This window comes from Pseudophryne corroboree, chromosome 8, assembly GCF_028390025.1.
Source record: "Pseudophryne corroboree isolate aPseCor3 chromosome 8, aPseCor3.hap2, whole genome shotgun sequence".
Lineage (NCBI taxonomy): Eukaryota > Metazoa > Chordata > Amphibia > Anura > Myobatrachidae > Pseudophryne > Pseudophryne corroboree.
In genome coordinates, this window is record NC_086451.1 from 124,205,975 (window position 1) to 124,278,063 (window position 72,089).

The window sequence follows — 72,089 nt, forward strand, 5'->3', positions numbered from 1 at the left end:
GGTAGGTCCGGGTCCTGGAGACTGGACGATAGCCTCCTACTGGATCCCTCCACTCTCCGGGACGTTCGGTCGGCTATCTCAGAATACTTTGAGATCAATGTCTCTGATGAGATCGCTAGCAGTATCATCTGGGAGGCTCATAAAGCAACGATTAGAGGTAAGCTCATTAGTGTGGCATCGCACCGTCGGAAACAAACTCAACGTGAAATCTCGGCCTTAGAAACTGAAATAGCATTGCTACTACCAGAACACCAATTGCGTCCCACCCCTGCTTTGCTCTCGCAAATTACCACGCTTAGAGGCAGGCTCAACACTATATTGTCACGCAGATCGGCCTTTATCTTAAGACGGCTCCAGCAGAAATATTATGATAAGGCTGACAAAGCCGACTCGGTCCTAGCTAATAAACTTCGGGAAAAAAAGGCCTCAAACTTGATTAACAAAGTACGGTCCCCCACCACGGGGAACGTCACGTACGACCCAGAGGCAATTGTTCCAGAATTCCAAACCTACTATGAAGCCCTTTATAATCTACATACTGCCACCCCCCAACGTGAACCAGGAGACATTCCCTCCCTATCTACCTTTTTCACTGATATTTTACTTCCCCGGATCTCGGAACAGCAATTGTTAGACTTAAATACCGATTTCACAGATATAGAAATTCTTAATGCCATTAAAAATCTCAAGACATCAGCTGCCCCAGGCCCGGATGGCTTCTCCCCCCAATATTATAAAAAGTGTGCGGCGGTACTCACTCCTTTCCTAACAAGTTTCTTTAACGATATACTACACGGTGCTTCTTTTGATGCTCTGACCTCCTTGGCAAGTATAGTTGTGATCCCAAAACCCGGTCGAGACCCTGAGTTCGTTACTAATTATAGGCCCATATCGCTCTTAAATGTTGATATCAAAATATACGCAAAACTATTGGCCAACAGATTGGGGCCTCTTCTCCCTCAATTGGTACATCCGGACCAGGTCGGTTTCATTCCGGGTCGTCAAGCCTTAGATAACACGCGCAGAACGGTGGACCCGATACATGAAATTCACAGACAAAAGAAGCCAGCGCAGGTCCTAGGACTGGACGCTGAAAAGGCATTTGACCTGATTAAATGGCCCTTTATGTTCCACACGCTTCAACAAGCAGGGATTACAGGACAATTCTTTCAGGGAGTCTCAGCTCTATATGGAAATCCTAAAGCAACTGTACTTGCCAACGGGGTTATGTCCCCGTCTTTTCAAATTACTAACGGTACGCGTCAGGGCTGTCCACTATCCCCACTAATATTTGCCCTCTCTATAGAACCCCTTGCTACTAGGATCCGAGCCAACCCTTTAATTAAGGGAGTGAAAGTGGGTGCTATTGAACACAAAATTGCACTATATGCCGATGACGTGTTACTTACAATTTCCGATCCCATACATTCATTACCCCATCTTTTTCGGGAAATAGAGGAGTTTGGTACACATTCTGGCTATAAAATTAACCCAGATAAAGTGGAGAGAGATAAATTACCAACCACTCAGCTCCTGTCATTTTTCAAACCCAGGGGTCTATTTATTAAGCCTTGGATGGAGATAAAGTGCACAGAGATAAAGTACCAGCCAATCAGCTCCTAACTGCCATGTTACAGGCCGGGTTTGAAACACGACAGTTAGGCTTAGTAAATAGACCCCATAGTCTGTAACATTGCTAATTGGTTGGTACTATATCTGTCTCCACTTTAACAGTCTCAAAGGCTTAGTACATCTCTCCCTTAATGTCTCCAATATGCACTTTTTTTTTATTTGGAACAGTATAATATTGGAGAGCATGCCAATGAAAATTTATGAAATTTATGAAAATTAAACTTGTTTTTATTATGTAAATTCATTATTCCTCTCTTTTAATGGAAAGTTAATGGTTATTTATTAGTAGTAGGTTATTTATTAAAGTAGGGAGCAGTGGCAAATTTTACCTATGGCAGCACCCCCGGCAAAACCCGCCACCTCCCTCAGTGTCAGTGAGCAAGTTGCAGTCCATGACTGCACTGGCTTCACTGTGACTGGTGGTGACTTACTACTAGAAGCCTATGTGTCAGTCACAGGCACACAAGGCAGTCCCATTGGTAGGTGATTCTACCCTCTGGGACTAAAAAGACAGGACTGCGATTAGCAGAGAGCTGACTTCCTCTAGGAAGCCACTCCCTGCCTCTTCAGCCCTAGCACTGCATGTGCGCAGGAGCCAGCACCTGTCAGTTCCATTGTGCAGGAGTCGGGACACGGGATTCCGACTACCTATAAAAGGCCACTGGTACAGAGTAGAGAGGTTCTATGAATTTAAACTTGTCTCCTTCACTCAAGCCAATTCCCTAAAAAAATTTTGAAATGAGATGGACTGTCATGCCTCCAGCATATGTTTGTTATATTTTTCTTATTTCTGTGTTTTATGCCTTTAGCATATTACATCTTACCGTTTACAGTAATTTATGTTATCAGCTCCATCTAGTGGTTAGCACAGTAGTACTGCAGCTCAGTTGTGAACCTCACAGCCCACCATAGCAAGGTTCTCAGGGTATTCTCTGGAGACATCTGTATTCTACTTTCCTCATAGCTCCAGCCGGATATCACATGTGCTTACCCATAGTACAGAATCTAATAGTGAGTTTCTCATCCCTAAATCTGCCATCGACTGACACTTATGTATGCTACAGATGTGCCCTCATACATCTTGCCTCAATACACCACACAGCGGTAGATGCCTGGCGTGAGTGAACTGACAGGTCCTGTGCAACTCCATTAGCATTGAGCATCTTATTTACATTGTTATGTGAATAAGACTCACAAGTAGACTCTGCTGATTAAAATACAGCCGCGGTTGCACACAGAATATAGGCATGCCACATATCAACTTAATCAGAAAAAGCTGCATGTGCTTCCTATTCACATAAAATGCATTTTCATGGAAAAAGTTGCACAAAAAGGTGCTCAGCGCTACAAATTCATGCCACAGCATGGTGCAACTAGAAGGGCTGTTTAACGTGTAGGGAGGCTAGATGTATGTGGACCCATGTGTAGCTGTATTGTTTTACACTGAAGCCAGTACTTTGAATATGTAATTTCATGTTGTCTGCATACAGTGGTTAGTTCATCTTTCTACATCTTGCATGTTATGTTTGCATTGCATTTTCCCATCTATGCTTATTGTAATTGCATTTTATCATTTCTATTTACAGTTTTACTAGTTTGCTCTATTGCATAATAAACACCATTCTTCAGATCATCACATCTGATTGGGATTATTGAAAAGTAGAGGTGTTTATACAGTCTGTCTGAATTTGGATAATAGAAATACCATAGTGAAGGCAGAACATGGACAATTGGGACTGTTACCACACAGCAGTTGGAATATGGGCAGTACGGATGGTGTAATGGTTAGCATTACTGCCTCACAGCGCTGAGGTCATGGGTTCGATTCAAAACATGGCCCTAACTGTGCAGAGTTTGTATATTCTCCCTGTACTTGCGTAGGTTTTCTCCAGGTACTCCGGTTTCCTCCCACAATCCAAAAATATACTGGTAATTGGTTCCCAACAAAAATTAACACTACCGTGAATGTGTCTGTCTTTACAATACATGTGATAGGGAATATAGAGTGTAAGCTCCACTGGGACAGGGACTGATGAGAATGGCCTAATATTCTCTATGTAAAAGAACTGCGAAATATGTGTGTGCTATATAAATAACTGGTAATAAATAATAAATAAATAAATAAATATGATAAGGCCAATGTAACCAGCCTTATTAGACTAGAAAAATATTTTTTGGGACTACAGATAGATGAAGTGATATAGAATGTTTATTACCATATGACTGAAAGGAATGTGTTGTGCAGAGTAGGAGAGGGGAATATAAAGGAGGATAAAAGGTTTATTTGGCTACAGGTACACCAGTGCATCAGAGACCTACTTCTAAGACCTTATTCAGGGCACCCCTTATCCTCTTAACAATTATTTTGTTCACACTTCAGAAAAATCTGATATTTAATACGAAGAAATAGTTTTGACAACAGGAGGAGCTGTTTAATGTCAATTTCAAGACTTTTCAAAGTACCAGAAAAGAGACACAAATCCAGATGTTGTTTGTGAAAATCTTGGAAGGAGCAGGGTCTTTATAAAAGCTGCATATAGATGAAGTCTCTTATAGCCTGTTTTACCATTATTAGCATTGATTTGAAATTTGTTTTTGAGGCAAGTCACCATGGGCCACTTACTGGGGCACAGGTTCCGATAAGAGCTCATCCTGGTGATGAGTGAAAAGTGCAGTGTTATCTCTGGCTCTATACCTTCGTTAAATAAGGCTGTTACTTTATTCTGCCTAAAGGACCCATACATTACTGAGAAATTACTGCAATGTCCCGATCCACCGATGGCTGAGTAAGGGAATAGGGTACATTAAACATGTTTAAAAATATCAAAAACGGTTGTGATTTGCAAATCAGGGATTTTTAAAATGAAGAATTTCTCTGCTTCCCTGATGGATTGCCTATCATCAGTGGGTGCCAATTCGGTACTGTTTGGATCAGGAAATCCTGGACATGGTCTTTAGATGTATGCGGGCCTTTACACATGCAGAATCAGGCCTTTCACTACTACTGCTTCAAATGGCGGGTTTGTGGGTCGCACCCAGCCCTCATATTAGTCAATGGAAGCGCTAGGAGAAAGCTAGAGGAAGGTGCAGAAAGTAAGGGCAGCTGTGTCATTGGTGGGAGTGTGTCATGGGAGCCCCATTTGGAAAGTAGAGTCCATAAAAACTCTAGTTTCGTGTGATTTAGTGTCATTTTTAAGCCTTGAACCTGTTGCAATAAGAGGGTGATCCCTGTCTCTCGCTGTGTTCTGGACATTAGTTGAGGTACATAACATAATTTAGAGAGCCACTCCCATATTAAAATAAGATGGGTAAGCATGGGTATGAGGAATCTCCATACAAGTGAAAATGAGTACATTGGAATGGAATGGAATGGAATCGAATCTCTGCATTGAGGCGAGATGCAAGAACTTCTGATTCAGATTCTACTGTATATCTGCAAATGTAAAGCACAGTACCCAGCAAAACCAGATATGTGACCTTATTGCAATGTAGTGACAAGTATGCCTAAGACTATACTGGAGGTAGAAGACTAAATTGTACAATGAACTAACAAGAGTAATGTACAGGAACAGTATATTGTAGTAGGAGATTATGTCACAATTTACTGTCTATTAAATGTTCTGTGCAGGAGGAAATTTCCAATATGTTATTTGTTACCACTGTGATTGTTGTCATGGGCTTGGGAGGTGGTGGCAGAGGCAGGTCCTCTTGCTTTAGCTTTCCAAAACCTAATGTGCAGCACTGGTACAGGGGTGTAACATGTCTAGGATAGTAATTACCACTGACTTACATGGCCAATGTCTAAGCACCGTCAAGATGCTGTTTTACTCTATAATTTGTACTCCACATGTTATGTTATATATTAATGCGTGTTAAATACTGTGCCTGTCACACTGTATACTGTATATGGCCTAATTCAGACCTGATCATAGCAGCAAATTTGTTAGCAGTTGGGCAAAACCATGCGCATTGCTGGTGTGTCAGATATAACATGTGCAGAGAGAGTCAGATTTGGGTGGGTTATTTTGTTTCTGTGCAGAGTAAATACTGGATGCTTTATTTTTACACTGCAATTTAGATTTCAGTCTGAACACACCCCACCCAAATCTAACTCTCACTGTACATGTTATAGCTGCCCCACCTGCAGATACCGTCCGGCGGTATCTCGTACTGATCACGTATGAGCGGCAGTTCATCCATATAACTGCAACAAAGTGACAAGTGCAATTTCTTGAGCAGCGTGTGACGTGTGACTTCTGGCTGCACATGGAATAGTGACTCTCCTCCTCAGCTCCGGTGTCTGTGGCTGCACATCGCCACATATCGCCCAAAGGGGCATCTCTATCACTCCCTGCCCACTGCCTCAGCCTCCCAGGAGCCTGCTCCCTGTATATGGAGCTGTATTTAGCCACTGTAATGCCTGGGAAGCCCCCCGCACTAAAAACACGGAGCATGTCCCTGCTGCCAAAATGGCCGCTGCTGCTTCACAAGACGCTGGCATTTCGGCTCCTGCACAGCAAACAGAGGCACAGGTACATAAACGCCCTGAAAAAGGACCTGTTATTGAAAGGGCATATAATATCTCTGGGGGTGCACACCTGTCATATGGGGATGTCGTTAAAGCAAGACAGTACAGCCTCTCCTGCAGGAACAAGCACAAGCTCATGCTGTTGCTTTGCAGCAGGCTGTCACTGACATTAAAATTCAATGTTAACTTGCAAAGAGAATTTTACAAGTGGAACACACTGTGGGTTAAAATTTTCAGGATATAGTGGCCCTTAAGGAAACTGCAGATAAGATTAAAAAATCTGACACACAGGTATGGGCAAAACTCGACGACCTCGAGAATAGATTGAGAAGACATAATTTAAGGTTCATTGGGCTTCCAGAATCTGTTTGCTGTCCTGCTCTCTACCACTTCCTACGTCACACGCTCTCAGAGTTGCTAGACATACAAGATGTATGTTTAGCTCTAGTGATAGAGAGGGCACATAGAACAGGCCCAGCCCGCTCTCCTTCATCATCCTCCAGACCTAGCGTGGTACTTTTCAGATGCCTGAATTTCCTACATAAGGAGTCTATCTGGACAGCTTCTAGAAGGAAGAAAGATTTTATATGGGAGGAATCCAATCCTGATATTCCAGGATTATTCTCCAGAACTCACTAGACTCCACAAGGCATTCTCTCCGGTCTACTCTAAACTTGCACAGGGCAATAGGAAATGTGCCCTTCTATACCCCACTCATCTGAGGATTTTCAAGGGGAATTCCTTCAAAGATTTTACTACACCTGCAGATGCGGAAGCTATTCTCGCTGATGAGGCTCCATGAGACAGAGACTCTGGCTAATTTTGTAGTCCTAAAATCTCTTAAACAGCTGGATTAAAATCCTCTCAGGAATTAAAAGTTCAATTCAAATTTGTTGTTATTTACAGCCTCCACGTTATCATTCTGGAGGCGTAGGTGATGTATACAGTATGTGTTTTCACTTTAAATTTCTTCTTTATGGATATAAGGCTTTCATGCAATGTGTATAACTCTCTATCGTTCTATATTTGTTTCCGAAACTGTACTTCCTGTCTCAGTTATTAAGCGGATTGTGACAATAATTGTTTGAAACATTAGTTATTTGGTCGACGGTTGTGGCCAGGAGGAACTCACTCCCTACTCTGTATGCCCTGCTGTAGACCAAATATTTTGTTACCATGAAGTTATGTTTAAATGTTGCTTGGGGAGTCCTTCCAAGGACTCTATAAGTTTTGTTGCTAATTTTTATGTTTGTTTTTGTGACCCCCCCTACATCCTCCCCATATTTCCCTAGTGTGTCTTTCCTTTGTTGTTCTTTTCTCAACCAGGATTTTTACAGATATTGTTTACAGGTTGCAGTAACAAACCCATTGTTCAAAGGGCGAAACTATTGAAATTACTAAATATGGCTTCCCTTAAAGTCGGGTCATGGAATGATGGTGGAGTTCATTTTCCAATTAAAAGGAAGCAGCTTCTAATGTATTTAAACAAGCTCAGGTTGGACTTGGTGTTTATCCAAGAAACACACCTCCTCTCCTCAGAGGCACAAAAATTGGGCATGCTGGGTTGGAAATTGATTGCTGATGCTCCGTTCTCCTCCAAAGCAAGAGGTGTTCTGATTGTAGCTAAACATAATTTACAGATAGAGATTACTTCTTCCATAATTGATCCTGATGGCAGATTCCTTATATTAGATGTCAATATTTGTTATATAACGTATGTCCTATGTACAGTCTATGATCCTAATTCGTATTTAGAAAACTTTTTTAATATGATTCTATCCAAGTTATATCCCTTGGCCTCTTTCCCATTGACAGTGGGAGGAGACTTCAATGTAATAGTATCCAAATTTCTAGATTCCAATTCTCAAACACGCTCCCCTCCTAAAGTTGGTATACCCTATTTAACGCAATAGCTAATATTAACAGATGTATGGAGATTTTTCCACCCTACAGATAGGGAGTAAACCTGCCTTTCTGCTACCTCTGGTACTCTCTCCAGGATAGACTTTCTTCTTTTATCAGACTCCTTCCTCGCTAATGTTACTGAAGTCCATATAGAACCCATGTCACTCTCTGACCACTCTTTGGTTTGGACTAGTTTTTCCACGTTAGATGTTAGCTCCTTTAAGATTCCCCACTGGTTTTGCTTCATCCTTAGATTTTAAAAATTAAGCGGGGTGAGCTCTGGGAGGAGCTCTGCCTAGATAATGCTCAGATGGCCCTTGATGACCCACTCCTATTTTGGCAAACCTCCAAAGCTGTGAGTCGTGGTAGGATTATTGAACATGTTTCCCACAGGAAGAAACAGTTTTCTACAAGCTATAAGCATTCCCAACAACACTTGACAGATATGTATCAAAAATTTCAACAACATCACTCCCCTCTAGCCAGGAAACACTATCTGGAAGCTAAAACTAGATTTGATGCAGTCGATGCTAGCATGGTGGAGAGACACACTTTTCATAAGAATCATAGATTCTATCATTTCAGGAACAAGACAGGAACAGCTTCTTTCTAATCTTTAAAAGGGCTCTATCTCGGAATCCATGATTCAGGCACTACAACGCCCAGATGGTTCCTTAGCTGTGAAGTCTAAAGACATAGGTCAGGTCTTGCAAACTTCTATTCTGGTATCTACGATACACCTTTGATAGAGGAAGATGTCAAATTTGCCTTTTGGGAAAAAATGTCTCTTCCTACGGGGCTTCTACTGTCTTTAGAAAAAAACTGTTCCCCTATATCCACCTTGGAGGTAGAAAATGCCATTAAACAACTTAAATCCTTAAAAACCCCTGTCCCAGATGGTTTGTCTGGGTAATACTACAAAATTTTGTCAGCCAAACTAAGTACTCCTTTGACAAAAGTTTTTAATATTATTTTATGTACGCATGCAATACCCACTTATTTTAAAAATGCTTTGATTCGTCTTATTCCCAAGGAAGAGATCCACATCTCCCTGGTTCGTATAGAACCATTTTGCTTCTTAATGTGGATTACAAGTTATTTACTAAAATTGTTGCTGACATATTAAAAACTTTCCTCCCCTCCATGATCCACCCGGACCAAACAGGATTTATTTCTGGCAGACATTCAGTGGGGAATATACATAAGGTACTTGTTGCAGTGTGCTGGTTGGAGGCTACTGGGAGCCCTGATCCACAGTTTGTCCTGCCTGTAGGTGCTGAAAAAGCCTTTGATCTTGTAACCTGGGACCATTTATATACTACGCTGGAGAGGTTTGGGTTCCCGGTGGGTCTGATTGGCACACTGCAAGCTTTGTATTCAATATCTAGCTCTGGAATACTGTGCAATGGCTATCTTTCTGATCCAGTGTTGTTACAAAAAGGCACTAAACAGGGTTGTCCTCTGTCGCCCTTACTATTTGACATTGCGATTGATCTGCTGGCAGTAGCGTTGAGGCAGCTTCTATCTTTCTCAGGAATCAAGTACGTGATTAGGAACTGAAAGTGGGGCTATTTGCAGACAATACAGTATGTTCATTTTCGTCTTGTACCCTGAGACCTCCATTCCTGCAATTATGTCCACTATTTCGCAATTTGTAAGAGAATACCTCTAAATCTGAGCTCCTTCCTTTGACACCTCTAGCTTGTTCAATGACTTCCTCTCCCACTTTATCTCAATTTCAACTTAATACATCAAAGCTAAAGTATCTGGAGGTTTATATCCTGGCCAAACTTTCCCGACTTTATGCTGAAAATTACTCACCATCAATTGCAAAAAATGTCCCAACTTTTGTCATCCTGGACAAATCTTCTTTTATCCCTACTCGAAAGAGTAACTGTTTTAAAAAGCATTATTTTCCCTAAACTTTCCTATGCACTCAAAATGTTACCCCTGAAACTCACTAGAACAGACTTGTTACTCTGTGATCGTCTCTTTACTAGGTTTTTATAGAATAATAAGAAGCCCTGAATTTCTTTAGCTAAACTCAAGCTACAGCGCAAAGATGGGGGTATGGCAGTTCCGGATTTACTTGTATTCTCTAGAGCAGTAGCCTTTAGATATATCTCTGACTGGATCTGCGAGACTTGGCTGTATACAAATTTTCAGCTGGAACAAGCCCTATTCCACCCATATGATTTGAAAGCGCTACTTCACACGCCTAATCACCTCCTTCAACCTAGGTGTAAAGGTAATGCTTTATTTTGGTAAATGTATTTAGCATGGAGGGCTTTGAGTAAAAGTTTAAATCGTAACCCTCTTTATTCTGCTTATATCCCCTTTTTGTGGAAACCCTGGTTTCACTCTGGCTTTAGAAAACGTAAAGTTCTTGCAATGGCGAAGCAAAGGAATAAGTGATATTAGAGATGTATTAGATCCTGGTGGAGTGCTACTCTCCTTTGAGAACTTGATGGAGATGTATGTTGTACTTTAGTCAGAATTCTACATGTATCTGCAGTTACATTCAATTTCTACCCTCTCCTCCTAAATTAGAAGGTGTTTCAGACCCCCTATTATTCCTTCACTCTGGGTTAAAAAAGTTGCCTTACAAAACTTAGTGGTTATATTGGAGACTCCTTCCAAGTAAAGTAGATATATAAAGCTTGGGAAGTAGATTGGTCCTCAACTTAGCGAGCCCCTTGCCTCATAGCTTTAAAGACTCTCCACTCTTCCCAGTTACAAGAAATACATAGAAAATTTTTGCATAGAGCATATATCTCTCAGGGACAATGGAAGCATTATGTCCCATCTGAATCTGGACATTGCCCAAAGTGTAGAGTGCCTAATGCACTACTGATACACAATTTCTGGAGATGTCCTAGAATTCAAAAATTGTGGCATAAGGTTAGGTGGTTCTTAAACACTTCTTTTTCTTTACATATTCCTATGGATCCAGCTGCACTCCTAGGGCTCCAGGTCTCTAGATGGGATATACTACCAGACAGAACTCATATTATTCCACTATTATATGTACTGCTTAAATTGGCAAAGAAGTTAATCCTAACACACTGGATCCTTAAAACTTCTCCCAGACTCGAACATCTTAATACTTTAGTTACTAAAACGTTATATTTTGATCACCAGTTTACTATGCCTGATTCAGAACACAATGTATTCCTTTTCTACAGAAAGTGGGCTCCTTTTATTAACATCCTAGACGCTCCAACTCAACAACACATTTTGAAGCTCTTTGACTCTATTAGCTGCAACACTTATAGGTGTTATGAGCCACGGCTGTGGCTCATTTCCATTTTTGCATTTTGGTTATGTATTTAATGTTATACTTCTGTTCATGTTCCCCGTGGGTGTCATGGGGTGCTCGGAGCTCACCCTTAAGGAGGGGATACTGTTATGAACCACAGGTAGTGGTTCATTCCTATTTTATGTTTATAAAGTTGTCTTGCATGCCATGATTTCCTGTTGCTCTGTTTTAGAATACTCTTGTCTGCTGCCGCTGGTGAGTCTGTGTAATTGCAGCTTGTTCCCATGTGTTCAGCCTCACCTGGCTGCTAATTGCATCTTGTCAGTTTGGAGTCATGCAACAGGGCAGCTGCATGAGATTATTAATTAGGCCTCTCTGTTATATGCTGGCTGACTGCAATTCACAGGTGCTGGTGATATTTCTGGGTATCCGGTCTGCTTGAGTTCTGAGCTTGGTTCCTGCTAGATCCTGAGCTCCCTGTGTCGATTCCTATGTCTGATCCCGTGTCCTGCCGTGAGGCGTTCCTGTCCTGAGGTCCAGTGCCTTTGCCTGTGCCTGGTCAAGTTTCTGGCTTCTTGGTGTCCACCGGTCTTTTCGTTTGGGATTCTGCCTGTCCTCCAGTTCTAAGAGTCTGTGTCAGCAGCATTGGGAGTTCCTGTCCGTTTGCCAGTATTCGTACCGGTTCCGTGAGTAGCGGCTCTGCCGCGTCCGTCGGCCTAGGCCGCTGTATTCCATTATTATTTCTGTCACTGGTGTTTTGCAGAGGGTTCTGCTTATGCTGTCACCGCCGGTACACAAAAGTATTGTGTGGGCGTGTGGTCAGCATTTCCTTTGTTGTTCTTTTCCTTTGGCGGCAAGCTGCACATACATTTAGTTTTAGGCTAGTTAGTAGCCCCTGGCTTTGGTTGTTTCAGTAAGAGGGGCCCTTGTTATCACCCTGTCTCGGTACACTCTTTGTCTCTCATTAAGACCTGAGGGGGCATCGAAGTTGGGCAGACGTAATCCGCCCTTCAAACGCGGCTGCCATGGGCTCAAGCAACCATAGTCTCGCAAGAGTGTACTGACAGCACGGGCGAGACAACGGAGATAGGGCGCCAGGGGCTATTCCCTTTCCATTCCCCTTTCCCAGCATTACGTTCCAGTGCTCCGGTCCTTGCAATAAGATCTCCTCAGACCAGAGTGCTGGAATCATAACATTATCACCAGCCATACCACAAAAAAGAAATAAAACTTTTTTTTCTTTTTTGGCCCAGTCCAGTGTCTAGTCTAGAATCCAGTCCTGTCTAGAATTCAGTGTGCAGAATCCAATCCGGTGTTTAGAATCCAGTCTTGTCTAGAATTCAGTGTGCAGAATCCAATCCGGTGTTTAGAATCCAATCCTGTCTAGAATTCAGTGTTTAGAATCCAGTCCGGTGTTTAGAATCCAGTCCGGTGTTTAGAATCCAGTCTGGTGTTAGAATCCAGTCCGGTGTTTAAAAAAAAAAAAGTCTTGTTTTGTTTAGCAAAATTTAGTCCTGCCTTGTCTAGTCCTGCCTTGTCTAGTCCTGCCTTGTCTAGCCCTGCCTTGTCTAGTCGTGCCTTGTCTAGTCTTGCCTTGTCTTGTCTTGTCTAGTTTTAAATCCTCCTATGTCTACTATGCAAGCCCTGTAGGCATCTCTCGCAGCCCTGAACTCTGTTTTCAGTGCTTTGAGACCAGAGCGACTAGAAGTTTTGCAGCAATCCCTAAAGCAACTGCAAAACCTTCTGACTAAAATCTTGCTTATCTTGCCAGAAGTCGTTGAGAGTACATCTATCTCTAAAGAGACTCTTGTTCACAGTATGGTGACAAGAGAAACCTCTGGTTTAATTGAAGAGAAAAGGTTTAAAAGTTTTCTGCGGCCCAGGCTCTCAGAAGAGGAGCGTCTGTGTCGCAGAAACTTAAACTTATGCCTATATTGTGGGGGTTTAGGCCACTATCTGCAGACCTGTGAGTTGCGCAAGCCAAAGTGTGGTGACGAGTCTTGCCCTCTGGCCAAGTTGAGTCAGGATACAAGACCTACTCCTGTCTCTACTGTGGCAGAGGTACTTGTCACACAACCCACACTAAAAAGCTCTCTGTCCTATAATTGGGGTCCTTGGGCAAGGGAGCCCCATTATAGATTTAGGAATCAAAAGAGAATGTTTCTCTCCTCTCTTGAGGTTCCTGTTGAAGCAGAGTTGCAAGCCCCTGGAGTGGTGCCCGATGCCCAGGGTCCTGGAGTGGTGCCCGATGCCCAGGGTCCTGGAGTGGTGCCCGATGCCCAGGGTCCTGGAGTGGTGCCCGATGCCCAGGGTCCTGGAGTGGTGCCCGATGCCCAGGGTCCTGGAGTGGTACCCGATGCCCAGGTTCCTGGAGTGGTGCCCGTTGCCCAGGTTCCTGGAGTGGTGCCCGTTGCCCAGGTTCCTGGAGTGGTGCCCGTTGCCCAGGTTCCTGGAGTGGTGCCCGTTGCCCAGGGTCCTGGAGTGGTGCCCGTTGCCCAGGGTCCTGGAGTGGTGCCTGTTGCCCAGGGTCCTGGAGTGGTGCCCGTTGCCCAGGGTCCTGGAGAGGTGCCCGATGCTCAGGATCTTGGTGCGGTACCTGATGCCCAGAGTGCTGGAGCGGTACCCGATGCCCAGAGTGCTGGAGCAGTACCCGATGCCCAGAGTGCTGGAGCGGTACCCGATGCTCTAGCTTATAGAGGGACATCAAATATTTTAGCTCAGGTTTCCATACCAGAAGGGGTCTCAGAAGCTGTTACTCCAGGTAGGGACTTGAAGAGCGCAACCCCAGAAAGGGTATCTGAAACCATAGTTCTAGAAGGGAACTCGAGTAGCAAAACCCCAGAAGGGATCTTTGAAGTAATATCCCCAAGTGGGGTCTCGAGAGACGCAACCTCTAAGAAGGGTCTAGAGGTCGCTTCCCCAGGAAAGAACTTAAGAGGCGTAGCATTAGTGGAGGTGCTGAAGGTTATAGCTTCAGCAAAAGTCCCGGAAGTCATAGTCCCGGGAGAAGTTTCAATAATTATCGACTCAGAGAGGGAGGCTGATGGCTCGGTCCCAGTGGGGGAGGCCGACGGCTCGGTCCCAGTAAAAGAATCCGAGGTGCTGACCCCAGCGGGGTTCCCGGAGGCCACTGCCCCAGCGGGGTTCCCGGAGGCCACTGCCCCAGCGGGGTACCCGGAGGCCACTGCCCCGGGTGGGGTTCAGAAAGTCACTGCCCTGGGTGGGGTTCAGAAAGTCACTGCCCCGGGTGGGGTTCAGAAAGTCCCTGCCCCGGGTGTGGTTCAGAGAGTCTCAGCCTCGAGTAAGGTCAATAGTGACCAGGTCCTAGCAAAGCACTCCAGTCAGTCAGATGGGAAGGAAACAGATCCTGACTCTGATATCTCAACATCCATAATCTTTGATGGGGACTTAGCCCAATTTCTGGCACTTTACAAACACTATTACATTATTATGTTGTCTAGACCATTTCTGGGCATCACTTCAGAGAACCTTGTGCTTTATCTGATTTATTCTTTTAGAGGAGAGCCTTTTGAGTGGGCGACCAGCCTAATGAAAGCTGAAGATCCCATTCTTCAGGATCCCCCAGCATTCAGTGATGCAATTATTAAAAGATATGGTTCCAAAGAAATTGGTTCAGGTTCCTCTAAATCACCCCTCTTGTCTGCTGAGAGTCCACCAAATACTGTAAACTCGGCACAAGAGTCCCAGCCCGTTGTTTTGACTGCAGGATGTGCTTTTCTGACTTCTTCTTCTTCTAATAATAGTACTTTGCCAGAAAGTTCAGCTCCCAAGGGTAAGAAACCTGTCTCTGATTTGAACGCAGCCTTGCTGGGTGGTACCATCAGTTCAGACAATGTTTGGGGAATTACCTTGGTCAGACCTAAAGAGCTTTGTAAAAAGAAGAAGAAGAAAAAGAAATAATTTTTGACTCTTGCCTTGATATTAAAAAAAAAAAAAAAAAAGATTTTTTTTTTCCTTATCTTGTGTCCAGTGGCCACCGTCAGGGGGAGGGCACTGTTACAAGCTGTGGTTGCAGCTTGTTTCTGTTTTCATGTCTGTTAGACCAGTGTGTCAGTTTTTTTTTTTTTTGTGTATCCCTTGTTTTGGATAGTCTGTATTTTGGGGTCCTTTGACCCCTCCTCAAGGGGGGGGGGTAATGTTATGAGCCACGGCTGTGGCTCATTTCCATTTTTGCATTTTGGTTATGTATTTTATGTTATACTTCTGTTCATGTTCCCCGTGGGTGTCATGGGGTGCTCGGAGCTCACCCTTAAGGAGGGGATACTGTTATGAACCACAGGTAGTGGTTCATTCCTATTTTATGTTTATAAAGTTGTCTTGCATGCCAAGATTTCCTGTTGCTCTGTTTTAGAATACTCTTGTCTGCTGCCGCTGGTGAGTCTGTGTAATTGCAGCTTGTTCCCATGTGTTCAGCCTCACCTGGCTGCTAATTGCATCTTGTCAGTTTGGAGTCATGCAACAGGGCAGCTGCATGAGATTATTAATTAGGCCTCTCTGTTATATGCTGGCTGACTGCAATTCACAGATGCTGGTGATATTTCTGGGTATCCGGTCTGCTTGAGTTCTGAGCTTGGTTCCTGCTAGATCCTGAGCTTCCTGTGTCGATTCCTGAGTCAGTCCCTGTGTCGATTCCTATGTCTGATCCCGTGTCCTGCCGTGAGGCGTTCCTGTCCTGAGGTCCAGTGCCTTTGCCTGTGCCTGGTCAAGTTTCTGGCTTCTTGGTGTCCACCGGTCTTTTCGTTTGGGATTCTGCCTGTCCTCCAGTTCTAAGAATCTGTGTCAGCAGCATTGGGAGTTCCTGTCCATTTGCCAGTATTCGTACCGGTTCCGTGAGTAGCGGCTCTGCCGCGTCCGTCGGCCTAGGCCGCTGTATTCTATTATTATTTCTGTCACTGGTGTTTTGCAGAGGGTTCTGCTTATGCTGTCACCGCCGGTACACAAAAGTATTGTGTGGGCGTGTGGTCAGCATTTCCTTTGTTGTTCTTTTCCTTTGGCGGCAAGCTGCACATACATTTAGTTTTAGGCTAGTTAGTAGCCCCTGGCTTTAGTTGTTTCAGTAAGAGGGGCCCTTGTTATCACCCTGTCTCGGTACACTCTTTGTTTCTCATTAAGACCTGAGGGGGCATCGAAGTTGGGCAGACGTAATCCGCCCTTCAAACGCGGCTGCCATGGGCTCAAGCAACCATAGTCTCGCAAGAGTGTACTGACAGCACGGGCGAGACAACGGAGATAGGGCGCCAGGGGCTATTACCTTTCCATTCCCCTTTCCCAGCATTACGTTCCAGTGCTCCGGTCCTTGCAATAAGATCTTCTCAGACCAGAGTGCTGGAATCATAACAATAGGGAACTCAGCCCTGCTGACTAAAAACTTATTTACTTGGTATATTGTCCGGTAGCTTATTGGAAATTTACACTAGAATTACTCCCTATGGTCCAGACTGTTTAATCCTTATCATCAGCTTGTGTATGCATACAGTGATTCAGAAGGGTATGAAGTAATGCTGGCTGAGGCTTCTACTTCTAACATGCTTCATCAGCTCGGAAACTAAGATTGTGGATATATAAGATGCCTGTTTTTTTGCTGATTGGCTGAGTGTGACAGCATTTGCTACAGTACTAGGCTGATCAAAATGTTCTTATTGTGGTATCTATCATTATTTTGAGCCAATTGGGGCTTAGCAAGTGTTTTTTTTACTTATCGGTATTTAAGTAGGTGTTGTTCATGCGGACAGACCCTTGGTTCATTTGGAGTAATACCCTCCCACCCAAAACTTTGTTTTTGTCTCTGACTTTCTCAATTTAGTAAAGGCGCAGCATGGTAGGAGTGCACTGCATCTCAGTGGATTTCTCAGGCACAAGAAAGCATTGAGGGACACCAATCAGGCGGTGTAGCGGCAGTGTGCCCATACATACACAGCAGTAAGTGGTATCAGGTGGCAATAGTAGGAGTCTGAGTGGAAATCAGCCATTCCAGATGCTTATGGTAAGAGCCTGGTGGTGGCAGCAAAATATCCACCCACTGCACAGTGGGTGGAGTCAGTAACAGGCGGTTACTGATGGTGAGAGAGAATCCTCTATTGGTCCATGTCCAGTGAGATCAAACAAGTCTGTAATCACTTGGCACAGGCACTAAGGTGCATCTGGTCACATCCCCTAAGGTTTTTTACATCTGGTAAGGTAAGAATTGAGATTGCAGTGCCTCCTAGCCACCTTTTCTCAGGTTAATTAATAATTGAAAAAAAATCTGTAACCTGTTAGCCAAGCTAATAGATAGGGGGGAATTCAAATGTTTATTGTTTGAAAAGTCGGTTGGGTGTCTGTTTTTTCCTGTCTATTAGATAGGAAAAAACAGACACCCAACTGACTTTTCAAACAATTGAATATCCCCCATTGAGTGAAATTGGGAGTGCAAGTTGGTGCTGAGATGTAACTGGTGATGAAAATTATTATAGAAAGAGTGAAGGTGAAATAAATGGACTGGAAAGAATACTTCCGGCAAATGATGAGTGGTGATGTTTTGTTCTTGATCTTGGCTCGTCAACGGTTATGGAAAATTTCCTCGGCATGTGACATGTAATGAAATATCAGGAGATAAGGTAGGTCAGTAGGTGATGATCAATTAGCCCAAATTGACATAAGTAAACCTATCTTAGGATAACAATTTGTGTGTGCTGGGACCTGCAAACAAACTGCAGTCCTTTTAGTGGTAGTGCTTGAACGTTCTATTTGGACAGCCCTTTTCCTGTCTCCATCGTATTTTCAAACCATTTTTTTGGAAATGAGATTAAATTAATTTAACAGGCTGGCTTGTTGATTTGGGGTAATCTTGGGCGTGCACCTCAATTTGCACAGGGTGCGATGTAAATGGACCTATCAAGATTTCTAAATAGTGACATGAGGACGTGGTAAATCCTAGGTTAGATGTACTCTGCAATAAGGATGTCCTCAAATGCGCACCTAACTCACATAGAAAGAAGATGGCATGTTCTTATAAAGGTATCAGCAGGATTTTGTGCAGCAGGAAATGCGTACCGGTACTCACGGATTAAGTGAAATGTTTCAATCACATCAAGGCATCTTTTTCCGCTCATAGAGACATCAGTGGGTGGTGAAGTTAAAATATACAGCAATTTAATAAGATGCCAACAATAAATAAACACAGTAATTTTCCTTTCTTAAAAATGTAACACGTTGGTTGCATGAGATTCCACCCTGTCCGTAGAACAGCAATGACCCAATCTATATTCAACTCAAAAAAGGACCGGTTTCTAAAATGGTTAATCAAAAAAGCATAGGGGTCATAGCTTCCTCCAGATGAGCAGAGTAATTTCACAGCAGCCATGGGGTTTTCCATCCAATGCATTTCGAGTTAAAAACGCTTTATCAAGGCTGGTGCTCGGTGTCCTGATGAGCAATTTATTGCTAGTGACTGTTTAGTGATTACGACATCACTTCCTGTTCCTGTAAAAATGACATAACTTCCTGTTCCTGTAAAAATGACATGACTTCCTGTTCCTGTAAAACCGACATCACTTCCTGTTCCTGTAAAAACAGAAAGCTATCCAAAAGTTAATAAAAGTCATATAAGGTGGTTAATCCCTCTAAAAATCAGATTAGGATGTAAATAAGGAATGGGGAATTAAAATAGAATATTTCAGCAATCGGTGAACTGTCCCCTGTTAAGGTTCATTGAAAAAACGCCTCTCACAAAAGTGACCAATAGGCATCATAGGAAATGTAGTTTTCTCTGGTGGACACTGTTCACCGCTCCCGGAAGTTGCCAAAAATCCCTGAGATTTCTGGGAAATGTAGTCTAATTGAAATAGGTATACACGGCTGTGACTGGAAGTGTTTAGCGGTAAAGTAGGTGCTGCTCCCTGCTGCCAGAAGTTGGCATAAACAGCTATGGTTTCTGGGGGATGTAGTCTCCATTAATGAGTAAACGGCTGTTGTCGGAAGTGTCTGGCACCGCTATGGCAACGAGGTTTGAGATGCTAGTTGTCAATTGCCAAGGTGACCAATCATCATAACAGGAAGTTATTCTAGAATAGTGTGCTTCTTGTCACCCGAAATTTAGCATATAGTTTCAGATATGTTCATCCGGAGTAATATGCTTCTATTTTCACATGAATACCTATAATAAAGAAATGCACTTTAGGTACATACGGATGGAAGGGAAAAAAATTAAAACGTTTGGAATGACAAATAAACTTAGAAAAATGTATTATTCTCCTGATTCCAAAATAATGATAGAATGAAAAAAGATCATTTTCAGATAGTAATCTATAGTGAAGAGATGCACTTTAGATACATATGGACAGTGGTCGAAGTGGAAATTTTTAAGTGGGGGTATGGAAAAGTCAAGGTCGCAATTATGCTCCAGAAAAGGGGGCATAGTCACCCAAAAGGGGGCGTGTCCAGTGTAGTAGAGTCCCTTATACTATCTAGTACCGGTGCCCCTTTCACCTTATAGCACATGATATGAGCTGAAATTCACATTATAGCACATGGTACGAGCCAAAAATCACATTATAGCACACGGTACGAGACAAAATTCACATTACAGCACACTGAATGAGCCGAAATTCACTTTATAGCACACTTGATGAGCCAAAATTCACATTATAGCACACTGAATGAGCCGAAATTCACATTATAGCACACTGAATGAGCCGAAATCCACATTGTAGCACACTGAATAAGCCGAAATTCACATTATAGCACACTGAATGAGCCGAAATTCACATTATAGCATGCTGAATGAGCCGAAATTCACATTATAGCACACGGTACGAGCCGAAATTCACATTATAGCACACTGAATAAGCCGAAATTCACATTATAGCACACTGAATGAGCCGAAATTCACATTATAGCACACTGAATGAGCAGAAATTCACATTATAGCACACTGAATGAGCCGAAATTCACATTATAGCACACTGAATGAGCTGAAATTGTGACAGCAGGGACAGCCAGAGTGACAGCAGGGACAGGGAGAGAGAGAGTGACAACAGGGAGAGAGAGTAACGCCAGGGAGAGAGAGTAACGCCAGGGAGAGAGAGAGTGATGACAGTGACAGCAGGGAGAGAGAGAGTGACGACAGGGAGAGAGAGAGTGACGACAGTGACAGCAGGGAGAGAGAGTGACAGTAGGGACAGGGACAGTAACGACAGGGAGAGAGGATGACAGCAGGGGAACATTACCTGACTGTGGTCGGCGGAGGAACCCATGGGCAGCGGCGGTGATAAGAAGGCCTTTGGTGCGGTGAGGTCCCTCTGACTGCCATTTGATGCAGGTGAGCGGCTGGTGGCTGACGGCGGCGGGTGGCTGGCGGCGCCGGTGAGCAGTGGGCTGCTGGCAGCAGTGAGCGGCGGGTGGTGGGCGGCTAGCGGCAGTAAGCAGCTGTGAGCTAGTACAGCGCTCTACACAGCCGCTGGTCAAGCAGGGCGGGAGCACAATGTGCAGCAGGATGGCCACTTACCTCGCCTCCTGCTGCACTTTCATTTCCAGGTCAGTGGAAGAAGTGGCGGTATGCCATACCGCCGTATACCGCCCCACTTCGACCACTGCATACGGAGGAGGGAGAGAATTCATAATTGGAACATTTACGGTAACGAATAGGGTTTATACAGATAAACGTTCTCCTGATTGTAATGAAAAGAATGATGATAAAGTTAAAGAATTATTAATAAAGTGAAAGAAATCATAGGAACCACTTAACCCTCCATCAGGCACACCTCTGGGACTCCCGTGTTCAGGCGCAGAAAATCGTCATTAGCACCTAATAAACTCAATTTTAACATTTTTAAAGTGATCAGTTACCTTCATTAGAAACGTACAAAGGAGGTCATTCCGAGTTGTTCGCTCGCAAAGCGATTTTAGCAGAGTTGCTCACGCTAAGCCGCCGCCTACTGGGAGTGAATCTTAGCATCTTAAAAATGCGAACGATGTATTCGCAATATTGTGATTACACACCTCGTAGCAGTTTCTGAGTAGCTTCAGACTTACTCGGCATCTGCGATCAGTTCAGTGCTTGTCGTTCCTGGTTTGACGTCACAAACACACCCAGCGTTCGCCCAGACACTCCTCCGTTTCTCCGGCCACTCCTGCGTTTTTTCCGGAAACGGTAGCGTTTTTTCCCACACGCCCATAAAACGGCCTGTTTCCGCCCAGTAACACCCATTTCCTGTCAATCACATTACGATCGCCAGAACGATGAAAAAGCCGTGAGTAAAATTCCTAAGTGCATAGCAAATTTACTTGGCGCAGTCGCAGTGCGAACATTGCGCATGCGCATTAAGCGGAAAATCGTTGCGATGCGAAGATTTTTACCGAGCGAACAACTCGGAATGAGGGCCAAAGTGGGTAATTCTGAGTTGATCGCAGCAGGAACTTTGTTAGCAGTTGAGCAAAACCATGTCCACTGCAAGGAGGCAGATATAACATGTGCAGAGAGAGTTAGATTTGGGTGGGGTGTGTTCAATCTGCAATCTAATCTGCAGTGTAAAAATAAAGCAGCCAGTATTTACCGTGCACAGAAACAAAATAACCCACCCAAATCTAACTCTCTCTGCACATGTTATATCTGCCTCCTTGCAGTGGACATGGTTTTGCTCAACTGCTAACAAAGTTCCTGCTGCGATCAACTCAGAATTACCCCCAAAGAGAGAATATTCGAAATCTGATTAAAAAAAACTCATTTATTAACCTCAAAGCAAGTAAAACAAAAAATACTGAAATTTAAGACCCGCCACGACATTTCCTTCAGTTTTCATGACAACAAAATCAAATGAACATTAAAATTATGAACAAAACTAGAAATATATGCACAGTAGAGTCAGTCTCACTCGGAATCACTGTTGGAAAGTTCAGCAGAGATACATTGGCAGAGTGAAGTGCATGGTTAGCAGACCATATTTGCATGGAGCAGGCAGATCGTTTTGTGACATTTATGGCATTCATAATTCAACATCTGCAAAATATCCACAGCCTTTGTATTTCTCATTCATAAAATGAGCAAAATAAACAATTGTGATGAAAATAAAAAGGAAATATGAACCTTCCAATGTCGGAAGAGTTTGGGCGCAGTGTGCCTGAGAGGCCAGGAGGGTCACTACTGCACTCCACACAGGCAACGGGAAAACTGACTAGGGGAGGTTTCGAACAGCACCTAGAGATAGGGGTGGAGAGGGGAGCGAGAACCGCTTTGTGGCGCTTGTCAGGCCAGCTGCGCCTGACTGAGGGTAAAGTTCGAAATCCTGGTTAAGACCTCCAGGGTTGAGAGTTTTTAATTGATATATTGTGCGCATTTCTGTGCAGGGAAGTTTCTTTTCCACATTCCTTTCCTTCCAATTGGCTTTGATGTGTTTCAAACCAATGAATTTTTTTATGTGATTAACTGAACAATTGTGTTCTGTTTTGAAATGATTTGAGGGGTGATGTGTTGGTAATCCTTTTTTAATATTTCTTAGGTGTTCAGTGATCCTGACTTTTAGAGGCCTGGTGGTTCGTCCTATGGGGGTCATTCCGAGTTGTTCGCTCGCAAGCGGATTTTAGCAGATTTGCTCATGCTAAGCCGCCGCCTACTGGGAGTGAATCTTAGCATCTTAAAATTGCTAACGATGTATTCGCAATATTGCGATTACACACCTCGTAGCAGTTTCTGAGTAGCTCCAGACTTACTCAGCATCTGCGATCATTTCACTGCTTGTCGTTCCTGGTTTGACGTCACAAACACACCCAGCGTTCGCCCAGACACTCCCCCATTTCTCCGGCCACTCCTGCGTTTTTTCCGAAAACGGTAGCGTTTTTTCCCACACGCCCATAAAACGGCCTGTTTCCGCCCAGTAACACCCATTTCCTGTCAATCACATTACGATCGCCAGAACGAAGAAAAAGCCGTGAGTAAAAATCCTAACAGCATAGCAAATTTACTTGGCGCAGTCGCAGTGCGGACATTGCGCATGCGCATTAAGCGGAAAATCGCTGCGATGCGAAGATTTTTACCGAGCTAACAACTCGGAATGACCCCCTATGTATGAAAGGCCACATGTGCACTCCACCAGGTAGACAACGTTATTGGTGCTACAGGTGATGAAGGCCTTGATCTTAATGGAAACATCATTGATTTCTTTTAGCCAAGCTGTTTTGGTGTTTGTCTCATTATTTCATATTTGTAAGTTACGGTTAATTTAGTTTAAGTTACTAGGTTGTTTAAAAGATGTAATTAGTAATAACATAATGAAGCGGTTATTACATTTATACTGTATGTCATTAAGTGAAGATTTAATCTGCTCTCATTGGGTACCATGCTTGTTCTAGCTTCTCAAATGGCTTTGACAACCCGACTGCCACAATACCCCTTCGTGCTCCCTGATCCCCATCTGCCTCCATCCCTCTTGCTTCTCCCAGGCACAAGTCCCCCGTACTGAAGCCTGACACTGATGCAGCTGGGTTTTTTCCCTTCACCTTGCCCCCACATGCTGGCTGTGACTACTCCCTGGGCAAACTTAAGGGAGAAGTTGCCAGAGCACGCTCTTGTTTCAGGGGCCATGGCTCAATGCTATTCCTGTGAGTACTACTAAGGTGAAGTGAACAGCAGTGGAAATTATTTTAGCAAACATTGTTGATTGACAGATTTCGATATTTCTACAGATTTATTTGGTGAAAAAAACAAATATTGCTGTTTGGCCCAAAAAATCTGTAAAATAAACTCCAATTCTGCTGAACTTTCTAAAAGAATTTACCTATTAATATGATGGCATATCAAATAGCAATTTCCATATCGAAGGCAGACTGTGATGATTTATGCAGGAAAATAATGTTAGCAGACCAAAATATTCTGTATGACACAGAGAGGTTGGCTAAATGAAGCAGATTTTTATGCACGATGCAGATATAAATACTGCTTTCCTTCTGGACACCCAATAATTTCCTAAACACACAAACAAAGTGATTTCTAGATTGGTCTGCACTGTACAGAAGCCACATCAAGGTTTGTCTGAATCCCTGTTGTTACCATCCCCATGGTTTCCCTGGCTCAATATGCAAACTTGCATATTTTAAAAACAGCTCCTTCCACAGCACTTATAGGGGCAGATTTATTAACTTTTTTTTACTAAAATAATGTGAAACGGCTTTTCTCATTATTTTAGTATTACCTGAATGTATTAAATGGCTTTTAGAGCAGTTTTTGCCCCCAACCCCTTTAATTCTAATTTTTTTTAGTAACCAGATCCATTTCCCCTACTTATAATGGGAATTGTGATTGACTGAAATGACTAAAAGAAAAATGTAAAAAAAACACTGCAGTGAGCCCTGTGATGATAACGTTATCTTCAGATTGCCTAATCACAGGGCTCACTGCGATATCCTTCCTCCTGAACAGCTTTCTGTGCCCACTACAGGGACATGGCCAGTGTGATCAACTATGTGTGTCAGAAGGAAACACAAGCTGATCACTGTGAAATCATACTTACCAGACCCAGGGGATGGTGATCGGTACTCCGGTGATGGCTGCCGCTCATCGCATCCCCCCTGGTGTAGTAAAGTGTTGCTGCAAAGCAGCAGTTTACTTTACAGCACTAAGGGTCACAGCAGCACACAGGATCCGATGCCTGGCAGCCCTCCAGAACCACCGATCACTGGCTCCTGGGACTGGCAAGTACACTGATCCCTGGGTTAGTGAGTATGAGCAGCAGTGGGGGGTTGCAGCGTTGGGGGGTAGTTGTGACAGGGACGGGGGTCCCAGCAGCAGCAGTGGCTTTGATGTTGGCAGTGGCGCATATGCAGCATATACTCGGGGTATTTTTCACGAAAAATACCCCAATACAGTATGTCTGCGAAGCGGCATAGCTGGGACAGAGCTTTCTTGCAAGCTCTGTTCCTGCATGCGATAATTGATACATGCATTGCGAATTAGGACAAATTTATCACAACACATCCACATCCTCATACTGTATGTGGATTGTGATAAATCTGCCCCATAGTATTAGAGCATTAAATTATCATATTATTAACTAGGCTTTTATCCATTGTAATCCCGGAGCCTGCACACAGGCATTCCTATTATAATGAAAATCAGCAAAGGCTTTCTACTGTAGTGTACCTCTGTGGTTTTTGGAGGATTTGTGACAGGTATACTGCTCCATTATTTATCAGTAGAACTTTCACAATTAATACAATGACTCATTATTTCAATGGGGTTTTCATTGTGTTATACATACAAAAACATTGGAATGAATAGACCTTTGAAATGATAAGTTCTAAGTATGCATTAATGTTTTCTTCTACAATATTTTCTCACTCAACTTTCTGACTTCAAGGCAAAATTGAGACGCTGAATCCAGTGTGTTTTTTTTTTTTTTTTGGGGGGGAGATTTCTATAGGGATTTTCTAGAGTTAGTTTTCAAACAATATTCCTGTTTTAAGAATTAACCCTGCAGAAATCAGTGAGGTTTAAAACATGATTCACTTTGATGATGATTTCTCTTGTAGATTTCCTAGTGATTTTTTTTATTTTAAAAAGGTAATTGAACTCACTGTTTATGAAACTCATTCTTTAGGATTTTCCTCTGTATAGTGACAGATTGCGTTTTTCCATTTAACTTTTTGTTATATCTTATATAGTATAATAATTATCTTTGTGCTATTGTATACAAACTATTCTAGTCATAACTAAAATTTCAAGTAATTTTCCAGTTTGTAGCTATCCTCATCTTATCGTATGTATCATACAAAGGTATCAAATATGTGCATATAATGTGCATGATGAAAAATATATACTATGTAAGTTACAATTTTTTCTGCACACCAGCAAAGCCGTAGCAGCAGTCAGAGTAGACATGTTATCTTAGCCTTCTAGGAAAAAAGGGAGATTTGGGGTTTTAAATTAACCGTGGATGACGTAATTGCTACATTCCAGGAAGAGGACGTTTTTTTCCCCGTGTCAGGCCGTGTGTGGTTTTACATAAACATGTGACCCGATATTCTAGTATGAGCCCACAGAGGTTCAGAAAAGGAATAACAAATACAGCATACGTCAATGATATAGCTAGCAGTGCAACTAATTACAGTTTCTCAGCCAAACGCTAAAGTCTTTGGGCTTATGGAACATCTGCCTAGTTCATACTTCTACATAACCAATAGACAGAGTCAGATTTATATTCTCTACAACCCCAAGCAAGTTTTTAAAACCACATTATCCTGGATTAAAGTGTAAATTTAGAAATACGAGGGAGGGAGAACAAGATGGAAAATTTCAATAGCATTAACCAGTAAAAAATAAAATATAATTAGGTTGCAAATGAATAATGTGGAAATATAAGATGTACTGATAGACATTAAAAAATGCATTGTATTTTATGTATATACAGAATAAAGCACATGCTTAATTCTGATACTCATGTTAACCCTTAAACAGGTAAAGTCAGCATTCTCACATGAATTATTGAAAAACAATGAGAGTCATTTAATTAACCCAGTGCTGCTCTGCATTCCACTAAATACCTAGGGCCTAATTCAAGGGCTAATCCAGACCTGATCGTTGCTGTGCGTTTTCAAATATTGGGCGATCAGGCCTGAACTGTGCATGGGTATGCACCGCAATGCGCAGCCGCAACGGTCCGCAGCGATGGGGAGCGGCGGTCAGTGACAGAATGGTGCAAAAATTACGAACGCACTGGCAAACGCAAGGAGATTGACAGGAAGAGTACGTTTGTGGGTGACAACTGACTATTTTCAAGGAGTGTCCGGAAAAACGCAGGAGGGACAAGGCGTTTGGAGGGAGGGTTTCTGACGTTAGCTCTGGCCCCGATCATCGCACTGGAAGAGTAAGTCCTGGGCTGCACAGAGACTGCACAAAATAAGTTTATGCAGCTCTGCTACACATCCGAACGCACACTTGCACAGCGATTTCCCCCTCCCCCTATAGGCGGCGACTACCTGATCGCAGGGTTGCAAAAAATGCACCCTAGCGATCAGGTCTGAATTACCCCTCAGACCTGATCACAGCCGCAAATTTGTTAGCAAATGGGCAAAACCATGTGCACTGCAGGGGGGTCATATATAACATGTGCAGAGAGAGTTAGATTTGGGTGGGGTGTGTTCAAACTGAAATCTATATTGCAGTGTAAAAATAAAGCAGCCAGTATTATTTACCCTGCACAGAAACAATATAACCCACCCAAATCTAACTCTCTTTGCACATGTTATATCTGCCCCCCCTGCAGTGCACATGGTTTTGCCCACTTGCTAACAAATTTGCTGCTGTGATCAGATCTGAATTAGGCCCCTTGTCCCTTAACAGTACTAAAGATAATGAAAGTATTAACAAGTTATTGATTAACATGTAAAAATGTAGAAAAAATAATGTTCCTCACTTTTTTTACTCTATATTTTCTTTGTCAAAACTTTAAAAGAAAGTCTACCTGTATTTATTTTTCTCATCCCTAGAACTATGGGTGTTGTGGAGGGTTCAGTATGGTATGCCGGCGGTCGGGCTCCCGGCGACCAGCATACCGGCGCCGGAAGCCCGACCGCCGGCTTACCGACAGTGTGAGCCCCTTGCGGGCTCGCTGCGCTCGCCAGGCTACGGGCACGGTGGTGCGCTACGCCATGCTATTTTATTCTCCCTCCAGGGGGGTCGTGGACCCCCATGAGGGAGAATAAGTGTCGGTATGCCGGCTCTCGGGATTCCGGCACCGGTGTACTGTGCGCCGGGATCCCGTCAGTCGGCATACTGAACACCAACCGTTGTGGAAAAAGGCCTTCCTGGAAAACTGACAAATGTGGATGGTGTCTTCCTTGAGAGAAGTTTGTTTAGGTAGAGATTGACTAAACAAAACTAAGGGGTAAATTTACTAAAATGGGATTTTTTTTATTTAGAACTGGTGATGTTGCTCATAGCAACCAAGCAGATTCTACTTAACATTTATCTAGCTGCTTGAATCTGATTGGTTGCTATGGGCAACATCACCAGTTCTAAAAAACACCTCCCACCTTACTATACTTATCACTAAGAGTGATCAACACCCTTTAAAATATAACTCTTACTACGTCACTACTTCTTTTAGACTATATACTGTAGTAGTTAACTGTTCTAAATTTACCAATGTACAGATGCATCCTCATACACTATTGCTGCAGTGGCACCAAACAGTCACTCTCGGGGGAAGCAGTTAGCTTTCCGACAAACCGGATCCCGGCGGTCAATATACCGATGCAGGGATCCTGAGGGAAGACAGAAACCTGGCGTGACTATACCAACACCAAACGGCATGCCGGTGTCAAAATACTGACAGCTGGCATCCTGATCATCCTGAGAGCGGGACGCACTGCCGTCCTGCCACGGGGAGGGAGCGAGAGGTTAGGTTTAAGAGGCAGAAGGGGGGTTAGGGTTAGGCTGCAGTGCCAGAAAGGTTAGGGTTAGGCACCTGGGCAGGAGGGTTAGGGTTAGGCACATAGAAGGGGAAGTTAGGGATAGGTACCAAGCGGTGATGGTTAGGTTTAGACAGCAGCAAAGGGAGGGTTAGGTTTAGGCACCACCCGGGGGGGATAGGGTTAGGCACCCACAAGGGAAGGTTTAGCGTAGGGAAAAGGTGAGAGTTAGGGGGCTTCCTGGGGGGCTGTCAGGATTTTGATGGACGGGATGGCGGTATATTGTCCGCTGGCATCCCGTCCATTGGCCAGTCATACTGATCCCCCTCTCAGCACACCTGGTCCTGCACTATTTTGTTTGAGCAGTGTCTTTTTTACCTCTTTTCAGTCAAAAATGCATCTTAGTCATTGGTGAATTCTACTTACAGTTGGTAGGGGGCCGCCGCTACCCGATGCCCAGAAAGGAGAGGAGACAGTCAGTAGCCCAAGTCTTCACCCTTGAGCAATTGATGCGGCAGTTGCAGGGACCGGTGCACATGCAGACGCCACAGTGCGACTGTGCAAACCCCCAACTACTTTTGACTTGACTGACTGCAGCCCATAGAAGCCAGATTGGGCTGCGCAAATCACAGAGTGGCTTTCTACAGGAAGCCAACTCTCTGCTTATTGCAGCCCAGTCAGGTAGTATCAGAAGGAGGAAACACCACCCGATGGGACTGCCTTGTATGTCTGTGACTTAGGGCTGTTTATAGACAATTTGGCTCCCAGTGTGAACAGTAAATAAAATGCACACCCCACAATAAACATTGTAAAATGCGCCTCCCCCCAATAGACATAAAAAAAAAGCTGCCGACGTTGAGGTAATGTGACCTTGCTAAAATGGGCGTGGCCTCACTAGAATGATCCTGGTCTCACAGAGAAACATTACTTTACACTCTAGGTTTTTACCCTTCACCAACAGACCTCGGCCACCACAGGATAGAAAACAAAATCCACCATATTAAGCCCCACACAGTAATGCCCCTTGCACCATTTTATGCCACACACCGCAATGTCAATGATACATCATGCCCTACAGTAAGGCTTCTAAATACTTTTAAATTACCTGATTGTTGCCAGGGGTTTCATGCTCTGGGTTCCATGCTCGTTGACAAGGGTTTCAAGCTCTGCTTCCATGCCCATTGCCAGGAGTGTCATGCTCTGGGTTCCATGCTCATTGCCAGGGGTTTAATGTTCTGTCTCTGGGTGTCATGCTCATTACCTGGGGTGTGTATTGCTCATTGCCAGGGGTTCCATGCTTGTTGCCAGGGGTTTCATGCTCTGGTTCTGGGTGTCATGCTCATTGCCAGGGGTGTATAATGCTCATTGCCAGTGGTTTTTATGCTCTGGGTGTAATGCTCATTGCCAGGGGTTTCATGGTATGGGAGTCATGCTTATTGACAGGGGCATGAAATGCTCATTGCCAGAGGGGTATACTCATTGGCACAGGCACTGCCATCCTGCTCCCCCTCCTCCTGCCCATAGTACTCTGCTTGGGGGGGGGGGGAATTAGCAAAATGACACAGTTGTTACATCATGATGCAACAACATTATTTTGCAAAACTCTGCCACCTGAGCAGTAATATGGGCGTGAGGAGGGGGAGCAGAATACCAGCCAGCAGGTGTAACAGCGGGCGACCCGTGTGATTGTATGGCTTGCCTGCTGGTAGAAACGGCACTGCTGTGACTGAGAGGTAGGGCTTCCAATAGGAAGTCACTGCCAGTCGCAGTGAAGTCAGTGCACGCTTCACTGACACTGAGCTGGGTGGAAGATTTTACCTGGAAGGATTAGAGTCCTGCATCCGGTTGTTAAATCTACCACTGACACAATGTAATGTGACTAAGATGCACCAGGAGACCGTGTAGATTAATTTGACATGTGACACTTGTATATCTAAGTGTGACTGTAAGTGGAATTTAATTAGCTGTGGCAATTTACCATGGGCTAATTGATCCCCCGGTACTATCAAAGTAGCCGCGAAGTCAGCCAAGCCACAGCTATTTTTTTCATGACCTCCGCAGGCTCTGAAAAAAAATGTGCAAAACATAGCCTGTTTTCAGGATTGTGGAAATGAAAACCCTTATCACGGATTCTATGGGGTAAATTTACTAACATTCGTAATTTTCCGTTTGAGGTCAAAGTTCAATCACGGTTGACATCGAAAGTGTAAATACGCAACTTTTTGAATTTATTATGACTAATTTACTAAGCTGCCGTATTCTGCATTTTCGGTTTTTCCGATGTCGATGTCATTCGTTTTTTTAGGCAGTGTTTTACGTGAGTGACTTGTAAAACACTGCCGACTTTAATACAATGAATCTCGGCCGGATCTGAGAGATCTGTGCTTGGCTTCATTGTGCACCTTGTAAAAAAAAAAAATATTTAAACTTTAAAAAAAAATGCGTGGGGTCCCCCCTCCTAAGCCAAACCAGCCTCGGGCTCTTTGAGCCTGTCCTGGTTGCAAAAATATGGGAATAAAATTGACAGGGGTTCCCCCATATTTAAACAACCAGCACCGGGCTCTGTGCCTGGTCCTGGTTCCAAAAATACGGGGGACAAAAAGCGTAGGGGTCCCCCGTATTTTTGAAACCAGCACCGGGCTCCACTAGCTGGACAGATAATGCCACAGCCGGGGGTCACTTTTATACAGCGCCCTGCGGCCATGGCATTAAATACCCAACTAGTCACCCCTGGCCGGGGTACCCTGGAGGAGTGGGAACCCCTTAAATCAAGGGGTCCCCCCCTCCAGCCACCCAAGGGCCAGGGGTAAAGCCCGAGGCTGTCCCCCCCATCCAAGGGCTGCGGATGGGGGGCTGATAGCCTTTGTTGAAAGTGTTGAATATTGTTTTTAGTAGCAGTACTACAAGTCCCAGCAAGCCTCCCCCGCAAGCTGGTACTTGGAGAAACACAAGTACCAGCATGCGATGGAAAACCGGGCCCGCTGGTACCTGTAGTAGTACTACTACTAAAAAAATACCCCAATAAAGACATAAGACACACACCTTGAAAGTATAACTTTAATACATACATCCACACCACCATATACACATACTTACCTTATGTTCACACGAGGGTCGGTCCTCTTCTCCATGTAGAATCCATGGTGTACCTGTTGAAAAAATTATACTCACAAAATCCAGGGTAGAAGGCTCTTCTGCTTGTAATCCATTTGTAATTCACGTACTTGTCAAAATAAAAAAACGGACACCCGACCTCGAACTGAAAGGGGCCCCATGTTTTCACATGGAACCCCTTTCCCCGAATGCCAGAAACCCCCTCTGACTTATGTCTAAGAGGGTTTCTTCAGCCAATCAGGGAGCGCCACGTTGTGGCACCCTCCTGATCGGCTGTGTGCTCCTGTACTGTCTGACAGGCGGCACACGGCAGTGTTACAATGTAGCGCCTATGCTCTCGATTGTAATCAATGGTGGGAACTTTGTGGTCAGCGGTAGACCGAAAGTAACCTCACCGCTGACCACAAAGTTCCCACCATTGGTTACAATGCAGGTGTTGCTGAGGCTTGTAGTTCCACGGAGCTGTAAGAAGATAACCAGGAACACGGAGTCACAGGTAGGTAACCAGGAACATGGAGGTATAGGCAGGCAAACAGGAACACGGAGGAACAGGTACCAGATCCAGACACATGGGTCGCAGGAGTGACACAAAGTTCAGGACAACCTCAAGCTTAACCTGCAGCTCCTGATATACCCCTTCATGTGCAGGCATTGGCTGGAGTAGCTTGAGGGGGTGCGGCCAAGCTCCGGATTGGCCGCCGTACTCAGACTGGGAAGAACTGTCATGGCGGCGCCCATGCCGCAGCCCGGCGGGAACGCGGCGTGCTCACACGCCGGCTGACAACATGAGCGTTCCCAGGCCTAGGATGACATCTGGCGACAGGGAGACGGGTGACAGCAGAACGTAGGGACCCCGGACGGTGTCCGCACCGACGGACAGATGTGACAGTGGTGAGACGATTCCTGACAAACACTTTGTGTAGGTAATTGTCTAGGTCACCCGGTAAAATAGATTCAGGGATATTACGTATCTGGATATTATTTATCCTCTCCCGATTTTCTAAATCCTCATTTTTAGTACGGAATTCCGCTATACTGCATCTTCGATAATGTGATCTAGGTCCCTGAGAGTCTCATTCTGGACCATGTGGAGTGAGTCTTGATGAGCCTCTATTTTAGAGGTTCTGGCGGATAGAGAGGAAAGATCTGATCGGATAGAGGAAACAGCTTTGTCCAATCTATTTTCCAGGGATTCCTTGAGGTCCATGATGAGAGATCTCAGGGCCAGTACATCCTCTTTAGTAGAAGGGGTAGGAGGAAAGTGGTTCACCTTATCCTTTTGAGATGAGCGGGAAGAGGGTGGGTCAGATGCCAAGGAGGAGTTGTCATTTTTCAAAAAATGCTGAGCAATATCACCCCCTGCACGCTTTTTAGCGTCTGTGTTATTTTTGCTCATGGTGCTAGTAGGTGACGCAAAGTGAACCAGAGCGTGGGAAATAGAGATTGTGCAGATGAAAGAACAGGGAAAATGAACCACAGGGAATACGTTAATCAAATATCAGTAACTGTTAGGGTTCCTGAAATACATAAAGGCCCTCAAAATATACTACTGGAGGATGAGACTCTAATAAGGTCAGGGAGACATAAATGCAGTAAGCATGAAAACATGGGGCCCCTTTCAGTTCGAGGTCGGGTGTCCGTTTTTTTATTTTGACAAGTACGTGGATTACAAATGGATTACAAGCAGAAGAGCCTTCTACCCTGGATTTTGTGAGTATAATTTTTTCAACAGGCACACCATGGATTCTACATGGAGAAGAGGACCGACCCTCGTGTGAACATAAGGTAAGTATGTGTATATGGTGGTGTGGATGTATGTATTAAAGTTATACTTTCAAGGTGTGTGTCTTATATCTTTATTGGGGTATTTTTTTAGTAGTAGTACTACAAGTACCAGCGGGCCCGGTTTTCCGCCGCATGCTGGTACTTGTGGTTCTCCAAGTACCAGCTTGCGGGGGAGGCTTGCTGGGACTTGTAGTACTGCTACTAAAAACAATATTCAACACTTTCAACAAAGGCTATCAGCCCCCCATCCGCAGCCCTTGGATGGGGGGGACAGCCTCGGGCTTCACCCCTGGCCCTTGGGTGGCTGGAGGGGGGGACCCCTTGATTTAAGGGGTTCCCACTCCTCCAGGGTACCCCGGCCAGGGGTGACTAGTTGGGTATTTAATGCCACGGCCGCAGGGCGCTGTATAAAAGTGACCCCCGGCTGTGGCATTATCTGTCCAGCTAGTGGAGCCCGGTGCTGGTTTCAAAAATACGGGGGACTCCTACGCTTTTGTCCCCCGTATTTTTGGAACCAGGACCAGGCGCAGAGCCCGGTGCTGGTTGCTTAAATATGGGGGAACCCCTGTCAATTTTTTTCCCATATTTTTGCAACCAGGACCGGCTCAAAGAGCCCGAGGCTGGTTTGACTTAGGATGGAGGACCCCACGCATTTTTTTTTAACTAATTCAAACATTTCCCATCCCTTCCCACTGAAAAACATGCACGGATCTCATGGATCCGTGCATGCCTATCCAATCACGGTAAAAAAAAGCAGGTCTGTTTTTTTTTAGCACTTTTTCACGAATTGTATTTCAGCACGGCAGTGTTTGGCTATTGTCGGCAGTGTTTGTGATTTGCACTTTTTAGTAAATTCACGATTTCTACCAAATTGCAGGCGTATTTTACCGATGGTGTATTGATTCGTGATTTTTTCTTAGGACTTCCAAAATATTACGAATGCCCTCATCACTGCCGTGATTTTTGCTTAGTAAATTACCGAGATGACACTTTGAAGAAAAAACGGCATCTCGATCAAAATCGGGAGCTTAGTAAATATACCCCAGAGTGTTTTCGCCCGAAAAATAGATAATTTTTTGGGAGCTAAAAACGGAATTGAATTGCCCAGAAAAAAAAAAATTGTGTATATGAAGTGCTATGAGGCAGTGGCTGCAGCTTTTTTCCACAACAAGTTCTGTAGTGCTTTGTATGCAGACTCAGTCGCACACAGTTATACAAGTGTCACATACAGTATTGGTGCATCTCAGTTCCATTCCATTGTGACTATGGGGCAGATGTATTAACCTGGAGAAGGCATAAGGAAGTGATAAACCAGTGATATGTGCAAGGTGATAAAGGCAGCAGCCAATTAGATCCTAACTGTTAATTTACATAATGGAGCTGATTGGCTGGTGCCTTTATCACCTTGCACATATCACTGGTTTATCACGTCCTTATGCCTTCTCCAGGTTAATACATTTGCCCCTAAGGGAGTTATTCAGACCTGGATGCAGGTGCACATTCACATGCAGTGGCCGCATCCATTGTGCGCATGCACGATTTTACACATTGCAGCCACATCCAGGAAGGATGCAGTTGCAGTGTGATTGAAAGCGGCGGCCGTCGGGAAGGTCAGCGTTGTGTTGTTGGGGGGCTGGACATTCTGAATGGGGGCGGGCTGGGACGTTTTCAGAGTGGCTGCAAGACATCACACGCAGCCAATCTGAAGAAAATATGGCTGCAGACCGCCTGACAGCACAGCCAGGTGTCAACCTTAGTTCCAATGCAAATAGATTGCGGATGCACCTGGAGGTGGCCTCACACTTGCTGGGTGGCCTTGCCCTATGCTGGGCGGGCCCCAGCATGTGAGGAGATAAAAGAGATCTGGCTGCATATGCAGTGATCCATGTTCATCTCTGAATAAGACACATTTTCATGCAGAAAAAACATGCTTGATGCAACCAGAGACAGACAAGACCTGGTGACTCACTTGTATGGTCCCAGGAAGTATATTGACCAGATACTGTACATAGTATTTCCAGTCAATTTGGACCACCTCACAGCTCACAATATTCTTTTCTCTTACGTCCTAGAGGATGCTGGGGACTCCGTAAGGACCATGGGGAAAGACGGGCTCCGCAGGAGACATGGGCACTAAAAAAGAACTTTAGGTATGGGTGTGCACTGGCTCCTCCCTCTATGCCCCTCCTCCAGACCTCAGTTTAATACTGTGCCCAGAGGAGACTGGGTGCATTTAACTGCATTACAGGGAGTTCTCCTGAGTTTCCTGAAAAGAAAGTATTTTGTTAGGTTTTTTTTATTTTCAGGGAGCCTACTGGCAACAAACTCCCTGCATCGAGGGAATGAGGAGGGAGAAACAGACCTACTTTAACGTTAGGCTCTGTTTCTTAGCTACTGGACACCATTAGCTCCAGAGGGAATGGAACGCAGGTCTCACCCTTGCCGTTCGTCCCGGAGCCGTGCCGCAGTCCTTCTCGCAGAGCCGGAAGATAGAAGCCGGGTGAGTATGTGAAGAAAGAAGACTTCAGAGGTGGCAGAAGACTTCAGCTCTTCATTGAGGTAACTTTCAGCTGTAACGCTGCGCGCCATTGCTCCCACACAACTCACACAAGGCAAGCACTGTAAGGGTGCAGGGCGCAGGGGGGGCGCCCTGGGTAGCAATAAGTACCTCCATATCTGGCTTTAAACGATATATACAGGCTGGGCACTGTATAGAAGAGATCCCCCGCCAGTTTTTTTAAATTTTCAGCGGGACCGAAGCCCGCCGCTGAGGGGGCGGAGCTTGTTCCTCAGCACTCACCGGCGCCATTTTCTCTACAGCACACCGCTGAGAGGAAGCTCCCCGGACTCTCCCCTGCTTACACGGTGAAAGAGGGTTTTAAAGAAGGGGGGGGCACATAATTTGGCGCAGATAAGGATAAACAGCGCTATCTGGGTAAACATATTGTGTTTTTTTTCCTGGATCATTGGCGCTGGGTGTGTGCTGGCATACTCTCTCTCTGTCTCTCCAAAGGGCCTTACGGGGGAACTGTCTTCAGATTCCCTGAGTGTGTGGTGTGTCGGTACGTGTGTGTCGGCATGTCTGAGGTAGAAGGCTCTCCTAGGGAGGAGGTGGAGCAAATGACTGTGGTGTCTCCGTCGACAACACCGACACCTGACTGGTTGGATATATGGAATGTTTTAAGTGCTAATGTGAATTTATTGCACAAAAGGTTGGACAAAGCTGAGTCCATGGAATGTACAGGGTGTCAAGCCCTGCCTGGCCCTATGTCACAGGGACCTTCAGGGTCTCAAAAGCGCCCACTATCCCAAATAGTAGACACTGCTACCGACACGGATTCTGACTCCAGTGTCGACTATGATGATGCAAAGTTACAACCAAAATTGGCTAAAAGTATTCAATATATGATTATTGCAATAAAAGATGTTTTGCATATCACAGAGGAACCCCCTGTCCCTGACACGAGGGTACACATGTATAAGGAAAAGAAACCTGAGGTAACCTTTCCCCCGTCTCATGAGCTAAACGAGTTATTTGACTAGGCTTGGGAATCTCCAGACAAAAAACTGCAGGTTCCCAAAAGGATTCTTATGGCGCATCCTTTCACGGCTAAGGACAGGAAACGGTGGGAATCCTCCACAAGGGTCGACAAAGCGTTGACACGCTTATCCAAAAAGGTAGCGCTGCCATCCCAAGATACAGCTACCCTCAGGGATCCTGCTGATCGCAAGCAGGAGGCTACCTTGAAGTCCATTTACACGCATTCTGGTACCTTACTCAGACCGGCGATAGCGTCGGCTTGGGATTGTAGCGCGGTAATAGCGTGGGCAGATTCCTTATTGGCGGACATTGATACCCTGGATTAGGATACCATTTTATTGACCCTGGGTCATATTAAAGATGCTGTCTTATATATGAGAGATACTCAAAGAGACATTGGCCTACTGGGTTCTAGAGTCAACGCTATAGCAGTTTCTGCTAGACGAGTCCTGTGGACCCGGAAATGGACAGGTGATGCCTACTCAAAGAGGCATATGGAGGTTTTACCTTACAGGGGTGAGGAATTGTTTGGGGAAGGTCTCTCGGACCTGGTTTCCACAGCTACAGCAGGTAAATCATATTTTTTGCCTTATATTCCATCACAGCCTAAGAAATCGCCACATTATCAGATGCAGTCCTTTCGGTCAAATAAAAACAAGAGAGTACGAGGAGCGTCCTTTCTTGCCAGAGGTAAAGGCAAAGAGAAAAAGCTGCCTACCACAGCTAGTTCCCAGGAGCAGAAGTCCTCCCCGGCCTCTACAAAATCCACCGCATGATGCTGGGGCTCAGCTGAGGGAGTCCGCCCCAGTGGGGGCACGTCTTCGACTTTTCAGCCACATCTGGGTTCACTCACAGGTGGATCCCTGGGCAATAGAAATTGTTTCCCAGGGGTACAAGCTGGAATTCGAAGAGGTGCCTCCTCGCCGGTTTTTCAAATCGGCCCTGCCAGCTTCTCCCCCCGAGAGGGAGATAGTTCTAAATGCGATTCACAAATTGTGTCTTCAACAGGTGGTGGTCAAAGTTCCACTGCTTCAACAAGGGAAGGGGTATTACTCTACCCTGTTTGTAGTCCCGAAACCGGACGGTTCGGTCAGACCCATTTTAAATTTAAAATCCTTGAACCTATACTTGAAAAGGTTCAAGTTCAAGATGGAATCGCTCAGAGCGATCATCGCCAGCCTAGAAGGGGGGGATTTTATGGTATCCCTGGACATAAAGGATGCATACCTTCATGTTTCCATTTATCCACCTCATCAGGCGTACCTGAGATTTGCGGTACAGGAGTGTCATTACCAATTTCAGACGTTGCCGTTTGGGCTTTCCACGGCCTCGAGGATTTTCACCAAGGTAATGGCGGAGATGATGGTGCTCCTGCGCAAGCAGGGTGCCACAATTATCCCGTACTTGGACGATCTCCTCATAAAAGCGAGATCACGAGAGCAGTTGCTGAACAGTGTGTCACTTTCGCTGAAGGTATTGCAGCATCACGGCTGGATTCTCAATATCCCAAAGTCACAGTTGGTTCCTACGACTCGTTTGACCTTCTTAGGCATGATTCTGGATACGGACCAGAAAAGGGTTTATCTTCCGATAGAAAAGGCCCAGGAACTCATGACTCTGGTCAGGGACTTATGGAAGCCAAAACAGGCATCAGTGCATCACTGCACTCGAGTCCTGGGAAAGATGGTGGCGTCTTACAAGGCCATTCCCTTCGGCAGGTTCCATGCGAGGACTTTCCAATGGGACCTACTGGACAAGTGGTCCGGGTCACATCTACAGATTCATTAGCTGATCGCCCTGTTCTCCAGGGCCAGGGTATCTCTCCTGTGGTGGCTGCAGAGTGCTCACCTTCTAGAGGGTCGCAGGTTAGGAATTCAGGATTGGATTCTGGTCACCACGGACGAGAGCCTTCAAGGTTGGGGAGCAGTCACTCAGGTAAGAAACTTCCAAGGTCTTTGGTCAAGCCAGGAGACTTGTCTTCACATCAACGTCCTGGAGCTGAGGGCCATATACAACGCCCTTCGTCAAGCGGAGACTTTGCTTCGCGATCTACCGGTTCTGATTCAGTCAGACAACATCACCGCAGTGGCTCGTGTACACCACCAAGGCGGCACAAGGAGCAGAATAGCAATGACGGAAGCCACCAGGATTCTTCGCTGGGCGGAAAATCATGTAAGCGCATTGTCAGCAGTGTTCATGGACAACTGGGAAGCAGACTTCCTCAGCAGACACGATCTACATCCAGGAGAGTGTGTACTTCATCAGGAAGTCTTCGCACAGATTGCAAGTCAGTGGGGACTGCCCCAAATAGACATGATGGCGTCCCGCCTCAACAAGAAACTACAGAGGTATTGCGCCAGGTCAAGAGACCCTCAGGCGGTGGCAGTGGACGCCCTGGTGACACCGTGGGTGTTCCAGTCGGTCTATGTGTGTCCTCCTCTTCCTCTCATCCCCAAGGTGTTGAGAATCATAAGAAAAAGAGGAGTACAGACAATTCTCATTGTTCCAGATTGTCCGCAAAGAGCCTGGTATCCGAATCTGCAGGAAATGCTCACAGAAGATCCGTGGCCTCTTCCTCTAAGACAGGACCTGTTGCAACATGGGCCCTGTTTGTTCCAAGACTTACCGCAGCTGCGTTTGACGGCATGGCGGTTGAACGCCAGATCCTAGTGGAAAAGGGCATTCCGGATGAGGTCATTCCTACTCTGATAAAGGTTAGAAAGGACGTGACAGCTAAACATTATCACCGTATATGGCGGAAGTATGTTTCTTGGTATTAGGCCAGGAATGCTCTTACGGAAGAATTCCATCTGGGACGTTTCCTTCACTTCCTACAAACTGGAGTGATTTTGGGCCTAAAATTAGGCTCCATTAAGGTTCAGATTTCGGCCCTATCCATTTTCTTTCAGAAAGAATTAGCTTCTCTCCCAGAAGTACAGACTTTTGTGAAGGGAGTGCTGCATATTCAGCCTCACTCCTCTGTGCACATTACAGCTTCTATTCTCCACCCCCCTCTTCTAACCACTCATGAGCTTTATACTTACTTCTCTGCAAGTACTTTGACAACCACAATTGGCCACCAGAATAAACACTCGCAAACATCCACCAATATTTATCTCACTCTTCTGCTTTTAATAGCTGGTGACATATCACCAAATCCAGGCCCCAACCACCTTTCCCTCTCACACTCGGCTGTCTCAAAACAACATAGAAATCCATCTAACCTCATAAATATCACGTGTCTCCCATCCTCCTCCAAGTCACTAAAATGTGCCTTATTGAATGCACGCTATGTTTGCAACAAATTAACATCCATCCATGACCTCTTCATATTTCACAACTTTAATCTGCTGGCTATAACAGAAACACGGCTCACACAATCAGACACGGCCTCCCCTGCAGCACTGTCACACGGTGGTTTCCACTTCACACACACATCTAGGACTAATAATAGTAAAGGTGGTGGGGTTGGAATCTTACTCTCACAGTTTTTCACATACACTGTTCTACCTCAGGTTCCATCACTCGCATTCACATCATTTGAAGTTCACTCTATCAGGATTTTCACCCCCTTCTCTCTGCATGTTGCAGCAACCTATCGCCCTCCTGTGCAACCTAAACAACAATTTCTAGAAGATTTTTCTGCCTGGCTCCCACACTTCTTATCCTCTGACATCTCCACCATCATTATGGGCGATTTCAATATAGCTCTTGACAGTCCACAATCTGTTCATGCATCCAAACTCCTCTCTCTAACCTCCTCTCTTGGCCTAACCCAATGGTCCGACTCCTCTACTCACCAGGAGGGCCACTGCCTTGATCTTGTGTTCACCAGGCTCTGTTCAGTTTCCCAACTCATTAACACTCCTTTCCCTCTCACTGATCACAACCTGATCACCTTCACAATCTCTTCTATTACTTTAAATTCTAGGACACTAAAACCAAGCAAGCCTCCTCTAACACGCAGAAATACTAACAATATAAATTTTCAACAACTTTCCACTTCTCTGCAACAACGTCTCTCACCAATCTCTACATTCACCACACCTGACACTGCTGTATCCCACCTGCACCAGACCCTAGAGAGTGCCCTTGATGAAGTTGCTCCAGCTACCCATCACACTCCACGTAGGCTTAGATGCCAACCATGGCACTCTAAATCAACAAGACACCTACAAAAACTGTCACGTAAGGTAGAACGTCAGTGGCGGAAATCTCAGAATCCAAGTGACTTTCTCACATATAAGACTACCTACCACTCCTATCGTCAGGCCCTGGACACTGCCAAACAAACATATTTCCAATCTCTTATCTCTTATCATGCCACCAACCCCAAACGACTTTTTAATACATTTAAATCACTTCTTAACCCTCCTTTACCTCCCCCACTAGCTACTATCAGTGCACAAGAACTTGCTTCCTACTTCAAGGATAAGATTGATAAAATCCGAGATGAAATGGTATGCTCTAACTCAGCCAGTGACCTGCTCAAATCCCTTTCTGAACCCTCTGGCACTCTCTCTTCATTTGATCCCACAAGTGAAGATGAAGTATCAACACTCTTTTCATCCTCCTACTCCACTACCTCGCCGCTTGATCCTATACCCTCACAGGTCAGCAAAAGTTTGTCTCCTGTGCTTATCCCAACCTCAACTAAAATCTGTAATCTCTCTCTCTCTACTGGCATCTTTCCATGTCTGTTTAAACATGCAGTGATTACTCCCATTCTGAAAAAACACAACTCTGACCCAAACACACTCTCTAACTACCGTCCCATTTCTCAGCTACCCAGTCCCTCCAAGCTACTTGAGAGACTTGCCTACACTCGCCTTACACACTTTCTTAACTCCCACAACTTACTGGACCCACTTCAGTCAGGCTTTCGTGCCCAACACTCCACGGAGATGGCACTGACCAAAGTAGTGAATGATCTGGTCACTGCTAGATCAAAAGGCCATTACACACTACTTATTCTTCTAGATGTCTCTGCTGCTTTTGACACTGTTGACCACACTCTTCTCATACAAACACTAGAGTCCCTAGGTCTTCAGGACACAGCCCTTACTTGGTTCTCATCCTACCTATCTAATCGATCTTTCAGTGTTCGCTTCTCTGATTCTACCTCCTCTTCTCTACCTCTATTAGTTGGAGTACCGCAAGGCTCAGTCTTAGGTCCTCTGCTTTTCTCAATCTATACCTCCTCTCTTGGTAAACTAATCAGCTCCTTCAGATTTCAGTATCATTTGTACGCTGATGATACTCAAATCTACCTATCCTCCCCAGATTTATCACCATCTGTATTGGCTCGTGTCACTGGATGCCTGTCTGCCATTTCATCTTGGATGTCATCTCGCCATCTCAAACTCAACATTTCCAAAACAGAATTAATTATTTTCCCACCAGCTAAGGGTAGTTACCAACCTGATATTGCCATAACTGTTGACAATGCAACTATCCACCCTACCCCACAAGCTCGCTGCCTAGGTGTCATCCTTGACTCTGAACTGTCGTTTGTTCCACACATTCAATATGTCTCTAAATCATGTTACATGCACCTTAAAAACATATCCAAAATACGCCCTTATCTTACACAAGACACTGCAAAAACTCTGATCAATGCACTCATCATCTCCCGCATTGATTATTGTAATAGTCTCCTTACTGGTCTTCCCAAACATAGGCTCTCATCACTTCAATCCATTTTAAATGCAGCTGCGAGGCTAATCTTCTTCGCCAGACGTTCTTCGTCTGCTGATCCGCTCTGTCAGTCCCTCCATTGGTTACCGGTATTCTACCGTGTCAAATATAAAATACTTTTACTTACATACAAGGCTATTACCCAAACTGCACCATCATACATCTCCTCACTCATCTCAAAATATCTCCCTACCAGACCCCTCCGCTCTGCACAAGGTCTGCGTCTCTCATCCAGATGTATTACCTGTTCCCACTCAAAATTACAGGACTTTACCCGGGCTTCACCCACTCTGTGGAATGCCCTCCCACGCACAATAAGACTCTCCACTAGTCTCCAAACCTTTAAACGTTCCCTGAAAACTCATCTCTTCAGACAAGCCTACCAAATTCCTGACCCACACTTATAACCTTCAATGCTTCCCTATCCAGTTACATTCCCTCTGCACAGTCCCCATAACCTCACATTTTGTCTTCCAACATTGCTGGGTGATCATATCATACAACCCACTAGGAAGCTAGCAATCTGGGGAAAAATTATGTAACAGGTTGCATCTATCCTTGTGTATCAATACCTATTTCCCTCTAGATTGTAAGCTTGCGAGCAGGGCCTTCCTAGCGCTATGTATGTCTTTGCCCTGTTTTGTTCTATAACTGTTGTTCTAATTGTAAAGCGCAACGGAATATGCTGCGCTATATAAGAAACTGCTAATAAATAAATAAATAAATAAATACCTCCGGTGGCGCCTTGGGACCTTAACGTGGTGTTGAGTTTCCTTAAGTCCCACTGGTTTGTACCGCTTAAAACGGTGGAATTAAAATATCTCACTTGGAAAGTGGTTAAGTTGTTAGCCTTGGCTTCGGCTAGGCGAGTGTCGGAGTTAGCGGCTTTGTCTCACAAAAGCCCCTATCTGGTTTTCCATGTGGATAGAGCAGAATTGCGGACTCGTCCTCAATTCTTTCCCAAGGTGGTTTTACTCTTTTCATATGAACCAACCTATTGTGGTGCCTGTGGCTATGCGAGACTTGGAGGATTCCGAGTCCCTTGATGTAGTCAGGTGTCAAAGTCAGAAAAATATCTCTATGCACACTACCATATTTGCACCTCACACAGGTCCGTGCTGCGCGTGCGTACGCTCTCCCGTACGTGCGCATACTCACAGTCGCGGGCACCCGCAGGCGCACGGTATGCGTATTTACGGTAGAGTTTATGTGATCGTAGCGTGCGACTCAATTGTTACATATTTTCACTATATAATGTATTTTGTAGATCATGGTCCCTTTGATAGATTCTGAAAGTTTAGTTAACATAGCATGTTCCTGAACAGAGAGATCCCTCTTTGTATTGTACGAAGGGTCTAACAGGGGTCATACAGTGGTGTTTGGTACCCATCGGAAGAGTATTTAAATATCAATATTCCGGTGTTGGTTTGGAGCGGATTAATCGCTCGTGCGAATAGTTATGGACATAAGAAGTTTATGTCCATTTACTATTATTTGTTCTTATTTAGTCATGCGGCGGGAAACCCAGTATCCCACCCACCTGAACAGTTGGAAGCAGTCACAGCCCACCTGTATGAATCAACCTATGACCTTTTGTTATAATGCGAAGCCGAATTCCTGTGTCCAATGAACAATGAGATTGTAGGGACCATTGAATTGTATTGTGTGTGGGGCATAAATAGGCAGGCCGACCATATCCAGGTCACTCTCTTCAACGATTCTCATTGCTGATAATCGGGAGCTGGATATCGAGGCGCATGCGATCGTTTCCCCTTGTGCGTAAGTTTTCTCTGCAACTATATTGATCTTCTTGTTATTGTGGGCCAATTTCTCTCTCTCTCTCTCTTCTCCTCTTTCTCTCTTATTTTCTCTTAAATAGTAATTGTATTATATTTCCTGTGTAGTTATCTGGTTAGGTAGTCTATGTTATATTGTAGTGTATGATTTGTATTTGTATTAATTCTTTTGCAAGTATATCATTCATAATATATATATATTAGGCGTTGGACCCTAAGCCCAGGTATCTGTGTATTTCTTATAGTGTTAAGTATTCTCAGAGCGTCAGTGACGCTCATACAGCTTTTGAGTTAATAAGGTTACACTGTGTTACATTTACACTCTATTTATACACTAAGGTTTTACAGCATATTATACTGTTTATGGTTTAGATACAAAGGTTTAACATTGTTAGCGTCAGCGCCGCTGGTGATCTCATCGTGGTCCCGAGCGTCCGCTACGCTATAGCGAATCATTACGTTAGTCAGCAGCCAATAGCGTGCCTGCCTGTGATCTCTTGGCCGTGAGCGAACGTGACGCTTGAGCGTCTCGACTACGGCTAAGCGATTGTTACGCAACGAGCGTACCCTTACGGTACTTCATACGTAGATAGCGTACAGTGTTCTTAGACCTCATAAAGGGTATTATATAAGATAAATATTTAGCTTTATCAATTGCGGGCTCGTCCTGTCCTTCACATATCTGCACTAGGTAATTTCAGCAGACATTATCCAGCAGCAAAGGGCGGGAGATCATATTCCTCGTAGTGCTGTTTGGATAAGCGTCTGCTTCTCTTAGTAAAGGGTGCTGAAGGAATCCGGGAACCGGAGGTAAGAACAACACGCTAGTCTCTTTTAAAACTGTTTATTTTTCTGTCTTGCGTACACACGCACGCATATCTGCATTTCTTTTCATTCGTGTATTTTCATATATCACTCTCCTGTTTGCTATTGTATAATTGATAAACGTGCTAAGAGAGATTTGCCGCTATTTTATAGTTTAAGAGTAAAAAGGTAATATAGTTAAAGTATAGACAAACACAGCTGTGCCTGAGAGACAAGGCGAAGTAAGTGTGGTGCGCGGTAGATGATAAAGGATCATCTACATTGATAAACGTATAAATTGTGTTACGGTGGATCTTTGCTTTGCGTACACGTGTCCCTAACAAAGGACTGAGACTTGCGTACGCAACCCAAGGGCCGACGCACGCAGCGTATATTACGCAACGGAGCGTACGGGTACGCCCACGTAACTCAAATCACAAGTGTTAATTTTTTTTTCAACGCGATAAATAGCGCAACGCGGTAAATAACGCAAGGCGATAAATCGCGCAAATCTATTTTAACATTCGAAATTTAAATTAACAGATCCTTCTCCTAATTTGTAACACATCTGGTCTAAAGAGAAATTTCTGCGCAGAAATAGAAAGAGAAACAAAAGTGTATATGTGGTGAGTGAGTGTTTGTTTTTACAATTTTTGAGGTTGAACCACAAGAAAAGTCGAGTTCTCGTGAGGTACATGCGTGTAAGTGACGTACATGGTGGCTAGGGAGGCATCCCTGGTTAAAACATACAATTTGAGCATTAGAGTGTAGCAGACCAGGAGGTCATACTGTAACAGACCAGGAGGTCATAGCAGACCAGCAGGTTTAGGTACAGCAGACAAGGAAGTCCGCTATACAGTCCACAGGCACAACACCAAGAAAGGGTTGGTGCAACACCCATATAGGCCATACAAGCTCTGGCTGAAGGAATTCGCAGCCGTAATTTTCGATTCCACTGGTCGCTCCGTACATAAGATTAGTTGCTTATGTGCTGAACGATTGTACCGCACGTAATTGTGTACATTAGTAAACCTGACCGGTACTATTTGTGTACGAAGGTCATAAACGCTATTTGTACATTCTAACGTGATTTGTGTAATTTTTTTTATTTTAAGGGAGGTTCGCTGCTCACTCAGGAACTATCCAACAACCAATAGTTACTGGAAAGAGTAAGTGTTCTTCGGATCACCCTCGCAGGTTCCAGTAAATAGAGGTTCAGGTCGCAGGGGCCCTGGGTCGAGTACGCCAGCACTATATCAGTGTGATCAGGTCGTATTGGTCGGCGTGGGCGAGTGAGTGGGGTACTCGGTAAACCGCCACCGTCAGCCTATTTTGAACATTTTGGTTTGCGTAAGGGTTGGCTGAATAAAGCAACACCTTCGAACTATGGGGGCCACTTGTTCAGGTAGGGGGTGATCAACCTCGGTTCGGGTTGATTCAGTGAACCAACCAGTCGGGTCGGCAAGGTACGTAATGTGTGAGAAATACGGAAGTCACACAGAAGCTTTATGTGATGAATGGGAGAGAATGACGGTACATGACGGGGAGAAATTCCCAAGAGTAGGTAGCTTCAGCACAGAAGTGTTAACGAATTTAAGGAGAAGGATATGTCTCATTAAATCAGCCAAGAGACGAATCAAGCATTATGATTATTTACCGTTGTGGAAACAGGAGGGTGACATACAGAGAGGATTGGCTCAGGCGGCGGGATCTGGCTCGATCAGAAAACTGATAACCACGGCCCCACCGCCACCATACATATCAGGAGAGAAATAGGTTGCAGAGAATGACGCATTAAGGTGTAACAAACAAACACTTAGCAACTGTGTAAATGTTAAAGATAATGTTAACCAATTAACCAATGCAAGTATTAACCCGTGCAAGTTGTACCCTGTTTTGAACTTTCCTCAGGAGTGTGATCAAGAGGATGAATCGGCAACAATTTCAGCGCTCTCTCTAGCAGCCACCATAGCAGAGACCACAGTAGGCACAGCTCCACCCCCGAGATTAGTAACAAAGGCCCCTAGCGGAGGGATAGGTGAGGTCGTATCAACGGGTAAGTACGGCACCATACACTATGCTGAAACTATTTCACCACAGCCTGTAGAATCTACACAGAATGAGGTTGTTAGAGTTAATCCTGTTAAGGTAATAGTAGTTCCAAATGGGAAAACAGACACTTCAGGAGTCACTCCTGTTAGGAACATTGCCATGTACAGCCCATTTTCCCGAATGGAATTAAGGACCATAGTGTCGGAATTCCCTGACCCTAGAAAAGACTTAGTTGCCAGCCAAAAATACATCAGAGACCTAGGTAACACTGTAGAGCCCAACAATAAAGACTGGCAGATATTGCTGAGAGCATGTTTACCCTCCAATGTCGACGCAGCTCAATTTTTAGCTGACTGTGGATTAGATCAGGATGTACCTCTTACAGAAGTGTACAACAAAGACAATGTAAAAAGAATAAGTTTACAGTTAAAGGAGTATTTCCCAGCCGTAGTTAAATGGAACAAAATATTCTCCATTAAACAGAAGGAGTCAGAAACAGCTGCAGAGTATTTTCACAGAGCATTATCAGAAATGGCAAAATACACAGGCATAGAGGACATTAAAACAAACATAAACCATCGAGAAGTAGCAGTATCGGTACTGATGGATGGTTTAAAAGAGTCATTGAAGACTAGGGTACAGACCACACAACCATGTTGGCGAGGTCTGTCTGTGGCTACTTTGAGAGAGGCTGCTATTGATCACGATAGGAACATCACCAGACACAGGGAACAACAAGGTGATAAGTTAATGGCAGTAAGTATACAGGCCCTGACCACAAGGCAGCCTTTGTTTATATCACCAAACCCTGTGGGTAAGTCAAATGTGGTTACTTGTTATTCTTGTCATAAACAGGGACACATGGCACGAGATTGTAGAGTGAAGAATTCACGAAACTCATACCAACCCCCTAGACAACGACACGACACACGACATTGGGATCAGGGTCCGCAGAAACGGAGTTATGAGCCACATGCAGGGGAAACAAAAAGATATCCCCCGAACAGAGACTGGCAAGCCTCTGGTAGCTCCCAATTAACTCCATCACAAGTAGTTGCTGCCAGCGGGATTCAGGGAGGTCACCATACCCAATAGGGGTGTGGCCATACCTGTAATCTGCAGCCAGTAAAATTGATTGCAAGTCTTGGGAGTGAACCAGAAATTGCAATCAATGTAGCTGGTAAATCATTAAACTTTCTTGTAGACACAGGGGCGGCCAAATCAGTGATAAATTCGACAGTGGGCATGAGAACCACTGGTAAGACAATTCCAGCCATAGGGGTAACGGGAGTAGTCCAGCACTACCCTGTTAGCAAACCAGCCGAGATTACAGTAGGGCCTTTACATACCAAGCATTCCTTTTTGCTGGCTGCATCGGCACCGACTAATCTCCTGGGAAGAGACTTACTGTGTAAAATGGGGTGCGTAATTTATTGTACTCCTGAAGGTGTATTCTTGGACATACCTGAGAATCACGCTCAGGAAGTGCGAGACATGTTAGACTCCCCGTCAAAATTAATGTCACATACCATTATGACAAATAGGACTCCCTCCCAAGTAGAAGAAATGACATCTCAGATACCAGAGTCACTTTGGACTAAAGATGGACAGGACACTGGATTAATGGCAAACGTAGCTCCGGTAGTTGTACAAGTAAAAGATGGTAGGATAGCTCCAAAAATCCCACAGTACCCTCTGAAGCCAGAGGTGGAATTAGGAGTGTATCCCGTAATAGAGCACTTGCTACAACAGGGCATTCTGGTAAGAACGTCCAGCACTGCCAATAGTCCCATCTTCCCTGTTAAAAAGAGTGGGGGGAGGGGTTACCGGCTAGTGCAGGATCTAAGGGGGATTAACAAAATAGTTGAGAGTCAGTTTCCCGTAGTGCCAAATCCAGCTGTCATCCTAATGCAAATCCCTCCCACTGCGAAATTTTTCACTGTTATTGACCTCTGCTCCGCTTTCTTTTCGGTACCTCTGCACCCTGACAGTCAATATTTGTTTGCATTTACATACAGAGGAGTCCAATACACATGGACTCGATTACCACAAGGATTCATAGATAGCCCAAGTATATTTTCTCAGGCTTTGCATGATTGTTTACAGTCTTTCCAACCAGTGAGTGGATCAGTATTAATACAGTACGTGGATGATCTACTACTGTGTTCTGATTCATTGGAAGCATCCCTGAAGGATACGAAACAGCTCCTGTTTCATCTTTCAGACACAGGACACAAGGTTTCCAAAGACAAGTTGCAATTATGCCAAACTAAGGTAAAATATTTGGGACACTGTCTAACACAAGGACTGAGACACCTGACCGCTGATAGAATTCAAGCAATTAGAGACATGACTCTGCCCCAAACCCAGCAACAGATCAGAACATTTTTAGGAATGTGTGGGTATTGCCGTAACTGGATCCCAGGGTTTTCCATTCTAGCGTTACCCTTGCAGGAGATGGTCTCCTCAAACAAACCTGATCGGATTTCGCATACAGACGAGTCTGAGACAGCATTCGAGAGACTTAAACAGTGCCTAACGCAGGCACCAGCATTGAATATGCCAGACTATGGGAAACCCTTTGAACTATACGGAACAGAAAGTGCTGGTTGCGCGGCAGGCGTACTAACCCAAAAGCACGGTGATGCCAGCAGGCCAGTAGCATATTACAGCGCTCAGCTAGATACGGTAGCGCGATCCCTCCCCACATGCTTGCGAAGCGTTGCTGCGATAGCATTGCTAGTAACGAAAAGCGAAGACGTCGTGCTAGGTCACAACCTCACAATTCATACACCACATGCAGTGTCAGCCTTGTTAAATTCTGCCCAAACCAGACACGTCTCATCAGCGCGGTTTACAAGATGGGAATTGGCACTAATGGCCCCCGTAAACATCACCATAAGGAGATGCAGTGCATTAAATCCTGCAACATATCTCCCAGGTGTGCCTGGACAGGCACAAAGGGTGGAGGATGAGAGTGGTGGGGAAGGAGAATTTAATACAAAGGAAGACACACATGATTGTATGGAATATTTGACCCAAAATTTTACCGCAAGGCCTGACATCAGTGACAACCCACTGGAAGATGTAGAACTTACGTTCTACACGGACGGTAGTTGTCATAGACAGTCAGACTCGGGAGACTTGTGTACTGGATACGCAGTCGTAGATGACCAAGGCACCATAGAAGCGGAACCGCTAGGCCCACCTCACTCAGCCCAGGTTGCTGAACTGGTCGCCCTAACCAGAGCATGTGAATTGGCTAAGGGCAAATCAGCCAATATCTACACCGATTCTAGATACGCATTCGGGGTAGTCCATGATTTCGGAGCCCTATGGCGCCTCAGAAATTTCATGACGGCAGCTGGTACACCGGTAGCGCATGCAGCTCACATAAAAAGGCTTCTAACAGCGATACAGGAACCCGACAGAGTGGCTGTTATCAAATGTAAAGCACACACATATAGCCAAGACCCAGTATCACTTGGTAACAGCCGAGCAGACGAAGCTGCTAAATTAGCAGCTGCTACCCCCAGACAGACAGACACCACACAACTGATGGTATTTAATACCATCAACACACAGAAGTTGTGTGAGATGCAAAATTTGTGTTCCACACAGGAAAAGGCAGTCTGGAAGGCAAAAGGATATGGTCAGGAGTCCTCAGGACTCTGGACGGATGGACACGGTAAACCAGTGGCCCCCAGAGCATACCTTCCATGTTTAGCTGAGGCAGCTCACGGGCTGACTCATCTGGGCAAGGAAGGGATGTGCAAGTTGGTAAGAGCATATTGGTGTGCCCCAGGATTTTCATCTCATGCGAGTAAAAGGGCAATGTCATGCCTTACCTGTCTGAGAAAGAACATTGGAAAGGCAATACCTACAGAACCATCTCATATCCAACCTGCAGGCGGCCCTTTCCAGGTAATACAGATTGACTTTATTCAATTACCCCCTTGTCGAAATTTGAAATATGTACTTGTTTGTATAGATGTTTTCTCAAATTGGGTCGAAGCATTTCCAGCGGCCACAAATACCGCAATGTTTACTGCTAAGAAAATTGTGCAGGAATTTGTATGTAGATATGGTATCCCTAGAATTATCGAAAGTGATAGGGGTACCCATTTTACAGGTGATGTCTTCCAAGGAATGTGTAAATTGATGGGAATTGATAGCAAGCTGCACACTCCATACCGTCCACAGGCGAGTGCGAAAGTGGAAAGAGTGAACAGCACTATTAAAAATAAACTGAGTAAAGTGATGGCAGAGACAGGATTGACATGGCCAGAAGCATTACCCATTGTACTGTACAGCATCAGAACCACTCCCAGGTCCCCTCTTAATCTGTCTCCCTTTGAAATCTTGTTTGGTCGACAACCGCATGTTATGATTAACCCTCAGGATGATTTGAAGTGTAACAATGAAGTGACTGTAAAATACTTGATTAACATGAGTAAACAGTTAAGGAATCAAAATGATAATCTGAAGTTAGTGATTCCTGATTTACCAGATAGTAATTGTCATGACATTGAACCTGGGGATTATGTAATGATACGGATTTTTCTACGCTCAGGTTGCCTTATTGACAGATGGGAAGGACCATACCAGGTCTTATTGACTAGCACTACAGCATTGAAGGTTGCTGAGAGAGAGACTTGGGTTCATTCGTCCCACTGTAAGATGGTTGCTGATCCAGAGAGGTCCCGTGATAAGGAACAGACGGTAGAGGTTGTATCACTGGAGTGTCTGTTCCAGGAGGATTGAGGCGGCACCTGAGCATTGAAAATCACAAGACCAAAAGCAGTTGTCGATCCCCTGTTCCCTTTTATTGTTTTTCTCCAACTTCCCATCCCCTCTCCCTCAAATTAATTTTTTTCCCCCTTCTCATTCTTCTCCGTTTCCTCCTACAAGATGGACTTGCCCCAAGAGACTGTGATCCGGATTTTCCTGTTGACCATGATGTTGACCAGAGCAGTCTGTTCCGGCGAGAGTACCATGGAGGTCGAGAGAGGTTCTGGAATGGGTTCTGATGACAGAGATGGAGGCGTAGTTTTCCAAGAACAACATAATCAACAAGCAAAGGCGAGTATCAGAAAACGATCCGATAGCATTGACCATAGAAGGAATTGTGAAGGATTGTTAGCTGAAGATAACTGTATCTGTCGGCTCTGTAACAATGTCATTGAGGATGGGTGCATAAAGAAATGCCAATCCAGTTTTAATATCCATATGGACTGGCATCCATTGAGTGACTATCACTCCTTAGTGGGTAGTGTGTTAAATAAAACAGATTGTTGGGTATGCTCTCAAGTACCTCAAGGTCATAGCAAATCAGGGCTAGTACCATTTCCTTTAACGTTAGGGGAGGTACTTGAGTTAAGTGGTGGGAAACCGGTGGACAGGAGGTTTAATATCTCCAGCCCTCCTAGTTTGAAGCTCCACCAATACCATGTGGATAGGTCCCTATTATGCTTTAACATCTCCAATCCCCGAAAGCCGGGAAATTGGGAAGTGTCATGGAGTAATCAAACCATGACCTTTTCACATAGAGCCTACAGATAGAATGCCTACAGATACAGAGCTTATACGCCACATAGCCAGTAGAGGAAAATCTTTCCGGTATAGGTATACCTTAGGAAATAGGATTACGAGAGTTGGAGAAGTATCACCAGGATACTGTGCACATATCGTACAACCTGATACGTGTACTAAGCAGATGGAAGAATTAGGGTTAGGAGATTTCACATGGAAGGTGTGTAATATGGTTATGTCCTACTCCGTCCCATATGTTCTCCCCGATGATGCATATTTCATATGCGGGAGAAAGGCGTATAAGTGGCTTGCCCCAAACTCTGAAGGAGTGTGTTATATTGGAAAAGTACTGCCTGAAGTAATGACTGTATCACATGACAAAATGAAAGACATACACCGTGTTGCCCAAACTCCTTATACTCACACCCATTACGAGCACGTAGTTAAACGGCACCTGATAGAAAGAACAGAGCATCCGGCCTCTGACATGATCCATGAATCCACCGGGATTCAGTTTCTAATCGCGTTAGATATCACTCGCACCGCTAGAGGAGTGTTGAATTATAAATACATATCTGCGCTCGCCAATTTGTTAGATAATATCACTGAAATGTATGATGACACGTTTAGGTATACTGGAAGAGAACTTCAGGCTTATAAAACAGAACTGGTACAGCATAGAATGGTTCTTAATTACCTCACAGCAGTGACAGGCGGATATTGTGTCACACTGGCAACACAATACGGCGTGAAATGTTGCACATATATTACGAATAGCACCGAGGACCCGGTCGAGGTCATAGACCAAAAGATGGACGATATTCTCCAACTGAAGTGGGAATTTCGCAGGAGACACAATCTCACTCTTGCTGCTGTAGGTAATGAGCTGACTGGTTGGGTGTCATGGTTGAACCCGCAAAATTGGTTCTCTGGTTTAGGAGACTGGGCTCAAGGAGTCATAATGGATGTTGGGAAGTTTCTCCTATGTATCTTAGGTGTTATCATAACGATTGGTTTGATATTTAGATGCGGTCAGGCTTTAATGAGGTGCAATCGTCGTACTAGGGTAATGAGTTTAAGGAGTGAGGAAACTGTAATTCCAATGGACTTGATTTATGACCCAAATGTAGAAACAATGATGTGATGAAAATGCGATTTCTACGGTCCGTTTCTTTCACCTGTTTTTCCGTTTCCTCCAAGGTAAAAAGACCCACTTGGACGAGGAATTTGATGGGCCGATATACAGACAACAGAGGGATTAAAGAAGAAGTTTTGACAACCTGATACACAGATTTTTGATGAACTATGCCATGGATCCCCAGTTTCCCTAGAAATTTTAAAAATTACGCTAGCCCAACACTTTTGTAAATCTATGGACATTGACAGCTTTTGCTCGCACCTTATGGGCAAAAGCACAAAGAAGACTGCATTCAACAGACACCAAACAAGACCTCAATCGACGAATGTACATTTACCTGACATAGAATACCACCGCATTTACCGTAATTATGTCTTTTCTTCATTTCTACAACCCTCAGGTAATGACACACATAGTCGATAGGGAATACAGGCACAGATATCAGCAATCACATATCTCCCCCATTCATGTATCATCAACTAAAATGTGCTCCCCCATTTTGTTACAACCAAAGCCGAAAAGAACTCGGTAAAGTTTGACAGCCCATCCACAGACCCGTACCACGGGATAAGAAGGAATTCAAATGTATACTTCGCAATACCTCGAAGCTTGATTTAAAACACGTACGGCACGATGATACATGACCCCCAAGCACGGATTCATACACACATGCTTCTGCTATCTCACTAGGTCATACCCTTTTCCTACCTTCTCCTCTCCTCCCCTACCCAACCATGTAAATGTATTAACCCCTGACATATATTTTTCTCTTTTTGAAATGTTTTAGAAGGTGGCAGTTATTGTTGACTGCCAAAGGGTGGACTGTCAAAGTCAGAAAAATATCTCTATGCACACTACCATATTTGCACCTCACACAGGTCCGTGCTGCGCATGCGTACGCTCTCCCGTACGTGCGCATACTCACAGTCGCGGGCACCCGCAGGCGCACGGTATGCGTATTTACGGTAGAGTTTATGTGATCGTAGCGTGCGACTCAATTGTTACATATTTTCACTATATAATGTATTTTGTAGATCATGGTCCCTTTGATAGATTCTGAAAGTTTAGTTAACATAGCATGTTCCTGAACAGAGAGATCCCTCTTTGTATTGTACGAAGGGTCTAACAGGGGTCATACAGTGGTGTTTGGTACCCATCGGAAGAGTATTTAAATAGCAATATTCCGGTGTTGGTTTGGAGCGGATTAATCGCTTGTGCGAATAGTTATGGACATAAGAAGTTTATGTCCATTTACTATTATTTGTTCTTATTTAGTCATGCGGCGGGAAACCCAGTATCCCACCCACCTGAACAGTTGGAAGCAGTCACAGCCCACCTGTATGAATCAACCTATGACCTTTTGTTATAATGCGAAGCCGAATTCCTGTGTCCAATGAACAATGAGATTGTAGGGACCATTGAATTGTATTGTGTGTGGGGCATAAATAGGCAGGCCGACCATATCCAGGTCACTCTCTTCAACGGTTCTCATTGCTGATAATCGGGAGCTGGATATCGAGGCGCATGCGATCGTTTCCCCTTGTGCGTAAGTTTTCTCCGCAACTATATTGATCTTCTTGTTATTGTGGGCCAATTTCTCTCTCTCTCTCTCTTCTCCTCTTTCTCTCTTATTTTCTCTTAAATAGTAATTGTATTATATTTCCTGTGTTAGGTAGTCTATGTTATATTGTAGTGTATGATTTGTATTTGTATTAATTCTTTTGCAAGTATATCATTCATAATATATATATATTAGGCGTTGGACCCTAAGCCCAGGTATCTGTGTATTTCTTATAGTGTTAAGTATTCTCAGAGCGTCGGTGACGCTCATACAGCTTTTGAGTTAATAAGGTTACACTGTGTTACATTTACACTCTATTTATACACTAAGGTTTTACAGCATATTACACTGTTTATGGTTTAGATACAAAGGTTTAACATTGTTAGCGTCAGCGCCGCTGGTGATCTCCTCGTGGTCCCGAGCGTCCGCTACGCTATAGCGAATCATTACGTTAGTCAGCAGCCAATAGCGTGCCTGCCTGTGATCTCTTTGCCGTGAGCGAACGTGACGCTTGAGCGTCTCGACTACGGCTAAGCGATTGTTACGCAACGAGCGTACCCTTACGGTACTTCATACGTAGATAGCGTACAGTGTTCTTAGACCTCATAAAGGGTATTATATAAGATAAATATTTAGCTTTATCACAGGGCTTTGAAAATTTACGTGGCCAGAACGGCTCGGGTCAGAAAAACAGAGGCACTGTTTGTCCTGTATGCAGCCAACAAGGTTGGTGCTCCTGCTTCTAAGCAGACTATTGCCCGCTGGATCTGTAACACAATTCAGCAGGCTCATTCTATGGCCGGATTGCCATTACCAAAATTGGTTAAGGCACACTCTACTAGGAAGGTGGGCTCTTCTTGGGCGGCTGCCCGGGGGGTCTCAGCATTACAGCTGTGCCGAGCTGCTACTTGGTCGGGTTCAAACACCTTTGCAAGGTTTTACAAGTTTGATACCCTGGCTGAGGAGGACCTCATGTTTGCTCAATCGGTGCTGCAGAGTCATCCGCACTCTCCCGCCCATTTGGGAGCTTTGGTATAATCCCCATGGTCCTTACGGAGTCCCCAGCATCCTCTAGGATGTAAGAGAAAATAAGATTTTAAACCTACCGGCAAATCTATTTCTCGTAGTCCGTAGAGGATCCAGGGCGCCCGTCCCAGTGCGGACTACTTCTGCAAGACTTGTATAAAGTTATTGCTTACATAAGGGTTATGTTACAGTTTTGTTCAGTCTCTGACTGATGCTGTGTTTGTTTCATGCTGTTAACTGGTTCGAATATCCCAAGTTATACGGTGTGAATGGTGTGGGCTGGTATGAATCTTGCCCTTGGTTTAACAAAAATCCTTTCCTCGTACTGTCCGTCTCCTCTGGGCACAGTTTCTCCAACTGAGGTCTGGAGGAGGGGCATAGAGGGAGGAGCCAGTGCACACCCATACCTAAAGTTCTTTTTTAGTGCCCATGTCTCCTGCGGAGCCCGTCTTTCCCCATGGTCCTTACGGAGTCCCCAACATCCTCTACGGCTTAGGAGAAAAAGATTTACCGGTAGGTTTAAAATCTTATTTTTACCAATAGTGGCAAAAGGCTACATGAAGCTGACTGGTTACTAAGCGACAGAGCAGTGGCACAAGCACACGGTAGTTTATAGCACATCTATGAAACATTGCCACAGCGTACTGGGGTACAGTACACAGAACAGTGCAAACAATAGATTTATATACATTTTTCTGCTGCGAGGTACACTAGGCCCCACAGGAAATTACATTGGGGTGTAGAGTAGGTTTTTGATCCGAGGCACCAACAGGCTCAAAGCTTTGACTGTTCCCAGAATGCCTAGCGCCGCCTCCTCTATAACCCCGCCTCCATGCACAGGAGCTCAGTTCTGTAGTTGGTGCCATGCAGTAAGCAGGCACATAACAGGGGGACTGCTCTAGCAGCCCTGAGAGAGCTTTTAAAGAATATTGAAGACTTCAAGGGCTGCAGCAGAGACATTGACTGTGTTAGATGTCAGTCAGACATCTCCTGGTGCAGCTCCATCATCTCCCCCAGCGGCGCTGAACACTCCCGCGCCCTGTTTGCCGGGTACCTACAGCAGAGGCTCTGGTTTTCTTCCAAGTTAGTCACACACGACCGCTGCTCTCCCGGATCACATGGCCGCACTCAGGGAGGAGGTAAGGGGTCCCCTCGGTGGGACCCGCTGTAAATCGCGATCCCGCGCAGTCGGTGAGAGGCGGGCCGCGTGCGCTGGCGTGGACACTGTGGTAGTACAGGGACCCCACTAGACCACCAGGGCATGGGCATAAAAACCGTTTTATTAAGCCCCCAGTACCCGGTGGTGAAGTCCTGCAGCGGGATAAGGCTTTGACCTGTAGCCCCTCCCCCAGCCCCAGGGCGCCATTTAGAGTAAATGTTTCCGCCCTGGAGCTGCATATCTCTCTCTCCCTCACTCCCTGTCAGCGTTTGGGCGCCATTATAGCAAGCAGAGCTGATCCTGGGACTGTTTTAGCAAATCCTCCTCTGTAAAGCCGCCTGCCTGTCAGCGCTGTGCATTTTACAGGACACTTAAGTATCCTACATGTCTGCTGACAGTGTTAGTTAAGAAAAAGTGCATTTAGTCAGGGTTATTTAGTACAAGTACCCTGTGATATACATCCAGTCTTTACTGTGCATTATTATATCTATTAAGTGTAAAGCTATACATAGTACTACTCTGTATTGCTAGTCCAGTGCAGTTTTATTGCATGTCATAATTTCTGCATTGTACAAACTGTGACTCTGTGTGTGTGCATATAGCTGCTGTGTGACCTCCATTTCGTGTATCTCACTCAGCTTGCTATCCCTATATTCTATAAACTGAGGGGGCTAAGTGTGTTAGGTTTATCATAATATAGGCAGTTCACAGGATATACTCAGTGTGTATTTTTCTCTTTGATTTTTAGTCACTGTATACCTCTTGAATTCCCTGTTTGTGCTGATACACTACACAGGGGGTTCTTGTCAGGTATTGTGCTGCTGATATTGTACTGTGTTGCCTTGCATTGAGCTTTTGATTTTGTCAGCTACAAAGGGCAACGGAGCTGGGGCTGATCCCACATTGTGTGGTGTTGATGCTGCAAACACATTTGAGGATAACATAGCAGCTGGAGGTTCAGGTCCTGGGGGTTCCTTACCCCCCAGTGGGACTGTAGCAACGGGGGTGCAAAATGACCCACCTTGGACTACCTTCTCCACGCTATTGAATACACTGGTAACTAGACTAACGCCCCCTATGGGACCTCCTGTGCCGGTGCAACCGCTTATGGTCCCCGCGGTTAACCCGCCATGGGCAGATCAACTGTCCAATCAGTTACTGCAATTGAACCAATCACTGACTGCTCAAAAGTCTAACCCTCACCCGCCTAAGATCAAGGGGTCCTCTAAGCGGGCAATTACTTTCTCACAATCCAGCAACGTCCCAGACACCTCATCTGATGAGGATGGCGTTTATATGGACCCCACAGATTCTGATCCTGATGCTTCTGATGGGGAAGTTGTTTCGCAGGTGGACTTGTTAGAAGCTCATTCTTCAGGTTAATGATGAACCGGAGCCTGACACTGCCCCTAAGAAACCGGACAGGTTTAAACATCAGAAGGTGGTTAAACAAGTTTTAGCTCACTCTGAACTAGAGATGTGCAGCGGGCATTTTTCGGGTTTTGTGTTTTGGTTTTGGATTCGGTTCTGCGGTCGTGTTTTGGATTCAGACACGTTTTGGCAAAACCTCCCTTAATAATTTTTGTCGGATTCGGGTGTTTTTTTTCAAAAACCCCTCAAAAACAGCTTAAATCATAGAATTTGGGGGTAATTTTGATCCTATAGTATTATAACCATAATTTCCACTCATTTCCAGTCTATTCTGAACACCTCACACCTCACAATATTATTTTTAGTCCTAAAATTTGCACAGAGGTCGCTGGATGACTAAGCTAAGTGACCCAAGTGGGCGGCACAAACACCTTGCCCATCTAGGAGTGGCACTGCAGTGTCAGACAGGATGGCACTTAAAAAAATAGTCCCCAAACAGCACATAATGCAAAGAAAAATAAAAAAAAGTTGCAAGATGAAATTGTCCTAGGGCCCTCCCACCCAAACTTACATACCTCCCAACTTTGTGTCAGAGGAAAGAGGGACCCTTGGCGCAGCCCGCCAGGAAAAAGGGGTGTGACCTCCAAAAGGGGGCGTGGCTTCGTGGGAGTGCCGCAATCTCGAGCCATGCCCCCGGTTTTCATTACTGAGGGTTAATGCCCAGTGGTCTGTGAGCTGCTGGCATGCCCTCTCTCCCTCTGTCTGCACTGAACAGACCCTGTGCACATGCGCACAGCGTCTATTCACCGTTGCTCTGCTAGGCAGGGTAGCGGGTGACAGAGCCTCCCAACTGCCCCCCCACCACGGGAAACTGTGGCCCGCGGGTGGGACAGTGGGACAGTCCCCAAAAAATGGGAATGTCCAGCGAAAATCGGGACAGTTGGGAGGTATGCCCTTATGTTGTATAAACAGGACATGCACACTTTAACAAACCAATCATTTCATCGACAGGGTCTGCCATATGACTGTGGCTGAAATGACTGGTTGGTTTGGGCCCCCACCAAAAAAGAAGCACTCAATCTGGAATCCACCATCACAGGTCCCTGTGTACTTTCTGGAGGCAATTGCTGGTAAATGTCTCCACGGAGGAATTGATTATAATGAATTTTAATGAACATCATCTTCTCCACATTTTCTGGAAGTAAATTCCTACGCCGATCGCTGACAAGGTTACCGGCTGCACTAAACACTCTTTCGGAGTACACACTGGAGGGGGGGCAACTTAGGTAAAATAAAGCCAGTTTGTGCAAGGGCCTCCAAATTGCCTCTTTTTCCTGCCAGTATACGTACGGACTGTCTGACATGCTTTCAATGGTGACAGAATCATATGCAGTGACAGTAGACAACATGTCAGTAATCGTTGGCAGGTCCTTCAGTCCAGACCAGATGTCAGCTATCGCTCCTGACTGCCCTGCATCACCGACAGCGGGTGGCAGCTCCAGTGGCGTGAGAAAATGAAGGAGGAGCTGTTGGCAGGTCACATTCCGCTTGACTTGACAATTGTCTCACCAGCAGGTCTTTGAACATCTGCAGACTTGTGTCTGCCAGAGAGAGAGATACAACGTAGGCTTTAAACCTAGGATCGAGCACGGTGGCCAAAATGTAGTGCTCTGATTTCAACAGATTGACCACCCGTGAATCATGGTTAAGCGAATTAAGGGCTCCATCCACAAGTCCCATATGCCTAGCGGAATCGCTCCATTTTAGCTCCTCCTTCAATCTATCCAGCTGCTTCTGCAAAAGCCTGATGAGGGGAATGACCTGATTCAGGCTGGCAGTGTCTGAACTAACTTCACGTGTGGCAAGTTCAAAGGGTTGCAGAACCTTGCACAACGTTGAAATCATTCTCCACTGCGCTTGATTCTGGTGCATTCCCCCTCCTTTGCATATATCGTAGGCAGATGTATAGGCTTGAATGGCTTTTTGCTGCTCCTCCATCCTCTGAAGCATATAGAGGTTTGAATTCCACCTCGTTACCACCTGCCGATGGCAGGGCATGTTCAGGAGTGTTTGCTGGTGCTCCAGTCTTCGGCACGCGGTGGCTGAATGAACAGCATCTCTTGCACGCCCCTGTCGTTTTTTCTAAAATTCTGCATCACCAAATTCATTGTATGTGCAAAACATGGGACGTGCTGGAATTTGCCCACATGTAATGCACGCACAATATTGGTGGCGTTGTCCGATGTCACAAATCCCCAGGAGAGTCCAATTGGGGTAAGCCAATCTGCGATGATGTTCCTCAGTTTCCGTAAGAGGTTGTCAGCTGTGTGCCTCTTATGGAAAGCGGTGATACAAAGCGTAGCTTGCCTAGGAACAAGTTGGCGTTTGCGAGATGCTGCTACTGGTGCCGCCACTGCTGTTGTTGCTGCTGGAGGCAATACATCTACCCAGTGGGCTGTCACAGTCATATAGTCCTTAGTCTGCCCTGCTCCACTTGTCCACATGTCCGTGGTTAAGTGGACATTGGGTACAACTGCATTTTTTAGGACACTGGTGACTCTTTTTCTGAGGTCTGTGTACATTCTCGGTATCTCCTGCCTAGAGAAGTGGAACCTAGATGGTATTTGGTACCGTGGACACACTACCTCAAGCAGTTCTCTAAGTCCCTGTGAACTAACGGCGGATACCGGAAGCACGTTTAACACCAAATAGTTGTCAAGGCCTGAGTTATCCGCTTTGCAACAGGATGACTGCTGTGATATTTCATCTTCCTCGCAAAGGACTGTTGGACAGTCAATTGCTTACTGGATGTAGTACAAGTGGTCTTCCGACTTCCCCTCTGGACAGAGCCGGATTAAGGGGGGGTCACGGAGGGTATGTACCCCAGGCCCTCCTGTCTCAAGGGGCCCCCCGGCTGAGCTGCTCTGCCTCAGACACAACTGCTGAGCTGCACGAAGAGTTACAGAGCTACAGCATTAGCTCTCTGGCCTGCAGGGGCACACCTCCTCTCATCGTCACTGAGAAGAGACGAACACCGCGGAGTCAGTCGGACTAGAAGAGGAGAGGAGAGACGAGTCAGATGCGAGACCACCGGCTTCTGCTGATAACAAGTGCAAAAGGTTAAGCTACAAAGAGATGTGATTGCCAAGCCACCAGCTGCACAGAGTAGTAGTGTGTGTTTCAGTCTTAGTAGTGGGGGTGGGGTATGAATTCATGTCATGAAGTGTGTTTGTGTCAGTGTGTGTGTCAATAAGTGGTGTCGGTAAGTGTGTGTTTCAGTAAAGAGAGTCTTGGTCAATAAGTGGTGTCAGTAAGTGATATGTCAGTAAGTGGGTTAGTAAGGGATGTCTGTATCAGTAAGGGGCGTGTGTCAGTAAGTGTATTTGTATTGTGTATGTCAGTAACAGGTATCTGTGTCAGTAAGGGATGTTTGTCAGCAGGTATGTATTTTCCAATATGATGTCTGTGTCCATAAGGGCTATCTGTCAGTACAGTAAGTGGTGTCTGGGTAGGCATGTGTCAGTAAGTGTGTTTGTGTCAGTAGGAGATGTGTGTGTGTCAGTTAGTGTGTCTATGTCAGTGTGTTGGTGTCAGTAAGGGGTGTCGTAATTGTGTCACTAAGAGGTGCTTGTGTCAGTAAGAGATGTCCGTGTCAGTAAGGCAGTGTGTGTGTGTGTGTGTGTGTGTGTGTGTGTTTGTGGTCAGCTATGGAGCTGTGTGTGTGTGTGTGTGTGTGTGTGTGGCAATGGGGGGCAGTGTGTGAGTGAAATTGCATAATTGCATGCAGTTGAGGGAGGGGTGCTCCAAACAGATTTCTTGCTTATGGCCCCAATAAAGTATATATCCTGATCTGTATGTGGGAGCAGGAAATTGCTGTTGTGGGAGGAGGAGTACACACACAGTAGGAATAAATATGGGGGGGGGCAGTGCTGATGAGAGGGTGAGGGCCCCCCTGTCTTTAGTACCCTGGGCCCCCTGAAGGCTTAATCCGGCCCTGCCTCTGGGATGACGATCGACTCCCAACAGCAACAACAGCAGCGCCAGCAGCAGTAGGCGTTACACTCAAGGATCCATCGGAGGAATCCCAGTTAGGAGAGGACTCCTCAGACTTGCCAGTGACATGGCCTTCAGGACTATTTGCATTCCTGTCTAAGGAGGAAATTGACACTGAGGGAGTTGGTGGTGTGGTTTGCAGGAGCTTGGATACAAGAGGAAGATGGGATTTAGTTGTCAGTGGACTGCATCCGCTGTCACCCAAAGTTTTTGAACTTGTCAATGACTTCTGATGAATGCGCTCCAGGTGACGTATAAGGGAGGATGTTCCTAGGTGTTTAACATCCTTACCCCTACTTATTACAGCTTGACAAAGGCAACACACGGCTTGACACCAGTTGTCCGCATTTCTGTTGAAATAATTCCACACCGAAGAGGTGATTTTTTTGGTATTTTGACCAGGCATGTCAATGGCCTTATTCATCCCATGGACAACAGGTGTCTCCCCGGGTGCCTGACTTAAACAAACCACCTCTCCATCAGAATCCTCCTTCTCAATTTCCTCCTCAGCGCCAGCAACACCCATATCCTCATCCTGGTGTACTTCAACAGTGACATCTTCAATTTGACTATCAGGAACTGGACCGTGGGTGTTACTTCCAGCACGTGCAGGGGGCGTGCAAATGGTGGAAGGAGCCACCTCTTCCCGTCCAATGTTGGGAAGGTCAGGCATCGCAACTGACACAATTGGACTCTCCTTGGGGATTTGTGATTTAGAAGAACGCACAGTTCTTTGCTGAGCTTTTGCCAGCTTAACTCTTTTCATTTTTCTAGCGGGAGGATGAGTGCTTCCATCCTCATGTGAAGCTGACCCACTAGTCACGAGGAACATAGGAGAGGACCTTAGCCGTTCCTTGCCACTCCGTGTCATAAATGGCATATTGGCAAGTTTACATTTCTCCTCAGACGATTTTAATTTAGATTTTTGGGTCATTTTACTGAACTTTTGTTTTTTGGATTTTACATGCTCTCTACTATGACATTGGGCATCGGCCTTGGCAGACGACGTTGATGGCATTGAATCATCTCTGCCATGACTAGTGGCAGCAGCTTCAGCACTAGGTGGAAGTGGATCTTGATCTTTCCCTATTTTACCCTCCACATTTTTGTTCTCCATTTTTTAATGTGTGGAATTATATGCCAGTAATGTATCTGGAATTAGACGGCAGTAATGTCTGGAATTAGATACCAGTAGATAGATACCAGATACCACTGTGACTGGAATGATGATGACCTATGCACAGTGACAGGACACTACCACAGCACCCTACAGCAGCAAGATGCAGCACAAGACACTGGACTTTTAGTCACCACAATGCAGCACAAGACAATGAGTAGTGATACTGGGCATTGATGAGGATACTAGAACTGACACTGGGCAGCGAGAACAGCACTGGACTACTGTACTGTAGTATTATATACTGGTCACCACAATGCAGCACTGATACTGAGCACAGATATTGAGCACTGATGAGGATACAAGAACTGACACGGAGCAGCAAGATACAGCAATGGACTACTGTACTGTACTACTATATACTGGTCACCACAATGCAGCACTGATACTAAGCACAGATATTGAGCATTTTTCAGGATAGTACTGACATGGAGCAGCAAGATACAGCAATGCACTACTGTACTATACTACTATATACTGGTCACCACAATGCAGTACTGATACTGAGCACAGATATTAAGCACTGTTCAGGAGGGTGTAGTATGGTACCCACACGAGGGAGAAAAAATGTCGGTATGCCGGCTGTCGGGATTCCGGCGCCGGTATACTGTGTGCCGGGATCCCGACAGTCGGCATACTGAAGACCACCCATTCAGGATACTAGAACTGACACGGAGCAGCAAGATACAGCAATGGACTACTGTACTATACTACTATTTACTGGTCACCACAATGCAGTACTGATACTGAGCACAGATATTGAGCACTGTTCAGGAGGGTGTAGTATGGTATGCCTGCGGCCGGGTTCCCGGTGACCAGCATACCGGCGCCGGGAGCCCGACCACCGATATACCGACAGCGTGGCGAGCGCAAATGAGCCCCTTGCGGCACGGTGGCGCGCTACGCATGCTCCACGCGCTCCACGCTATTTTATTCTCCCTCCAGGGGGGTCATGGACCCCCACAAGGGAGAAAAAGTGTTGGTATGCCGGCTGTCGGGATTCTGGTGCCGGTATACTGTGCGCCTGGATCCCGACAGTCGGCATACTGAAGACCACCCGTTCAGTATACTAGAACTGACACGGAGCAGCAAGATACAGCAATGGACTACTGTACTATACTACTATATACTGGTCACCACAATGCAGCACTGATACTGAGCACAGATATTGAGCACTGTTCAGGATACTAGAACTGACACAGAGCAGCAAGATACAGCAATGGACAATTGCACTGTAACATAGTAACATAGTATCTATGGTTGAAAAAAGACAATAGTCCATCGAGTTCAACCTATTTGTGGTCTCCTATGCACAATTATTTTGTATAAAATTTTGACTGAAGTTGATGACTGCCGTTACGTTTTACCCCTCTTTTTTATAATAACCATAGTGCGTGACTATGCCCCGTAACCCTGGATATCCTTATCCATTAGGAAATTATCTAACCCATTCTTAAAGGTGTTAACTGAGTCGGCCATTACAACTCCCTCAGGCAGGGAACACAAAATATCTATGTAAAAACTAGAGATGAGCGGGTTCGGTTTCTTTGAATCCGAACCCGCACGAACTTCACTTTTTTTTTCACGGGTCCGAGCGACTCGGATCTTCCCGCCTTGCTCGGTTAACCCGAGCGCGCCCGAACGTCATCATGACGCTGTCGGATTCTCGCGAGACTCGGATTCTATATAAGGAGCCGCGCGTCGCCGCCATTTTCACACGTGCATTGAGATTGATAGGGAGAGGACGTGGCTGGCGTCCTCTCCATTTAGATTAGATTTAGAAGAGAGAGAGAGAGAGAGAGATTGCTGTGATACTGTAGATTAGAAGAGAGTGCAGACAGAGTTTAGTGACTGACGACCACAGTGACCAGTGACCACCAGAGACAGTGCAGTTGTTTGTTTTATTTAATATATCCGTTCTCTGCCTGAAAAAAACGATACACAGTCACACAGTGACTCAGTCTGTGTGCACTGCTCAGCCCAGTGTGCTGCACATCAATGTATTGTATATAAAGCTTATAATTGTGGGGGAGACTGGGGAGCACTGCAGGTTGTTATAGCAGGAGCCAGGAGTACATGATAAATAATATTATATTAAAATTAAACAGTGCACACTTTTGCTGCAGGAGTGCCACTGCCAGTGTGACTTGTGGTGACCAGTGCCTGACCACCAGTATATTAGTAGTATTGTATACTATCTCTTTATCAACCAGTCTATATTAGCAGCAGACACAGTACAGTGCGGTAGTTCACGGCTGTGGCTACCTCTGTGTCGGCACTCGGCAGGCAGTCCGTCCATCCATAATTGTATTATAATATATACCACCTAACCGTGGTTTTTTTTTCATTCTTTATACCGTCGTCATACTAGTTGTTACGAGTATACTACTATCTCTTTATCAACCAGTGTACAGTGCGGTAGTTCACGGCTGTGGCTACCTCTGTGTCGGCACTCGGCAGGCAGTCCGTCCAACCATAATTGTATTATATACCACCTAACCGTGGTTTTTTTTTCATTCTTTATACCGTCGTCATACTAGTTGTTACGAGTATACTACTATCTCTTTATCAACCAGTGTACAGTGCGGTAGTTCACGGCTGTGGCTACCTCTGTGTCGGCACTCGGCAGGCAGTCCGTCCATCCATAATTGTATTATAATATATACCACCTAACCGTGGTTTTTTTTTCATTCTTTATACCGTCGTCATACTAGTTGTTACGAGTATACTACTATCTCTTTATCAACCAGTGTACAGTGCGGTAGTTCACGGCTGTGGCTACCTCTGTGTCGGCACTCGGCAGGCAGTCCGTCCAACCATAATTGTATTATAATATATACCACCTAACCGTGGTTTTTTTTTCATTCTTTATACCGTCGTCATACTAGTTGTTACGAGTATACTACTATCTCTTTATCAACCAGTGTACAGTGCGGTAGTTCACGGCTGTGGCTACCTCTGTGTCGGCACTCGGCAGGCAGTCCGTCCAACCATAATTGTATTATATACCACCTAACCGTGGTTTTTTTTTCATTCTTTATACCGTCGTCATACTAGTTGTTACGAGTATACTACTATCTCTTTATCAACCAGTGTACAGTGCGGTAGTTCACGGCTGTGGCTACCTCTGTGTCGGCACTCGGCAGGCAGTCCGTCCAACCATAATTGTATTATAATATATACCACCTAACCGTGGTTTTTTTTTCATTCTTTATACCGTCGTCATACTAGTTGTTACGAGTATACTACTATCTCTTTATCAACCAGTGTACAGTGCGGTAGTTCACGGCTGTGGCTACCTCTGTGTCGGCACTCGGCAGGCAGTCCGTCCATCCATAATTGTATTATAATATATACCACCTAACCGTGGTTTTTTTTTCATTCTTTATACCGTCGTCATACTAGTTGTTACGAGTATACTACTATCTCTTTATCAACCAGTGTACAGTGCGGTAGTTCACGGCTGTGGCTACCTCTGTGTCGGCACTCGGCAGGCAGTCCGTCCAACCATAATTGTATTATAATATATACCACCTAACCGTGGTTTTTTTTTCATTCTTTATACCGTCGTCATACTAGTTGTTACGAGTATACTACTATCTCTTTATCAACCAGTGTACAGTGCGGTAGTTCACGGCTGTGGCTACCTCTGTGTCGGCACTCGGCAGGCAGTCCGTCCAACCATAATTGTATTATAATATATACCACCTAACCGTGGTTTTTTTTCCATTCTTTATACCGTCGTCATACTAGTTGTTACGGGTATACTACTATCTCTTTATCAACCAGTGTACAGTGCGGTAGTTCACGGCTGTGGCTACCTCTGTGTCGGCACTCGGCAGGCAGTCCGTCCAACCATAATTGTATTATAATATATACCACCTAACTGTGGTTTTTTTTTCATTCTTTATACCGTCGTCATACTAGTTGTTACGAGTATACTACTATCTCTTTATCAACCAGTGTACAGTGCGGTAGTTCACGGCTGTGGCTACCTCTGTGTCGGCACTCGGCAGGCAGTCCGTCCATCCATAATTGTATTATAATATATACCACCTAACCGTGGTTTTTTTTTCATTCTTTATACCGTCGTCATACTAGTTGTTACGAGTATACTACTATCTCTTTATCAACCAGTGTACAGTGCGGTAGTTCACGGCTGTGGCTACCTCTGTGTCGGCACTCGGCAGGCAGTCCGTCCAACCATAATTGTATTATAATATATACCACCTAACCGTGGTTTTTTTTTCATTCTTTATACCGTCGTCATACTAGTTGTTACGAGTATACTACTATCTCTTTATCAACCAGTGTACAGTGCGGTAGTTCACGGCTGTGGCTACCTCTGTGTCGGCACTCGGCAGGCAGTCCGTCCAACCATAATTGTATTATAATATATACCACCTAACCGTGGTTTTTTTTTCATTCTTTATACCGTCGTCATACTAGTTGTTACGAGTATACTACTATCTCTTTATCAACCAGTGTACAGTGCGGTAGTTCACGGCTGTGGCTACCTCTGTGTCGGCACTCGGCAGGCAGTCCGTCCATCCATAATTGTATTATATACCACCTAACCGTGGTTTTTTTATACCACCTAACCGTGGCAGTCCGTCCATAATTGTATACTAGTATCCAATCCATCCATCTCCATTGTTTACCTGAGGTGCCTTTTAGTTCTGCCTATAAAATATGGAGAACAAAAAAGTTGAGGTTCCAAAATTAGGGAAAGATCAAGATCCACTTCCACCTCGTGCTGAAGCTGCTGCCACTAGTCATGGCCGAGACGATGAAATGCCAGCAACGTCGTCTGCCAAGGCCGATGCCCAATGTCATAGTACAGAGCATGTCAAATCCAAAACACCAAATATCAGAAAAAAAAAGGACTCCAAAACCTAAAATAAAATTGTCGGAGGAGAAGCGTAAACTTGCCAATATGCCATTTACCACACGGAGTGGCAAGGAACGGCTGAGGCCCTGGCCTATGTTCATGGCTAGTGGTTCAGCTTCACATGAGGATGGAAGCACTCAGCCTCTCGCTAGAAAACTGAAAAGACTCAAGCTGGCAAAAGCACCGCAAAGAACTGTGCGTTCTTTGAAATCCCAAATCCACAAGGAGAGTCCAATTGTGTCGTTTGCGATGCCTGACCTTCCCAACACTGGACGTGAAGAGCATGCGCCTTCCACTATTTGCATGCCCCCTGCAAGTGCTGGAAGGAGCACCCGCAGTCCAGTTCCTGATAGTCAGATTGAAGATGTCAGTGTTGAAGTACACCAGGATGAGGAGGATATGGGTGTTGCTGGCGCTGGGGAGGAAATTTACCAGGAGGATTCTGATGGTGAGGTGGTTTGTTTAAGTCAGGCACCCGGGGAGACACCTGTTGTCCGTGGGAGGAATATGGCCGTTGACATGCCAGGTGAAAATACCAAAAAAATCAGCTCTTCGGTGTGGAGGTATTTCACCAGAAATGCGGACAACAGGTGTCAAGCCGTGTGTTCCCTTTGTCAAGCTGTAATAAGTAGGGGTAAGGACGTTAACCACCTCGGAACATCCTCCCTTATACGTCACCTGCAGCGCATTCATAATAAGTCAGTGACAAGTTCAAAAACTTTGGGTGACAGCGGAAGCAGTCCACTGACCAGTAAATCCCTTCCTCTTGTAACCAAGCTCACGCAAACCACCCCACCAACTCCCTCAGTGTCAATTTCCTCCTTCCCCAGGAATGCCAATAGTCCTGCAGGCCATGTCACTGGCAAGTCTGACGAGTCCTCTCCTGCCTGGGATTCCTCCGATGCATCCTTGCGTGTAACGCCTACTGCTGCTGGCGCTGCTGTTGTTGCCGCTGGGAGTCGATGGTCATCCCAGAGGGGAAGTCGTAAGCCCACTTGTACTACTTCCAGTAAGCAATTGACTGTTCAACAGTCCTTTGCGAGGAAGATGAAATATCACAGCAGTCATCCTACTGCAAAGCGGATAACTGAGTCCTTGACAACTATGTTGGTGTTAGACGTGCGTCCGGTATCCGCCGTTAGTTCACAGGGAACTAGACAATTTATTGAGGCAGTGTGCCCCCGTTACCAAATACCATCTAGGTTCCACTTCTCTAGGCAGGCGATACCGAGAATGTACACGGACGTCAGAAAAAGACTCACCAGTGTCCTAAAAAATGCAGTTGTACCCAATGTCCACTTTACCACGGACATGTGGACAAGTGGAGCAGGGCAGGGTCAGGACTATATGACTGTGACAGCCCACTGGGTAGATGTATGGACTCCCGCCGCAAGAACAGCAGCGGCGGCACCAGTAGCAGCATCTCGCAAACGCCAACTCTTTCCTAGGCAGGCTACGCTTTGTATCACCGCTTTCCAGAATACGCACACAGCTGAAAACCTCTTACGGCAACTGAGGAAGATCATCGCGGAATGGCTTACCCCAATTGGACTCTCCTGTGGATTTGTGGCATCGGACAACGCCAGCAATATTGTGTGTGCATTAAATATGGGCAAATTCCAGCACGTCCCATGTTTTGCACATACCTTGAATTTGGTGGTGCAGAATTTTTTAAAAAACGACAGGGGCGTGCAAGAGATGCTGTCGGTGGCCAGAAAAATTGCGGGACACTTTCGGCGTACAGGCACCACGTACAGAAGACTGGAGCACCACCAAAAACTACTGAACCTGCCCTGCCATCATCTGAAGCAAGAAGTGGTAACGAGGTGGAATTCAACCCTCTATATGCTTCAGAGGTTGGAGGAGCAGCAAAAGGCCATTCAAGCCTATACAATTGAGCACGATATAGGAGATGGAATGCACCTGTCTCAAGTGCAGTGGAGAATGATTTCAACGTTGTGCAAGGTTCTGATGCCCTTTGAACTTGCCACACGTGAAGTCAGTTCAGACACTGCCAGCCTGAGTCAGGTCATTCCCCTCATCAGGCTTTTGCAGAAGAAGCTGGAGGCATTGAAGAAGGAGCTAACACGGAGCGATTCCGCTAGGCATGTGGGACTTGTGGATGCAGCCCTTAATTCGCTTAACAAGGATTCACGGGTGGTCAATCTGTTGAAATCAGAGCACTACATTTTGGCCACCGTGCTCGATCCTAGATTTAAAGCCTACCTTGGATCTCTCTTTCCGGCAGACACAGGTCTGCTGGGGTTGAAAGACCTGCTGGTGACAAAATTGTCAAGTCAAGCGGAACGCGACCTGTCAACATCTCCTCCTTCACATTCTCCCGCAACTGGGGGTGCGAGGAAAAGGCTCAGAATTCCGAGCCCACCCGCTGGCGGTGATGCAGGGCAGTCTGGAGCGACTGCTGATGCTGACATCTGGTCCGGACTGAAGGACCTGACAACGATTACGGACATGTCGTCTACTGTCACTGCATATGATTCTCTCAACATTGATAGAATGGTGGAGGATTATATGAGTGACCGCATCCAAGTAGGCACGTCACACAGTCCGTACTTATACTGGCAGGAAAAAGAGGCAATTTGGAGGCCCTTGCACAAACTGGCTTTATTCTACCTAAGTTGCCCTCCCACAAGTGTGTACTCCGAAA